Source organism: Ceratotherium simum, chromosome 37 (assembly GCF_057802395.1).
Source record: "Ceratotherium simum simum isolate JZ-2026a chromosome 37, ASM5780239v1, whole genome shotgun sequence".
NCBI lineage: Eukaryota > Metazoa > Chordata > Mammalia > Perissodactyla > Rhinocerotidae > Ceratotherium > Ceratotherium simum.
The window spans coordinates 29335088-29407176 of record NC_141936.1 but is presented as its reverse complement, the minus strand read 5'-3'; the positions used below and the strand labels follow the sequence as shown (position 1 = coordinate 29407176).

General features: G+C 36.9%; 2 protein-coding genes and 2 pseudogenes across 2 annotated transcripts; 1 reads left to right on the top strand and 3 right to left on the bottom strand.

Moving 5' to 3' along the window:
- Positions 1-12137: 12137 nt before the first annotated feature.
- LOC101393711 (centrin-1-like) lies at positions 12138-15735 on the top strand (annotated as a pseudogene).
- A 16942-nt stretch (positions 15736-32677) lies between these two features.
- LOC101394722 (olfactory receptor 2T11) lies at positions 32678-33637 on the bottom strand. Its single transcript, XM_004427494.3, has one exon. It carries the CDS (start codon positions 33635-33637, stop codon positions 32678-32680), a length of 960 nt encoding a protein of 319 aa, XP_004427551.2.
- A 9954-nt stretch (positions 33638-43591) lies between these two features.
- Positions 43592-45250, bottom strand: LOC101393970 (olfactory receptor 2T35-like; annotated as a pseudogene).
- A 9328-nt stretch (positions 45251-54578) lies between these two features.
- On the bottom strand, positions 54579-55532 carry LOC101394985 (olfactory receptor 2T27). The gene has a single exon (XM_004427495.2). It carries the CDS (start codon positions 55530-55532, stop codon positions 54579-54581), a length of 954 nt encoding a protein of 317 aa, XP_004427552.2.
- Positions 55533-72089: the final 16557 nt, after the last annotated feature.

Sequence of the window (72089 nt, the reverse complement as noted above, 5' to 3'; positions counted from 1 at the left end):
CTTGAAAGGCAAACCAATTACAGTGCAACTGATTTATTCCATTAGGCTTCTTTTACTTGATTTATTAGCAGATAATCGGAATTTGGAAAGCAGAACCCTAAGATAACTGGGCTTAGAGAACAAAAGGAAAAAAGAAACATTAAAAAAAACTAGAGGAGAGTTTGAATATAGTTTGAAGCAAGAATTTGCATAGGAGTGTTGAAAATCTAATTGTAGTATAGTCAAAGAGGATATGGGTGAGCAATTAGACAATTATATGAAGAACATTTGAAGTGGCACGGGGATGGGGTTTTGAGAAAGACAATAAGTTACCTAGCATTATGAAGAAATATAAGGATTTTGATGTTTAATCTTGGTGATTTAGTATAATAATGAATGAACAAAAGAAGGACACAATCGGTTTACATTTGTTTGAAAAGATTCACTGTGGAAAATGTGTTGACATTACGCTGTAGGATAGTGAAAGAGAAATTAAGAAGACAGTGTTGAAGATACTGTAATAATCAAGGTAAAAATAGGTGTATCTTTACTAAGGAGAAATGCACTGAAGATAATGAGAATGGATCAAATTTCAGTACAATTTGAGCTGGCAAGAGTTGCTAATGAGTGGGATTTATACAAAGAAAGGAGTCAAATTTAACTTCAACTTTTGTTCCTTTGAAATTTCTGAGGTAAGAAGCAGAAAGCAATCTGTTTGGAGCGATGAAAAGGTCAGAATATTGTTTTGCACTATTTAGCTTTAGAAACTATTCAAACATCCAAATGTCAATATCAAGTAGGCAGTTGTATGTGTGAGTCAAATTTAGGGATGGTAGCTGAACTAGAGATATTTATAACTGAGAACTACCAGACTAGAGATGCTAGGTAAAGCAATGTGAGTGGATGAAAGAGAAGAGAAGAAAACAGAATGTTTCTATTCTGGAAAGGATTTTTCATTAAAGGGAGAAAACATGATAGTACAAAGAGAGAAAGGAATATTGCTGAAGTGAGATCCTTGTTGTTAAGACGAAACTGGATCTAGTGCACAAGAGTAGAGTTGTGGCTCTGACAAAAGCATGGGCAGCTCTTCTATAGTAAGAAGAGAATAGATAGAATACAGAGGCACAGATGCAAATGGTGGGAAAGGGGAAATCTGTTTGAAGTTCTCTTCTTAGAGAACTTCATACATTTCCAGAGAATTAGGATTTAAGTACAATAGCTCAGAATGAAGATGGAGAAGATTGTTTTGGATGTCTAAGAAGAGAAAATTCAGTATGAACTATTCATTTAAAAGACTGGAACAGGGGCCGGCCCCATGGCTTGGCGGTTGAGTGTGCGCGCTCTGCTGCTGGCGGCCCGTGTTCGGATCCCGGGCGCGCACCAACGCACCGCTTCTCCGGCCATGCTGGGGCCGCGTCCCACATACAGCAACTAGAAGGATGTGCAACTATGACATACAACTATCTACTGGGGCTTTGGGGGAAAAAATAAATAAAAATTATAAAAAAAAAAAAAAAACCTCTAAAAAAAAAAAAAAAAGACTGGAACAGGGCATGGCCCTGAGAATGTAGCATGTTTCCTAGGCAGTGTGGAAGGCACTCCTGATGTTAGCAAGCATGATTATACACTGACACAATCACCATCGTTGTATTTTTCCTCTAACATTAAGATGTACACATGCTGGTATGGAGTATGTGAAGAGTTGTGTTTAAACAGTCTGTGGTTCAGAGAAGCAATTATGATGAAGTAATAAGAGGAAAGGGAGTTAAGGGCTTATAAAAAGTAATGAGGGACAATGGAATTCAAGCTGGATCAGGGGAGAAGTGAGAATATGTTTGAAAGGCAGGGAATGAGTGTTAAGACTAATGAAATTGAATATATTAGTGAGAGTAAACATAGTTTGGACTTGGAGTGTGAAGTCGCATGCATGGCATTGACATTTAACTTTCCCATGGCCACCACTGGCTTCTTTCAGCAACCATCACGACTCTCTCCTATGGGGTTGCTCTGGCTGCAGAAGCGTGCTCCTTGCAAGTGTAGGGGGAAAGTCCAAGGGCTTTTCTCTTCCTTTTCACACTTGGGATCATCCGTCCACACACGATGGACAGGAGTTGGTGGATAAAGACTTCAGCTTCTTCTTTTAATACAATTCTGGGATATTCGACACAACCTCTAGAGGTCCCCACTGGGACTGAGCTGACACTTATATCAGTGAAACTGAGTACTTCATGGTCCCCTATTAAGGAGGCATACAGAGGCCAGGTGATTATAAGAATCCAGCTCCCCATTGTCTCACTGTGTTTTCAAGCCCACAGATTTACTTGTGGTAATTTCTATAGTCCCTGGGTGCATGATGTAATGAATACACTTGGCAAGTGGCAGAACAGCCACATGCATTTCCTAACTTGTGGACCAAGACTAATTTAATAGAAAAGTCCAAGTGAAATCCTGTGAAATTGTCCTCTTATAAAAAGTAATAACTCAGAAGCCATCCTATACTCTGAGTGGAATGGTAGAGGTTAGTGGCATGATCAAAAACTTAAAAATGGAGTATGTTACCCCCAAACATATTCATATGTCAAACACTGAAATCCAAATAGATCAGGTGTCCACTGAATTAAGCAAACTCAACCACAGTTGCTATGCCAGATGTGGTATTTTATGAGAATATATCCCAAGCCTCTGGCCCTTGGTATGTCATTATTAATCTAGAGGATGTATTATTTCAATATCTATAAGGAAAGATGATTGAAGGCAGCTCCTATTGTCCTGGGGTTGACAACAGTACACATCTATACTTGCCCCAGAGCTGTGTTAAATCCCCTGCTCTCTCACAATATAGCCCCCAAAGACCTTAATATTCTAGATATTTCAGAGAACAACATATTTATTCTCTATATAGCTGGTATTATATTAATGAAATATGGATAGCAAGAAATGGGGAATAATCCTGATACCGTTTGAAGATTTAATGCCACAGGTATGTCAGATATGGTATCATTCCCAGAGCAGACTAACATAATCTGAGCTTCTGTTAATCTGGAAAATGCACTCTTTTTCATCTCCATCTGAATGAAGGACTAGAAACTCTTCTCATTCCCTCGGATGGGTATGGTATACATCTATAGTCCTTTCCCAGGGAAACAGTATTTCTCTAATCTTTCATAATAATCTGTTCCTAAAGCTGGACAATATGGACAATCTGTAGAACATTGTTATGCCCTACTAAATCAATGACATTATGCTAATCACAATGGATGAGAAAAAAACTTTGTAAGTGTAATGGAGGCTCTAGATATGCTCAGAGGGTGTGAGATTAACAGTGAAGATTCAGTGGCTGACCACATCAGTAAAATTTTTAAGAGACCAGTATCCTGGGATATTCTAATATATCCCCTCAAGCACAGGGGAAAATTATTGTTATCCTGAACTTCTCATTATGAATGTAGGACAGCATCTGACAGGCCACTTTGGTTTTGGAACCAGCATTTCCCACATCTGGAATGACTTCTCCAGTCAATCATTTGAGTGATAGAGAAAGTGGTAGGTATGTGTGGAGCCAGAGCAGGAAATAGCTCTGCAACAGATCTTGGCTGAAATGCTAGTGACCTTGATGTTTGTTCCTGTGTCCAACATACCTTATGTTGTTTTTAGTTTCAGTAGTGGGAAGAAATACTAAATACATTTTGTGGCAAGCTCTAATAGAATTAGAATGTAGACTTCTAGAGTTATGGACAAAATCTATATTAATGGAAACATATATTTTAATAAAGCTCCTGGAATGCCACTGTATCCTGGTAGAGATAGAGTATCTGACCATGTCATCAAGTGACCATGGGGACAGAACTGCCCATCATAAGCTGAGTTCTCTCAGACCCATCCAATAACAAGATTGAGTGTGCGCAAAAGCAATTCATTATAAGATGAAAGTGGTGTATCCAAGATTGGGCATGAGAAGCACCCGAAGATCTGTAAGCTACACAAGCAGATTCCCTCCATGTCACTAATGCTGTTTCCATTCCTCTTCATCAGCTGATAAGCATGGCAAAATAAAGGGTTCGCTATAATTAGCTGATAGAGAAGAAAAGCAATTCAAACTTGGATGATAGATGGTGTAGTTTTGTATGTGATGGCTTTGAAACACAACAATGATGGAGAAATATGTCTAGTAGTTAGAGTTTTGGGTGATGCACCTGGTCATTCACATTGTATGGAAAGAGAAATGCTTCCAGGTTAGAATGTGTGTAATACCCATGTGAGTGGCAAACGGTTTGGCAAGTCACCCAGGGATATGGATGGAGAATAATTGAAAGATTGGAGACAAAGAGGACTTGGGGGATGTGAGTGGACACATGGAAGTGTCCATGAAATGAGAATATATTCCATGAAAACACCCACCAGAGAATATCCACTATAGGTAAAGCTCTAAACAAACTAATAGAAAAAAGATTCTGCTAGTTGATGTACCTTAACTTTTGGCATTGGCTGGTAATGGACATCATAGTGTAGTAGTCATGTTTTCAGGGTTGGAGTTTATGTATGGTTCCCATATCACAGGATTTTGCTCACCAGTGTTAATCTAGATACAGTCACTGCCCAATTCCAACCTGTCAGTGACAGGACCAATGCTGAGCCACATAAGGCATCATCCCCGGAAGACACCATTGGTCAATTGATGCCAGGATGACTATATTGGACCACTTACTCCAAGTATGGATTCATTTTTATTGAAGTAGACAAGTGTTCCAGAAACGGAGTTTTTTTTTTTCCTGCCCGCAGGGCATTAACTAACACAATGGAGAGCTTGCAGCATGTTTAATGCATCAACATTGGATCCCATGTAACATTTCATCAGACCAAACAAATCAAATTACACCTGAGGAGGTGTGGCAGTGGACACATGACCATGGGAGTCAATGTTGTGTCACACATTGCACTACCCAAATCCTGCCAGTCCGAATGTCCATTGGAGGAGCTGATTGAAGGCACCATTGAGGTGACACATTAGATGACTGGATGACACCTTGGGTGTGAAGGGGGTCTTTTCCAGGATGTATTATTCTAAATTAATAAACGTTATAGTATTATATGTCTCTATTTCATATAATACATGGGTCTAGTTATTAAGATGTGGAGGTACATTTACCATTGTAACTAGTGACCCACTTGGAGAATTTGTGCTTATACCTCTCTCAAAACATCATCTCAGCTGGATGAGAGGTCCTATTTCCCAAATGATGAAGAATTCCACCAGAGTAACTACAAAAATTTCATTAAATTTTAAGATATGACTGCCCCCTGGGAACTTGGAGCTTCTCATGCAAAGTAACAAGTAGTCAAAGAGAGAAGTCACCATCCTTGGAGTAACTGACCTTGTCATTGGGAGATGTTAGAGATACTGTTAAACAGAGAGGACAGGGAAGAATACACTTTGTTACCTGGGTGATCCATTTAGGTATCTATCAGTACATTATGACAATATGTGGACAAGTGTCACAGACAGAGGAATAAGATTCTAAGCCACACTACCAGGTAAACTATCTACCCATTCGTTGTGGAATCAACATCATGTTGTTCAACTAACCTCCCTTTTAAAGTTTTTTCTAAAGAAATAAGCCCAGTTTAATCCTGGAACTTGTCTCAGAAGAACTATTATTGTATTTTGTTAATTAGTATTACACTATATATTACTCTATAATTTCTCTTCTGTTAGTAAAAGAGAGCTTCTCTCAGTAATTATACAAATAATGGATCCAAGTGGCACAACCCAAATGATGTGACATGAATATGAATATATACTTGGAGAACTGATGGATGGATCATTTCCCCCAGTTCTTGGGAATGCTGCCAGCACATAGCCTTCAGCTGTCAGCCCAATCTAGGGAATTAACCTCTGAGGGGGAGAGCTACTTCATTCAAGATCGCTCTCCCTTCCTGGGTTCAGCATGTATTGCATGGTCAATGTAGGAGTATAAAATCTGAGCCAATTGTACCCACATTGGACAACTCTGAATGACCCTGTGTGTCCAAGGGGTCTCTTAAGAGCTTGCATTGCAGTCCAATGTCTTCTACCCAATTTCTCTTCTTTCCCCCACGCATGTTAATCTTAGATCAATTTCCAGTAAATTTCATAGATTCTAATCTCTGAATCTGCACGATGGAGAACTAATCTGCACTATGAAGATTCAACTCACAGCCAGCCCTTTTTCATTATTGTTAATGTTGTTTGAATCCTGAGGAATAAAAGTGATTATATATATACATGATATACTAACATTTTTATCTAAATATGTCCTAGCTAATATTTGTAGGGACACAGTACATATATTTTTATGATGCATTAAGATGAGAGAAAAAATTAATATCTTTAAGCAGTAAAAAACCTGATGGAGCATCTTTTATAATAATCAACATTTTACATAGATTACAGAGCATATCTACAATTCCAAATAAATACTTTAATTAAAAATTTTCATCATTCTTTTTATTTCCTTGTTGTGTAATAAACAAAATATTCATCACCATAAAAATTCCAAAGAGTATAAGATGGTCAAATCTCATTTATTTTCATATTCTCCTCATGTGATGGCAAGTTTATCAATATTTTCTACCCTCTATGGTCTAAGGATGATTCTTACATTTTTAAGAATTATGAGAATCAGAGAAATTCTGTACTCAAAATTTTTTCTCAATTTTGGAAGTCAATAGGATTGGGCATCCATGAATGGATCTTGACCTTAACTTTTGAAGAGGAATCCATGGGTGCAAAATGGTGACATAAATATAATAGCAATATTTCTCTGAATGGCAGTTGTAGAATTATTTTATATCCACTGTTCCAGTGAGCTTGGATTAAGTTATGTTTCAGTAACAAAATACTTCAGTATCGGAATAGCTTAGAAAAAAGAATTCACATTATATTATGGCTCAGTGATGCTTCTTCTCTGTATCCTTTTCATTCCAGAATCCAGGCTTAAACAGGCAGCCATTCTTTGGATCTTTGCTAAGCTCGCGGTAAAGACAAAACCCACCTGGCTGTGAGCCACATAACGACTCAATATTTCTACCTGGAAATGCATGTTACTTCTGTTCACATAAACTGACCAAAATGTCAAGGCCAAGCCTGACAAGAATTGAAGTGTGTTGGAGAACTCTCCCATAGCTTTGGGCTCTGCAGCGATGAGTAGGAACATAGTGAAAGTTAATGCGATGTATTACATCACTTTGTCAAATATTACAAAATCTTTTCAATCCACAATAGGTTTCTCTATTGGAATGCAAGAAATATTAGCAATAAAATTATCAGCACCACAGTGTAAAGATGGATCTTACTACTTGTGTAGTTGTGTGTGTGTGTGTGTGTGCACATGTCTGTGTGTGTGAGAGAGAAAGAGACTGAGAGAGAGAGAGAGATTATTTGGTTTCTTTGAGACAAAACTTTCTATGGTATTGATGTCATATATTTAAATAATCAAACACCAATATATTTAATTATTAATATAAACATTACCAGATGTATGTTAATTTAAATTTATTTACAACTTTTTAATGGTAATGTGTTACTTTTTCCATGTATTAAATTAGAGAAAGCTGTTACTGTGTCTCTAACTGTCTCTCTGCCTGGCATCTTTTGGGAACTTTCTCCCAGTTAGCTTCTCTTTATGCCTTTGTACTTCGGGGCATAAAAGAAAAGAATAATTGTTGGATTGAGAATTCCACAAAGAGAGAGCTATTTCCCACAGTGTTGGGTATAAATCTCTGGTGACTGTAGGTATGTGAAGGTCTCTTGTCCTAAAGAGATACCAGAAGAGATACAACTATCAGGTGGGAAAATTAGGTCACAAAGGTCCTAGGATAATGACATAGGACAAAATCAATCTTTGCTACAACATAAACAATGACATCACAAAATACTGTTCCATGTTAGAGATGCAGTAGAGTAGATACTGCCATGATTGCCATGATAGTTTTGTGGACAATTGTGTCATTATAGCAGGAATGAATAAAGGCAGGCCCTAAACAAAGAAGCCAAATGAGTCCTGTTTAGAAGAATGACACCTGGATGAAACAGATTTTACCAAGGAATAAATTAAGCTTCTGAACCTATCCACAGTCTCCAATCACGTAAAATATCTCAGCTCAAGAACACAGTACAGTGTATTGTCAAAATCAGGCTCACTACCAGCAACAAATCAATTTAGTACCACAAAAGAAAGAAACATATCTTCATTGGTTTCTAACAAATCAATGACATACTTCAAGCATTGCCACAGAGAAGGTTTAAGCAGATTACTCAACTGTGCTCACTTATGAAAAGTAATTGAGCTGTTCATGATTTATGCACTTTTGTAAATGTTTATGATTGGTGCACTTTACCACAAATAGTTTTATAATTATCTATCCACACTATTATTTTTTAAATTTAAATACAAATGTCTACACATCATAATTATTCTTTTCTTTTAAACTGCATACAGCCATTGTAAGATATGTAATAGTATTTTACCTGTCCTCTTTGATTAGTATTCGGTCTCCTTACCAATAAATAACATGATATGTGTTTCAGGCTACATATATGTGAGTTTTTCTTTAGGATAAATTTATTGAAGGGCTAAGTGAAAAATGCAAACATTTGTTATTGAACTGATTTATATTCTCCTCAACAGTGTATGAGAGTGCTAGATTTTGTTCAAAATAGCTAATGCAGAGCTCCAACAACTGAACTGTAAAATACTACTACTTTATATCATTTTTATTTGAATGTTAGAAGTTTTATCTGGTTGGAAAAACTTTTTTCTGCCCTTTAATAAAATGTCAAACCTCTGACCACACGAATAATTACTATTTTCCTTCCTGTTTTTTTTTTTTTTTTTTCATCTCTTACCCTATTTAGATCTAAGATTTAAGGAGACTGTCTCTCCTTATCCAGCTAAAATCCCATGATCCATATTTATGATGATGGCTTACAGTCTCATCTACATACCCCTCCCTAAACTCAGTGTAATCTCCTTGCAGCCCCATACTATTTAAATCCAACCTCCTTAGTTCTGACAACACCCTGCTGAATGTGACTGAAAAAAAAAAAAAAAAAGGAACTGGGCTGAATGACACTGCTTTAAATTTGTAACCTCTAGTGGACTTTTAAACATCCAAAAATAGTAGTACACATCTATAGTCCATTCATTATCTCTCTTCGTAAATCACTATTTCATATCATTTTAGTTCTTATGAATCCTTGACTGCCTCGTATTTCCACGTTACTCTCATCTGATGACACATCTTATTTCAATAAAGATATTAAGGTATTCAGAATAAATCTTCTACGTCTGCATTATTGTCACCCACTCATCTGCAAATGTCCATATATCCTCTGTATTGTCCCCTGTTAATGTGGAGACATTGCACATGCTGCAAGGTAAGGTCAACTTTTCCCCATATAAAACAGATTCCCACCCACCTCATCTATGCAGAGATATGCTTAAAGCTACCCTCACCTCTTACCTGTATCACAACTTTTCTTTCTTTTCATTGGACTATTTCCTTCAGAATACAAAGCACGTACTTTTTCTCTCAACCTAAAGAAATTGTTCTTTGATCCCATTTTATCCTACCCCTGTCTTCCAATTTACCAGGTACATATTATAGGAAAAATACTTTAAAATATTGTGGTAATCACTACCCCCAATTCTTTTTCTTCCATTCTCTATTAAGTCCAATTTTTTTAGTCATTTACCCACCACAATCTCAAAAATCACTCTTGATAAGGCAACCACGGGCATGTATCTTGTTATAATCAAATATCAACTTTTCATATTACCACCACCATTTGGCAAATCCATAACTCCCCACTCTTTGTTGTGGTTTATGGCTTGCCTTAAAGAATATTTTTGTTTGTTTGTTTGTTTTTTCTTTATCGTTACGTGTAGCTCCATTTTCTATTGCAAATTTATCTTCTACTCACCAATTTTTAACATTGAAGCTTCACAGATTTGAATGTTTTCTCTCTTTTATTTGGAGATTAAGTTTCAGTATCTCATATACTTTCTTCGGTTTCTCTATGTCTTTGGTCTCTATATGTCATCAACTCTCAAATTTAATTCTCTTAAGTATTTCTTATAAATACGGCTGGGTATATCCAACCACCAAGTTCATTTCTGCATTTGGGTGACAAATAAAATCTCAACAAGATTAGGATCCTTATTGTGCCCACCTACCAAACTTTCCCCATCCAGTTTATATGATGGGAACTCCATTTTTTCAGAGTCTACATGGCTACTTCCTTACCTCTATTGCCAACAATAAAGCTAGTATAATTTACTCAAACTTAGACAAGAAATTGGTCCTCTGCTCACAGCTCTCCACAGACTCCACTTTTCACTCATAGTCCTTAGAATGGTCTACAAAGTCATGATAAATTGAGTCTAATCTGCTTATTTCTTCATATATATATATATATATATTTTTTTTTCTTCTTCTTCTATTTTGTATGCCGGATGCTGCCACAGCATGGCTTGATGAGTGGTGTGTAGGTTCGTGCCTGGGATCTGAACCCACAATCCCTGGGCCACCGAAGCGGAGTGCATGAACTGAACCATTAAGCCACCAGGCCAGCCCTTGCTTATTTCTTCTTGGACCTGAACTCCTGTTGCTCTCACTTTATCAGTCCATAACTTTTATACAAGCTGCCTTGCTGTCCTCAAACAGACCAAGAATGTCACTCCTTAAAGCCTTTGTCTGACTGATCTCTTTGCCCCAAGTGCCTTCTCCACAGATGTCTGTACAGCCAGCTACTTCCCTCCCTTCAACTCTCTGCTCAAATATCACCTGATTTTGAAACCTCACTCTTTTTTAAAAGTGCAATCTCGTAAGAATTCACAAACCACTTTCTCTTGCAGATTTTATATTTTGGGTTCTCCCATAGTACTTATTATTTTAACATAATATTTAAATCAGTTTCTGTCTGTCTCACATTGATAGAATGTCAGCTCACCATAGTCAGGGGTCTTGTATGTTTTGTTCACTGGTATAGCTAAAGCACTTTGAATAATCCCTTGTAGTTAGTCAATACATATTTGATGAATAAACAAATGAAGATGGTGATCTAGGTCAATGAACTGTCTGATTTCTAATATTGAAAATTTTGCTTATACTTTTTTATTTGATGTTATGTGAGAGGAACTGCAGATAACAAAGGATTAGAGCAACTGAATTGGAGGAAATGTGAATTACAGGTAAATTAGAGAGAAAATTGAGTTTGGGGATAGTTGGAAGACAAGCAGGGAGAATTGTGGAACAAACACTAGTGTTAAGAAAATGACAAAAAAGATTTGTAGAATAAGATATTTTTGCATAGAAGTTAAAGATGTATTATGCCTAGAATTCCATTTGGCTTCTCTTAGCAGGTGACAGAGTCAAAATGTATGATCTTTAAATCATTGTACAGGGCAGCCTTCATGATTTTGCCATTAGGTTGTAGACAATAGGATTCAGAGTTGGGGGAACTACTGTATAGAGTGTGAACATTAGCAGGTGGAGAGGAGAGGAAACTGCTGGCTTCATTAGGCCACCACAGCAGCAACAAGAAAAAAGAGTCATGATGTCCACGTGAAAAACACAGGTGGAGAATGCTTTGGACTGACCATTGGTAGATGAGATCTTCAGAACTGTAGAAACTATGTGAAAATATGAGAGAACATGGAGATAAAACAGACGAAGCTCAATGAAGAGGTAACGGCAACTGCTCAGACCTCATCTGAGCAAGAAAGGCGGAGTAACTAGGGGATCTTGTAGAAGAATTGATGCACCAGACTGGGTACATTGAGGGGCAAGGAAATTGTTGAGGCTGTTTGCATGATTCCAGACACTCCACCCCTGAAGCAAGAGTAAGTGGTCATCTTGATGCAGTCACCCCTCTGAATGATGACTTCATAGTGCAGAGAGTGGAAGATACTCACATAGAAAGCACAGACCATCACCGTAAGCAAGTCTGTCTATAAGAAGCCACTAAGCAGTAATGAAGTATGAGAATAATGTCAAGAAGATGGCAGAATAGAGTTTTCAGCCCTCATCTCTCTACAGAAACACTGATTTTGACAACTTACCGTGGGTGAGAATACCACTGTGAGAGGCCAGGAGCCCAGAGGAGAGATACCAGCACCATGTCGGAGCACATAAATGTGAAAATAGGTGCACAAAGAGAGTCAAAGGAACATTTTTACTACCTGTGTCACCCCTTTCCTAAGGTAACACAGCTCAGTGCCAGGAGAGATCCCCTCACTCTGTGATTTCTCCCATGGGGAAAAGTGAGATGCTAATTATTGCCCATTTTCCCCAGCCATACAGGACACTGCCCAAAAGGCCCATTTTTTTCTCAGTCACACAAAACACTGAGAGGATCTGCATGGTTGATTAGTGTGGGGCAGGGAGGAGCAGAAAAAGGAGCAAAAGCTCACAGCAACTAGGTGCTGAACTTACCAAATGGCAGTGATTTCTACTAAACACTCTGTGCACTCCACCAATAGGCCCACCCATGAACTTCATGGGATGTATCACCTGTGGATCCCCTCAACCAGCACTTGAGTGCCCCCAACAATCCATGTGTCCAGCAGACTCTGTATCCAATGTCCCACATGCCCATGCAGACAGCAGGCTAAAACCTCTGCAGATTATGCACTAGTACATTTCAACAGCTGGCTGGACTCAGCCATGTTGACAGAAGGCACAAATCTTGACTATTTCAGACCAATGACTTAAGGAAAACAAATAGAAATCTCTCAACACTTATCCTAGTCTGCAGGTTTAGAAGAAGACATACAATCTTATAACTTTCCTCCAAGAGGGAACAAGGAGAGTGGAGCTGGAGCAAAAATGGTTCTAAGAGGAAAGTTCAAAGCAATATAGTCTTACCTCAGGAAACAAGAGAAATATTAAACAAACAATTTAACTTTACACATAAAGAAGGTCAAATACCGTATGATCTCCCTCATTAAGTAGTAGATAATAGCAACAAAAAACAAGCACATAGAGACAGAGATTGGATTGGTGGTTACTAGAGGGGAAGGCGGGAGGGAGGAGGGCGAAAGGGATAATTTGGCACATGTGTGTGGTTATGGGTTGTAATTAGTATTTGGGTGGTGAACATGATGTAATCTATGCAGAAATAGAAGTATAATGATATACACCTGAAATTTATACAATGTTATAAACCAATGTTACTGCAATAAACAACAACAACAAAAGAAACTAGAAAAAGAAGAACGAATGAAGCCCAAAGTTAGTAGAAAAAGGAAACAATAAAGATCAGAGCAGAAATAAACAAAATAAAGACCAAAAATACAACAAAAAGATCAATGAAACTAAACGATGGTTCTTTGAAAAAGATAAAATTGACAAACCTTTCGCCAGACTCACCAAGAGAAACAGAGAGACGGATTAAAAAAATAAAATCAGAAATAAAAGAGAAATGGGCCGGCCCTGTGGCTTGGTGGTTAAGTGCGCGCGCTGCGATGCTGGTGGCCCGGGTTCGGATCCCGGGTGCGCATCGAGGCACCACTTCTCCGTTCATCCTGGGGCCGAGTCCCGCATGCAGCAACTAGAAGGATGTGCAGCTACGACATACAACTATCCACTGGGGCTTTGGGGGGAAAAAATAAAATAAATAAAATCTTAAAAAAAAAAAAAAAAAAAAAGAAATAAAAGAGAAATTACAATTCATATCACAAAAGATCATAAGAAAATGATATGAACAATTGTATGCCAACGATATGAATAACCTAGAAGAAATAGATATATTCCTAGAAATTAGCAATTTTCTAAGAGTGAATCATGAAGAAATAGAAAATCTGAACAGACCACCTACTAGTATGGAGACTGAACCAGTAATCAAGCCCTCATCCCCCAAAAACAAACTCCAGGACCAGATAGCTTCACTGGTGAATTTTATCAAGTATTCAAAGACTTACTACATATCCTTCTCCAATACTTCCAAAAACTTAAATAGGAGAGAAAGCTCCAAACTCATCTTAAAAGCTAGCATTACCCTGACAAGTATACCACAAAAAAAGAAAATTATAGGCAAATATCCCAGATGCACATACACACAAAAATCCTGAACAAAATATTAGCAAATAAAATTTAACAATACATTTAAAGGATCATACACCATGATAAATCGATATTTATTTCAGAGATGCAAGGATGGTCCAATATCCACAAATTAAAAAATGGAATACAACACATTAACAAAATGAAGAATAAAAATCATATGATCATCTCAATAGATGATATGAGTGAAATTATATGATATTTTTCTTTCTCTGTCTGACTTATTTTACCTAGTATAATACCCTCAAGGTTCAGCCATGTTGTCACAAATGGCAACCATTTTATGGTTGAGTAGTATTCCATTGTATATATATACCACATCTTCTTTATCATTCATTCATCTATGACACTTGGGTTTTTTCTATATCTTGGTTATTGTAAATAACGCTGCAATGAACATAGGGGTGTGTATATATTTTGAGTTAGTGTTTCATATTCTTTGGATAAATATACAGAAGTGGAATAGACAGATCATATGGTAGATCTATTCTTAATTTTTTGAGAAGTCTCTATAGTGTTTTCCATAGTTGCTATACCAGTTTACATTCCTACCAATAGTGCACAAGGGTTCCCGTTTCTCCACATCCTCTCCAACACTTGCTATTTCTTGTAATTTTGATAATAGCCATTCTAACAGCTGTGAGGTGATATCTCACTGTGGTTTTGATTTGCATTCCCCTAATAGTGATGTTGAACATCTTTTCATATGTACCTTGGCCATTTGTATGTCTTCTTTGAAAAAATGTCTATTTATTTTCTCTGCCCACTTTTAACTGAGTTGTTTTTTTGTTGTTATTGAGTTGTATGAGTTGTTTATATAATTTGGAGACAAATTTTGGAGAAAGACAAATATCATATAATTTCACTCATATGAAGAATTCAAAAAAACCAAACCAAACCCATAGTTACACAGAATAGATTGGTGTTTTCAGAGGGAAATGAGGTTGGGAGATGGGTGAAATGGGTAAAGGGTGTTAATTGTATTGTGATGGATGGTAACTTGAATTTTGGTGGAGATTGCTTTGTGGAGTATACAGATGTTGAATGTCGTCCACCAGAAGCTTATATAATATCATATACCAAAATTTGCCCAAATTAAAAATAAATAAATAAATCACATAGGCAATAAAACCTGGAGTTACAGAAAAAAAGAAGAAGCCAAACACGGCTTCTACCATCCAGGAAACAATGGCAGGTCCTAAGCCTGAACTCATTGAAGAGCAGAAGAAAGAAGTTCAGGAAACATTTGATCTCTTCCCTGCTGATGGAAGTGTGACCGTCATCATGAAGGAGCTGAAGGTGGTCATGAAAGTACTGGTGTTTTTACCAAGGAAGGAGGAGATGGGGAATATAGATGTCTGATGTGGACAAGGAAGGCACAGGGAAAATCAACTTCAATGACTTCCTGGCCATGATGACTCAAAATATGGCTGAGAAAGACACCAAAGAAGATATCCTGGTAGCTTTCAGGTTCTTTGATGATGATGAAATCTGGAAGATCTTTTTCAAAAACCTAAATCGTGTGGCCAACTACTTAGGGGAAACCTCACTGATGAGAAGCTGCAGGAAATGATAGATGAAGCCCATCATGATGGAGACAGTGAAGTGAATGAGAAGTTTCTTTGGATCATGAAAAAGACCAACCTATGTTAAATGTGGTTTCTCAGGCAAGCCTGTGTAGAGAAGGTGAGGGATCTGCTGGGTTCCCTGCTCTGTTTTATGAAACCTTATGTTAGAGGACAGTGCTATCCATCCTCTTACACCCTGATTTGTCTATCTACTTCCATTTCCAAATCTCTGGCTCAATTATAAATTTTAAAGATGCCTTTAATGTTAGTTTTGGTTTTTAATTCTCAAGAGAAGACCTGGAGAAGTACTTTAGGTTGAACAAAGGGCCCTGAAGCCTCAAAAAATATAAACATTAATTCATAATTGAGTGTAAAAATTGGCATCTTGGAACACAGCAAAAGGCTCAGTGGGAGACAGTGTTGATTATCCTCAGTCGATCACTGAAGGAGAAGACGCGTATTTTCACATTCAGCAGAACTTTGATTAATCTTGGCTTTGGTGACCGTAGCTAGAAGCCTGGAAGTATTTTTCCTCCTGGTCCCTCAGGAACCCAAGTTTGTCAGTTTCAGACAGGACTCTTTCCATTTGCCAGCATAAGAACCTTCAAACTGTCAGAAGGTTAACTTGTTAGTCTTAGTGGTTACTGTAACTAACTTCATCACATTGCTCTCATTTTGGTAAAGATGATCACAGAAGAAAAATATACAGGGCATATAATACGAGAAAAGAAGCATGGAAAATAGAAAAAAATAGAGAATATCCTAAAATACTGTGAAAATTAGCAACATATATATTATATCAATAGTAACTAATGTGATTCATTTATCCATAAAAATAATTTGGTGAGAGCTTCAGTTTCTTGTCCAACATGTGAATAGCTTGGAGGTCATCACTCTTTCCTAACATTAAGGAAAAAAGTAAACAAACTGAAAATCAAATACTCTTAGATTCATCAGAGAATTGAGATCCCAGGAAAAAGTGCTGCCTTGAAAATTGGAGAGACGGAGGATACAGACTCCCAACTTTTTGGAAGCAGAAGCCCAGGATCAGCTGTTAGAAGCTAGAGCCAATACCAGTAGAAAAACTTAAATTAGAATTGATGAATTGCTGGAAACTCTCATGAACTAACTTAAGAAATAAAAGCTCTGCTGGCGCCCATCCTTAGGAAAATCTCCACGCAGTTGTGAGTTTTAATTCCAGAAGCCCCGCCATGTAATCATTGTGAAGACCAAAGACAAATTCCCATGTGTTTCTGGAAGGGGAGGAGAAACATAACCATTTGAAATATTCCCAGAGCTCACTGGTTTCTTTAGCTTTTTAACAAAAGCCTGTCTGCAGTGGAAACTACTTACCAGAGCCTAACCTACTTGGGTTTTACCACAACCTTCCAATCTGGGATAATGGAAATACTCAACATTAATCCCCCCTAGCCTCCTTGTTTCATCTAAAGGGTGGAGAAAGGTGAGAACCACTTGTGAATGGGAACAGTCCAGGGAAACAGGCTGGCTAAAAGATTAAGCTATAATCATAGAACCGTAGAAGACATTCCTTCCCCCAACAGAGCACAGCCTCATAAATAGGTCTTTAGAATGCTAACAGCAGATTATAGCAGAAAGAAGTGTATGCCACAGACCCTATTTAAGGAGAAAATTTTAGGGAACCCAAGGACAATAGAGGACAAAAAAACAAGGGTGTTAGAAGAAAGTATAGCCTCTGAAACCACAGGTATAGCAAACAATAAACATAGCCTAATTCACACCCAGATGAACATAAGCCTCATACCAAAGTCCTGTTTATCTCAATTCATTTTACCTGATACAACATGTCCATATGTTATGGGTTGAGTTGTGTCCCGTAGAAAGTCATATGTGGAAAGCCTAACCCCACACTGTCTCAAAATGTGACCTTATTTGAAAATAGGGTTGTTGCTTATGTCATTATTTAAATTGTGATGACCTCATGCTGAAGTTGTATGGGGCATTAATCCAGTATTAATGGCATCATTATAAAAAGAAGAAATTTGGATACAGACAAAAACAGACAAAATGTCATGTGAAGATGAAGACAGACATCTAGGTTGTGCTTCTACAAGCCAACTACTGTCAAAAGCTTCTAGTAAACCAACAGAAGCTAGCAGAGATACATAGAATGTATTTCTCCCTCACAGCCATCAGAAGGAACCAGCCCTATCCACACCTTGATCTCAGGCTTCTAGCTCCAGAACTCTGAGATAAGTAATTTTTGTTGTTTAAGCCACTCATTTTGTGGTACTTTGTTACAGCAGCCCTAGTAAACTAATAAACCAACTTTCAACAAAAATTGCAAGGCATGCTAAAAGTCTCAAAACACAGTCTGAAGAGAAAAAGCAGGTATCAGAACCAGACATAGATACACCAAAATTCTGGAAATATCAGACTAGGAACTTAAAATAACTATAAAATTATGCTAAGGGCTCTAATGGAAAAAGACCCGGCAGTGTTCAAGAAGCGATGAGTAATGTAAGACAAGATATGTAATCTCTAGTGAAGAATAAAAAGAAAAAGCTAAAAATCATAACACTGTAACAGAAATAAAGAATGCTTATGATGTTCTTATTAGTAGACTGGACACAGCTGAGGAAAGAATCTCTGAGTTTGAGGTTATGTCAATAGAAACTTCCAAAACAAATGCAAAAAGAAAAAAGAAAGAACAAGACAGAAGGGAATACCCAAGTGCTGTGGGACAATTACAAAAATCCTAAGATAGATATGATGAGAATACCAGAAGGATAAAAGTGAGAGAAAGAAATGGAAGAAATATTTGAAGTAATAATGTCTGAGAATTTTCCAGCATTTGTGACTGACAGCAAACTACGTATATAAGAATCTCAGAGAACATCAAGCATTATAAATGCAAAAAAAAATTGCACATTAAGTATATTACCCTCAAACCTCTGAAAAATCAAAGATAAAGAGAAGATCTGGAAAAAATCTTAAAAACAGAGGAGCAAAGAAAATAATTATGTTGGATTTCCCTTTAGAAAATATGTAAATAAGAATAGAGTTAAATATTCAGTGTTAAAAAGAAAACAACTTAAAATTCTGTATTCAGAAAAATTACTTTTAAAAGTTAAGGTGAAATAAAGATTTTCTCAAACAAAAAAAAATTGAAGGGAACTTCTTGACGGTAGACTTGCCTTGTGAGAAATATTACAAAAATCTTATTTAGAGAGAGGGCCAATGTCATAGGTCAGAGACATAGATTTACATAAAGAAAGGAAGAACATTAGAGAAAGAATAAAGATAAAAATTGTTTTATTTTTTTTATTCTTATCTAACAAGTACCAGTTTGTTCAAAATAATAATAGCAAAACTGTATTGAGTGGTTATAGCTTGTGGATAAGTGAAACAGCTGACAGTGACATGATAAGAGACGGGAGGGAGGAGTTGGGACCATTGTGTCATGTAGCACCTGCACCCTTGTGAAGTAGGGAACTGCCTTTTGAATGTTGACAGATTAAATGTGAATATATATTTCAAATTTCGGAACAATCAGTAATAAAAAGGAAAAAAGTTTTAAAAAATATATTTGATACTAACAGAAGAAAGAAAATGAAGTAACATAAAAAGGTCAATTAAAACCAGTAAAGGCATAAAAAGAGTGGAACATGAAAAAAGAGTCAAAGAACAATGTCAAACAATAGAAAAATATGGTAAATATTAATCCAACTATAGAAATAGTCACTTTAAATGTCAATGGTCTAAATAAACCAATTAAAAGACTGATGAGATCAGAGTAGATAAAACACATACACACACACACAAATACATTTTTAAAATAAGCTCACTTTAAATATAAATACAAAGAGCTTAAAGCAAATTAGATATTACAAGATGTATTCTGCTAACACCCCAGAATTGGCAGGGGGAACCTGTGAGCAGAAGCTTCAGGAACTACAGCAGAACTAGTGACCCAGTTCTCAGTGGTGACACCCCAGACACAGCTATACCTGCAGTAGGGGCTGCATATAAGTCCCCAGGTCCTGGGCCCCTGGCTGCAACAGTGACACCCTTGAACCCAGACTCCCTGGCAGTGGTGCAGCCAGCATTCTCAGACAAGCCGGGAGCAGCAGTGCAGGTGGTGCATGGGGCAGCAGCATCCTAGTCAAAAGAAAGCTGGGCAGCTATGTTAATTTTCTACAGAGCTGACTTTAGAGGAAGGAAAACTATCAAGGATAAATGGGGGCATCACATAAAGATAAATGGGGTAAATTTTTCAAGAAGAAATACAATTTTAATGTGTGTATGTCTAATAATAAATTAAAATATGTGAGACAAAAACTGATAGAACTGCAAGGATAAATAGATGAATCCACTATTATATTTGGAGTTTTCAACATAACTATGTCAAATTATTGATGGATTAAACAAGCACAAAATCAGTAAGGACATAGTTGAACTGAATAGTACCATCAATCAACTGGATCTAATTGACCTTTATAGAACACTTCATCCAACAACAATAGATACACATTAATCTGAAGTCAACTTGGAGCACTTACCAAGATAGTGTATATTCTATTACATAAATTAAATCCTTAAGAAATTTAAAATAATAGAAATCATACAAAATATGATCTCTGACAATGAAATTAACTAGAAATCAACCAAAAAAAAAAAAAAGCTGGAAAATCCCCAATATTTTGATGATTAAACAACACATTCTTAAATAACACATGGATCAAAAAATTATCAAGAGAAATTTAAAAAATAGCATTTGGATCTAAAGAAATAAAATTATAATTTATCAATAGTCTATGTGATTCTGCAAAAGCAGTATTTAGAAAGAAATGTATAGAATTAAAAGCATATAGTAGAAAAGGAGAAATATCTAAAATTAATAGTCTAAGTTTCAAACTTAGGAAACTAGAGAAATAAAAGTAAATTAAATCACAAGTAAGCAGAAAAACACCTGCAACTAATATCACACTTAATGTTGAGAAACTAGATTTTTTTCCCCCAAAGATAATGAAAATGGTAGGGAAATTCCCTTTACCATTCTTATTCAACATCATATTAGAGGTCCTAGGTAATGCAATAAGACAAGACAAGAAAATACAAATATCCAAATTGGGAAGGAAGAAAGAAAACTGTCTTTACAGTTGACATTTTTATTTATGTAGAAAAATTTTTTAAATGACCAAAAATAAACTTGGAAGCAAATGTAGCAAGGTTGCAGGATACAAGTTTAATATGAAAAATTCAATATCTTTTGACATATCAGCAATGAACATTTTCTATTTTAAATTGAAAATACAACACCATTTGTATTAGTATCAAAAAGTTAAATGCTTCTCTATAAATCTAACTATATATATAAACTACAAAACTATAAAAGTCTGAAGAAATAAATCAAAGATGATCTAAACAGAGAGATATTGTACATTCATGAATAGAAAGACTCAATATTGTTAAGATCTTCCCATCTTATTCTTCAGATTCAATGCAATATAAATCAATATCCAACTGAGTTACTTCTTGAAAATTGACAAATTGATTCTAAAGTTTATATGGAAAGACAAAAGACCTAGAATATCTAACACAATATTGAAGGAAAAGTCAGTATAATGAAACTATTTTTAAGATTTACTATAAGGTTATGTAAACAAAACAGTGTGGGATTTTTGAAAAAATGGACAAATATATGAAACAGAATGGAGACCACAGAAATGGATCAACTCAAATATAGTCAAGTAATTTTTGACAAAGGAGCAAAGACAATTTAATGAATAATGAATAGTCCTTTCAAGAAGTGGTGCTGGAATAACTGGACATCCACAGGGGGGAAAAGAATCTAGATTCTGACACTTTTTACAAAAAATTAACTCAAATTGATTCATTGATATAAACATAAAACAGAAACTATAATACTTCTATAAGAAATGTAATAGAAATCATAAGAAAATTTGGGTGGCATTGGGTTTGACAATGAGTTTTTTAAATATAACACCAAAAGTACAATCCATGAAAGAAAAAAAATAAGTAGAATTTCATTAAAATTAAGAAAATGTCTACTCTGTAGAAAGCACTGTTAAAAGAGTGAGAAGACAAGCTACAGATTGGCAGAACATACTTGCAAACACATATCTGATAAAGGACTTGTACTCAACGTATACAAAGAATTCTTAAAACTCAACAAAAATAAAACAAACAACTTAAAAAGTGGGCAAAAGATCTGACAAGAAGTCTCACCAAAGAACATTTACAGATGTCAGATATGCAATGAAAAGATGCTCATGATCATTTATCATTAAAGGAATTGCTAATTTAAATAATAATGAGATAATAATATAAACCTATTGTAATACTAAGATCCAAAACCCTGACAACATCAAATGCTGGTGAGGATGTGGAGGAACAGGAACATTCATTCATTGCTGGTGGGAATGCAATACTATACATCTACTTTAGAAGACAATTTGACAATTTCTACAAGTCTACACATAATCATCCCATACAATTCAGCAATTGTGCTCCTTGGTAATTATCCACATGAGTTGAAACTTACATCTACACAAAAACTTCCACAGAAATGTTTATAGCAGCTTATTCACAATTGGCAAATCTAGAAGCAACTGAGATATACTTCAATAAGTGAATAGGTAAGTAATTGGTAGTACATTCTTACAATGGAATATTATTCAGTGATTAAAAAAAGAGAGAGAGATCAAACCATGAATATACATGGAGAGAACCTAAATGTATACTGCTAGATTAAAGAAGCCAATCTAAAAAGGCTATACAGTGTGTGATTCCTATGGTGGAATACAATGACATAAAAAAGACCCTGAGAACAAGATGGACTCTGTGTGGCTAACCCGGACCTAAAAACAAAATGTAGTCAAGTGGCCATAATGGGACTGGATGCAGTCACATGCACTGTTCCTGGAAAGACCACAGAATGCACTATTAAGCTTTCAACTCTGCCAAAGTCCCTGATTTTACAAAAGTCCTGAACAGCCACCTAGACCTAGCCAACAAAAATGTGACCTGAACCAACCAACCAGAACTAAGCTGGCTTGTATTCCTCATTTGCATAAGCGGACCTGAGTGGGAACCTGGGGAGGGACTGGGAACCTGGGCAGGAACTTTTTCTATAAAGGCAGCCCCCTTTTTTTGTTCTCTTAGAGCATACTTTCAGTTTGCTGCTGAAGATTACAGTGTCCCAAGTTTGCAAACTGTATGGGCAATAAACCTTTCCTAACTAAATCCTTGTACTCTAGAGATTTTTGTTGACACTACCATATGATATTTTGTAAAAGGAAAAAGTATTTTAACAGTAAAATAATCAGTGATTACCAAGGGTTCATGGTGGAATGGGAAGGGATGCATAGGTGGAAGATAAGGGAATTTTACGACATTGAAATGATTTTGTATAATACCATAAGGTGGATACACAACATTATGCATTTCTCAAATTCAGGGAACTGTACAACACAAATGTAAACCCTAATGTAAACTATGGTCTTAGTTAAATTTACCATACACACTCGAGATGTTAATATTAGGAGAAACAGTTGGTGAGGGAGAAGGGGTATGTGAGAATTCTGCGCTTTCTGCTCAATTACTTTGTAAATCTAAAAATACTATAAACAGGAGACTATTATTTCTTTTAAATTAGATGATAAATGAAAACTCACTTGTCATCTGTATAGAAGAGATCTACCTAAATTGGAAAGATTCAGAAAGTTGAAAATAAAAAGATGGGAGAAGAACATCATCAGAGTGTGATATATAGTAGCTTGATGTTGAAGAGCGTACTCCCTATGGTTTCTTCTAGAAGTTTCATAGTTTCAGGTTTTACATTCAAGTCTTTAATCTATTTTGAGTTGAGTTTTGTGTATGATGTAAGATAATGGTCTACTTTCATTTTTTTGCATGTGGCTGTCCAGTTTTCCCAACACCATTTGTTGAAGAGACTGTCCTTTCTCCATCGTATGTTCTTGACTCCTTTGTCAAAGATTAGCTGTCCATAGATGTGTGGGTTTATTTTTGGGCTTTCAATTCTATTCCATTGATCTGTGCATCTGTTTTTATGCCAGTACCATGCTGTTTCGGGAAACGCAAATCAAAACTACAATGAGATATCACCTCACGCCCGTCAGAATGGTTATAATTAACAAGACAGGAAACAACATGTGTTGGAGAGGATGTGGAGAGAAGGGAACTCTCATACACTGCTGGTGGGAGTGCAAACTGGTGCAGCCACTATGGAAAACAGTATGGAGGTTCCTCAAAAAATTAATGATATAACTAACATACAATCCAGCTATTCCACTGCTGGTTATTTATCCAAAGAATATGAAAATACCAATGTGTAAAGATACATGCACCCCCGTGTTCATTGAAGCCTTATTCACAATAGCCAAGACTTGGAAGCAACCTAAGTGCCCATCAAGGGACGAATGGATAAAGAAGATGTGGTATATATACACAATGGAATACTACTCAGCCATAAGAAATGACGAAATCCAGCCATTTGTGACAACATGGATGGACATTGAGGGTATTACACAAAGTGACTTAAGTCAGATGGAGAAGGTCAGTTACCCTATGATCTCACTCATTAAGTTGTAGATACTAACAACAAAAAACAAACACATAAAGACAGAGATTGGATTGGCGGTTACCAGAGGGGAAGGGGCGAGGGAGGAGGGTGAAAGGGATAATTAGGCACATGTGTGTCGTGAGGGATTGTAATTAATATTTGGATGGTGAACATGACATCATGATGTAATCCATGTAGAAATAGAAGTATAATGATGTACACCTGAAATTTATACAATGTTATAAACCAGTGTTACCGCAATAAACAAAAAATAAAAAAATAAACATTTCTCTTTAAAATCAAAACAGAAAAAAAAGAAAAAACACAAAATATCAATAAGAACATACCTATCAATAATTACTTTAAATGTAAATGGACTAAATGCTCTAATCAAAAGACATAAGGTGGATGAATGGATAAAAACCAAGATCCATATATCTGCTGCCTACAAGAGACTCAATTCAGATCTATAGATATATATCGACTGAAGGTGAAGGGATGGAAAAAGATATTCCAAGAGAATGAAAACAAAAAGAAACCTGGGGTAGAAATACTTGTATCAGACAAAATAGATTTTAAAACAAAGACTGTAACAAGAGACAAAGAAAGACATTACATAATGATAAAAGGATCGACCTTACAAGAGGATATAAAACTTGTAAATATCTATGCATCCAACATAGGAGCACCTAAATATATAAAGCAAATATTAACAGACGTAAAAAGAGAAATTGAGAGTAATACAATAATAGTAGATAACTTTAACATTCCACTTACATTAATGGAGAGATCATCTAGATAGAAAATCAATGTGGAAATATTGGCTTTAAATACCACATTAAACCAAATGGACTTAATAGGTATAAACAGAACATTCCATCCAAAACCAGCAAAATGCACATTCTTTTCGAGTGCATATGAAACATTCTATACAATAAATCACATTTGAGGCCTCAAAACAAGTCTCTTTAAGAAGATTTAAATCACATCAAGTATCTTTTCTGACCACAAAGGTATGAAATGAGAAATCAATTACAAGACAAAAACTGGAAAAAACACAAACACCTGGAGGCTAAACATCATGATTGGAAACAATCAATGGGTCAAAAAAAAAGTAAAGAGAAAAATCAAAAAATACTTTGAGACAAATGAAAATAGAAATACAATGTTCCAAAATCTAGAGGACACAGCAAAAGCAGTTCTAATAGAGAAGTTGATAGTGATTCAGGCCTATCTCAGGAAACAAAATGTCTCAAATAAGCAATCTAACCTTATACCTAAAATAACTAGAAAAAGAAGAACAAAGAAAGCCCAAAGTTAGTAGGAGGAAGGAAATAATAAATATCAGAATGGAAATAAATAAAATAGAATCTAAAAAACAATAGAAAAGATCAGTGAAACTAAGAGCTAGTTGATAGACCTTTAGCCAGACTCACCAAGAAAAAAAATAGGGTTCAAATAAATAAAATCAGAAATGAACGAGGAGAAGCTACAACTGACAGCACAGAAATGCAAAGGATAATAAGAAACTACTATGAACAGTTATATGCCAATGAATTGGGCAACCTAGAAGAAATGGATAAATTCTTAGAAACATACAATCTTCTAAGATTAAATCAGGAAGAAATAGAAAATCTGAACAGACCAATTACTAGTAATGAAATTGAATCAGTAATTAAAAAAACAAAAAAAACCCTCCCAACAAACATAAGTCCAGGATCAGACAATTTTACAGGTGAATTCTACCTAACATTTAAAGAATAGTTAATACATATCCTTCTTAAAATATTCCAAAAAATTGAAGAGGAAGGACCCATTCCAAACTCATTCTGTAAAGAATTACCTTGTAGAATTACCCTGATACCAAAACCAGACAAAGATACTATAAAAAAATTATAGGCTAACATCCCTGATAAACACAGATACAAAAATCATAAACAAAATATTAGCACACTGAATTCAACAGCACATTAAAAGGACCATAACCATGGGGACCAGCCTGGTGGCGCAGCAGTTAAGTGCACGCGCTCCGCTGCAGTGGCCCGGCCTTCAGATCCCGGGTGTGCACCGACACACCACTTGTCAAGCCATGCTGTGACAGCCTCCCATATAAAGTAGAGGAAGATGGGCACGGATGTCAGCCCAGGGCCGATCTTCCTCAGCAAAAAGAAGAGGATTGGCATCGGATGTTAGCTCAGGGATTATCTTCCTCACACACACACAAAAAAGGCCCATAACCACGAAAAAATGATATTTATCACAGGGATATAAGGATGGTTCAAATAGCCACAAATCAATCAATGTGCTACACCACATTAACAAAATGAAGGTAAAAAAATCATATGATTGTATCAATAGATTCAGAAAAATCATTTGACAAAATTCAACATCCATTTATGACAAAAACTCGCAACAAAGTAGGTACAGAGGGAACATACTTCAACATAATGAAGGCCATATATGACAAACTCACAGCTAACACCACATTCGACAGTGAAAAGCTGAAAGCGTTTCCTCCAACATCAGGAACAACACAAGGATGTTCACTCTCACTGTTTTTATTCAAATTGGTATTGGAAGTCCCAGCAACAGCAATCAAAGAAGTAAAAGAAATAAAAGACATCCAAATTAGAAAAGAACTAAAACCGTCACTATTTGTAGATCACATGATACTATATATAAAAAACCCTACAGACTCCACCAAAAAAAAATTAGAACTAATAAATGAATTCAGTAAAGTTGCAGGATACAAAATCAATATAGAGAAATCTGTTGTGTTTTTATATACTAATAATAAATAATCAGAAACAGAAATTAAGAAAGCAATCCCATTTATAATTGCCATCGAAAAGAATAAAATACCTAGGAATAAATTTAATCAAGGAGATGAAATACCTGTACTCTGAAAACTATAAGACATTGATTAAAAAAATTGAAGCTAACACAAGTAAAAGGAAAGATATTCCACGCTCATGGATAGGAAGAATTAGTATTTGTTAAAATGTTCATACTACCCAAGGCAATCTACAGTTTTAATGCAATCCCTATCAAAATACCAAAGACATTTTTCCCACAACTAGAAGAAATAATCCTAAAATTTGTATGGATTCACAAAAGACCCCAAATCGCCAAAACAATCTTGAGAGAGAAGAACAAAGCTGAAGGTATTCTCCCTGATTTCAAAGTATATTACAAAATATGGTAATCTAAAACAGACACACAGATCAATGGAACGGAGTAGAGATCCCAGAAATAAACCCATGTTTATACAGTCAGTTAATCTATGACAAAGGAGGCAAGAATATACAGTGAGGAAAAGACAGTCTCTTTAAAAAACAGTTTTGGGAAAACTAAACAACTAAATGCAAAAGAATGAAACTGGACTACTTTCTTACACCATATGCAAAAATAAATTCAAAATAAATTAAAGACTTGCATGTAAGGTCTGAAACCATGAAACTCCTAGAAGAAAACATAGGCAGTAAGTACTTTGACATTGGCCTTAGCGATATTTTTTTTGATCTGACTCCAAAAGCAAGGGAAACAAAAGCAAAAATAAACAAATTGGACTACATCAAACTAAAAGCTTTTACACAGTGAAGGAAACCATCAGCAAAATGAAAAGGCAACCTACTAAATGAGAGAGGATATTTGCAAAGGATTTAAAAAATGGGCAGTGGTCTTGAATAGCCTTTTTTCCAGAGAAAATATACGGATTACCAACAGACACATGAAAAGATGCAAACATCACTAATCATCAGGGAAATGAAAATAAAAAACCACAGTCAGCTAACACCTCACACCTGCCAGAATGGCTAGTATCAAAAAGACAACAAGTGAGTGAGTGGCAAGGATGTGGAGAAAAAGGAACCTTCGTATGCTATTAGTGGGAAAGTAAATTGGTGCAGCCACTATGGAAAACATTACAGAAGTTCCTCAAAAGATTATAAATAAGACTACCATGTGATTCAGCAATTCCACTTCTGAGTATTTAGCTGAAGAAAACAAAAATACTGTTCAAAAACATATATGTACCCCTATGTTCATTGCAATGTTATTTCCAGTAGCTAGGATATGGAAGCAACCTAAGTGTCCATTGATGGATGAATGGATAAAGAAGATGGGAGATATATGTATATTACTCAGCCATAAAAATAGAATGAGATCTTGCCATTTGTGACAATATGAATGGACCTAAAGGATATTATGCTAAGTGAAATAAGTCAGAGAAAGATAAATGCTGCATGATTTCACTTATATGTAGAACCTAAAAAACAAAACAAATGAACAAACATAACAAAATAGAAAAACTCAGAGATGCAAAGAACAAACTAGGGTTGCCGGGGAGGGGGGGTGTTGGTCAAATAAGTAAATGGGGATTAAGAGATACAAGCTTTCAGTTATAAAATAAATAAGTCATAGGGATGTAATGTACAGCATAGAGAATTTATTTTAAAATATTGCATTAACTTTGTATGGTGACAGATTGTTCCTAGATTTGTTGTGGTGATCATTTTGTAATGTATATAAATGTTAAATCACTATGTTGTACGCCTGAAACTAAATAATATCATATGTCAACTATACTTCAATAAAAAAGAACATCAATAACACTTCTCCAGGAAGTCCTTGGTTGCATAATCTGAAAACTTTCCAAAAAATTGTTGAGTGTATTAAGAGAAAAACTAAATATTTTATTGTATCTTCATAATTGCTTCTAGAGTGATATGGAGTAAAAATAAGACAGAATATATAAAGAGTAGGGCCTGATAGAGAGGGTAGCTGCACACATAAGCATAATGGATTAATGTCAGTTCACACCTCGGGACTCTTATAGAGAACCACTAAGAATATCAATGTTCCAACTAATCCTTCCCCTGTCCAGTGTGGCGGATGCCATGATGAGCCAATTTTTTCTATGAGGAGTCCAGGCACTTGAGGATAGTAAACTGTCCATATCCCATAGGACTCACACTCTAGAGCTTGAGCCCTTGATCCAGAATGTGCTCTGGGTGCTGGGGACAATAATAATGACTATGGTGCTGATGATAATAGCTAAAACAAGAGCTATGAGCCAAGAAAAAGTTCCATTTATATGACACATTTAACGCTCATGCAAATAAAGAAACTGAGTCACAAAGAGGTTAAGTGACTTTCCCAAAGCCATTAATCGTGGAACTGGGGTTGAGACTCAGCTCATTTGGGCTCTTAAACTCAGAATACTGCCTCTGATAATGATGATGATGTCAACCAAAAATCTGCTTTCTGCAGAAAATATTTAATGACAAAAAGGAAAACAAAATCAACATCAGTCCTTAAAAAGTCTCTTTAATATCCTTTTGTTGTAGTTCCTTTTGTTTGTTTATTTTATTCCCCTAATCATACAGGCTTTTTTTTTTTTTTTTTTTTTAAAGATTTTATTTATTTATTTTTCCCCCCAAAGCCCCAGTAGATAGCTGTGTGTCGTAGCTGCACATCCTTCTAGTTGCTGTATGTGGGACGCGGCCTCAGCATGGCCGGAGAAGCAGCGCGTCGGTGCGAGCCCGGGATCCGAACCAGGGTCGCCAGCAGTGGAGCGCGCTCACTTAACCACCAAGCCACGGGGCCGGCCCATACAGGCTTTTTAAAGAAATATACCAAGAACATACTGTGTAGTTTTAGAATAACGTCATGTTAATTATCTACAAGGTGGCAGATGGGTGATGCCAAACTGGTCCCATAGTAACAGCTATCAGAGGTCTACACAGAATCAGAAAATGACCCTTTAGGGACTTTTTTATTAACATATAGATTTCTCATCCCTGTGGAAACAGATCCTCAATGTAAGGGATAAAGGGGAGAAATATAAATCTCAGAATCAATCACAAATGAGTTCAGTACCTGAGGTATAAGCTACTTGACGAGTCAAGAAATGCTCCTGGTGAAAGCTGTACTTTGAGAACACACAGAAGGATGCTAAGAGACCAGATGACAAAGGCAGAACGCCTTTACCTCAGGAAGCAACAGTCACAGACTCATAAAATCTCTGTTGTAAGAAGCCTCTCCCCTTTCTTTATTTTCAAAACAGAAAGCTGTGGTACAGAGAGGTTAGGTAACATGTCTAAGGATACACAGCTCAGAAGTAAGAAAAGCCAAGATTCAAACACCAATGAGTGTAACTGCAAACCTATGATCTTAAGGCCTCTTTAATTTGCTTCTGAAATTGGTTTTATGGCATAGAGGTGATTTAAAAATATTTAAACATGAATAGGAAAAAAACTAAAACATAAGAGTAAATGCTGAACGATCACCTATTGGACATCCACAAAGATAGAAGTCAGAAAATTTTAATAAAATCTATTGAAACACAAAGATGTTCACCGAGTGCAATTTAAAGCTTACAGTAAGGACATTGTTTGATACTAAGTGGGAATCCAATTTGTCACCAGAGAAGCCCTCACAGAGACCAGATTAAAGACTGGATGTATTGTTGGGGGTGCCTTTAACTCCTAAATTTAAATAATTAATATGTTGAAGGTACAGGTTGTTATCTTATGATTCCAAATCACACTGTGTTATACAGTAAGCTCCACATCAGCAAGAATGTTGGTTATACAGCCTTTAATTTCACAGAGATAAATTCATTGAAACAAACAGTGGTGAGCACCTATTATATGCCGGAAATTTTAGGCACTGGAAAATCATAAATGAATACAACATCTTTTTACACACATAAGGAATGCTAAGTCTGTAGAAGCAGTGGAAGCAAATCTTGCTCACTTTCTCTTTCTCTATTTTACCATGAATCTTCTATGAGCACAACCCCATCCAAATACAATGGTCAGCTCTCAGTTCTCATTGTAATTCAACAAAAAACTGCACCTGTTGCAGTTGATTGTGCTCTCCATCTTTGAATGTTTCTTCACTTGTATCTGAGATATTGCTTCTTACCTGTTAATCTGTACCTCATGTCTCACTTGCTTCCCAACTGACCACAGTTGCCTCAGGTCTCAGTCTCAAAATTTTACTCTTACCTAAGTGATCTCAAATAATCCTATGGCTTTAAATATTCTTTCTATTCTAGATGACTATATTTAAATCTTCAGTCCAGAACTCTAAACAGAACCCCAATTGGCTTCACATATCAAATAGGCATTTCAAATGTATCTCAAGAATTGAATTCTTGATTTCTCTATGTAATCCTGCCACTCTGGAAGTTTTCAAAATCTCAATAAATAGAAATTTCATTTTGCTTTTTCTTGAGCCCAAAACATTGAATTATCTCTCATTCTATATTCTTTCTTATGAGCTAAATGTGGTTGTCTCACTACCCCAATCAATCCGTCTTTGTCTCTCATTTGAAATTTTCTAAGTTGTCTTCCTACATTCCACCTAGCTCCCTGCTCTATTTTCCGCAATATGGATGTACTGATCCTTCTAAAAATGTACATCTTATCAAGTTACATGTCTACAGAAAATTCTTCAAGTGCTTCCCATCTCACTCTGAACAAAACTAAAAATGTTTCCAGGTCCTGCTGTGGACTCACACAGAGTTGAACAAGGTAAATTTTCTTCCCATAGACTTGACCCTTCTTAGAACTCTGCTGTTAAAACAACACAGAAGAAGGCACAGTATTGCTCTTTGATGTTAAATAGTAGAGTCTATTCTCTTTTTTTTAATTTTTTGTTTATTGAAGTAACATTGGTTTATAACATTGTATAAATTTCAGGTGTACATCATTATACGTCTATTTATGCATAGATTACATCATGTAATCTAATTACAACACAGCACCACACACATGTGCCGAATTATCCCTTTCGCCCCCTCCCTCCCCCCTTCCCCTCTGGTAACCACCAATCCAATCTCTGTCCCTATGTGTTTGTTTATTGTTGTTATTATCTACTACTTAATGAAGGAAAGCATACGGTATTTGACCTTCTGCCTCTGACTTATTTCACTTTGCATAATACCCTCAATGTCCAACCATGTTGTCACAAATGACTGGATTTCATCGTTTCCTATGGCTGAGTAGTATTCCATTGTGTAGAGTCTATTCTCTTTGAGGAAATGTGCAATGCTTGGATATTCAATATTCACAGTCAGTTTAGTTAAGCTCAACTACTATTTAGTGGCCTAGTATTTGACAGTCACTATTTTCAGCAGGATTTTTGACAACAAAATTTTGTAGCTTTCTTTAACCATCAGTTAAGTGTGAAGGGGACTTGGAAAGAGTTGCTGTGAACTCTAATATCTGCTCTTCCTTTTTTTGCAAAAATGTCTCTGTATAACTAATGAAACATCTTTGGTTTCCTCTCCCTGAGAGCAAGAAACAAGACAAGGTAAATCTTCTTAACTGCCAATTGTAAGTAATCTTCGATAGCTGACTAAATAGTCTCTTGTGAAACAGGACACATAGAGAATGTTCTGAGGAAGACTTATTTTCACATTATTGAATCTCTAAGCATCACTTGTGGATACTTTCTGAGCAGATGAGCATTGTGCAAATAATTTTTTAAATGCCCCCATGACATCCTTGTTTCTGAGGCTGTAAATGAGAGGATTGAGCATGGGTGTGATGATAGTATAGAAAGCTGAGACAACCTTGTCCTGCTCAGGGGTGTGGAATGACTGGGGCAGCACATGAGTATAGAAGGCAGCCCCGTAGAAAATGCTGACTACAATCAAGTGGGAGGAACAAGTGGTAAAGGCCTTTTTTCGGCCTTCAGCAGAGCGCATGCGGTGGACAGTTAACAAGATGAGAGAGTAAGAAGTTGAGATAATAGAGATGGGGATGAGCAACATGAGTACACAGCAGATGTACATCAGGGTTTCATACAGGGATGTGTCAGCACAGGCCAGTCTGAGAACTGCAGGGATCTCACAGAAGAAGTGGTTGACACTGTGGGAGCCACAGTAGGGAAAACTCATGGTGATGGGGGTGAGCAGAAAGCCATCCAGGGACCCACCAAACCAGGCACCAGCAGCCAGCAGAAGACATACCCTGCGGTTCATCAGGACTGGGTACCTAAGAGGGTTACAAACAGCCACGTAGCGGTCATAGGCCATGAGGCCCAAGAGGAAGAACTCTGAGCCAATCATGGTCAAGTAGAGGAAGATCTGTATCCCACAGGCCACAAAGGAAATGGTCTTCTCTATAGAAAACATGTCAATCAGGAGTTTTGGGACAGTGGTACAAATGAAAAGAGTGTCCATGATGGACAGCTGGCTGAGCAGAAAATACATGGGGGTGTGGAGGCGGGAGTCCACCCAAATCAAGACTATCATGACCAAATTTGCAATTACAGCTACCACGAAAACAGCAAAAATAACAGCAAAGACAATCACTGTAGCTTTACTGTTCACCAGAAGCCCTAGGAGGATAAAGTCAGAGGATGAAGTTCCGTTCTTCATTGACATTGACTACGACAGCTCCACGGGAGCAGGAAACCACAAAGACCAAGAAGGAAAGGGAGAATAAACACTTTCAATATGGGAGAAGCTCACAAAGGAGATGACACATCAGAGGGTACTAGCCAGGATGAAATTTTCCAAGGCAGAATGCTAGAGAAAGACAAACAGACCAAGAGACACATCATAAATCAGTAACTGTAGATCTGTTTCTCTTTGTTGGAGAACAATGCTTTTTATATTGTGTTCATGTTCAGGCTGCAACATATAGGTTATACTAGATGCGTAATACAGTTAATTTTGCTATCCCTGGAGTAAAGTTTTAACTATATCTGTCCTATTCATTCTGCATTTCTTGCATCCAGAATGTTGTCCAATCCATAGTTGGGCTAAGTAAACACTGGTTGGAGAACAGGATGACTGATGCATTGATTATCTGAATGGCTAAAAGTGAGCAAAATGAATACTTAAGAAGTGAAGGTTATAAAGAAAACAACACCTTAAGTGTGTCTTCTAGTCTCAGTACTTAACTTCTGACACTCTGGTCACCAAGTGTGTGGGGGTTTCTTCCCTGTACCAAGCAATCTCTAGCTCTTCAGACATCGGCTGGGTGTCTTACAATTTAATTCAATTCTCACACTATCCACCTGGATATAGCCTGATATCCCACAGGTTAAGGGCTCAGTCCCACAACACTGGCATTCACTTCAGAGGACACTTACAAGTATAGGTTGTCACCTATGCTTCTGAACCACCGGATATAAGTCAGATGTTCCCCTGACCCCTTTCCTGGGTTCAATTAATATTTTAGAGTGTTTCATAGAACTCAAGAAAAGATTTTACTTACTAGATTGACTAGTATGTAACTCAGGAACAACCAGGTGGAAGAGATGCATAGGGTAAGGCATGTGGGAAGGGGTGTGGAAATTTTTTTCCCTCTCAGGGTATGCTACCCTCCTAGCACCTCTACCTGTTCACTAAGCTAGCTCTCTGAATGCTCTTCTTTTGGACTTTTGTGGGGATTCATTCTTTAGGCATGACTGATTAAATCCTTGGCCATTGGTGATTAATTAAACCTGTAACCCCTCCCCTCTCCTTGGAGATCTGGGAGGTGGAGTGTAAAAGTTCTAAACCTCTAATCATATGGTTAATTCCCTGGCAAACAGTTCCCATCCTTTCCATAAGTCATCTCATAACATAAATTCAGGTGTGGTTGGAAGGAGCTTATTATGAATAATGAAAGACACCTGCATAGCTCTTTTTACTCATGAAGTTTTGATGGTTTTAGGAGCTCTGTGCCAGGAATGGGAACAAAGACCAAATATATATTTCTTATCATAAATGACAATGTAAAAAATGGCTAAGATATTTGTTGGGGCTTCATGAATGAAATGTTCTGGTCATCATGTTTCACCTAGGTTATTCCAGTAGCTTCTGCACTGTCTCCTGATTCTCTCTCTTGTACGCTTTTAGTCTTATCTCAGCAGATCAAAGTTATCTTGAGAAACCTACATCAGACCAGATCTCTCTGTGCTCAAAACTCTGCTCTGGCACTTCATATCCCACTTCAGGGCCCATCATGTTGTGACCCTTCATCCTCTGAAATCATCTCCTGCCCCCTCCGGTGTGTTGGCCCTGGTGCTGCAGCCCCCTGGCCTCCTTGCTGACCCTTGGCCCCACTCTGGGGGAGTCCTCCGCCCATGGTCTTTGCCTCTGCTGTAACCCAGGCCAGGGTCCTCCCCACGTCTGTGTGTGGTCACCCCCTCATGTCTTTCAGGGCTTTGTTCAAAACCCACCTTTCAGAGAGGCCTATTCTGGTAAGAGTTGATGACTTTATCTTTTTTTTCACATTTCTTAACACCATCTGACATAGGATGTGTTCACTTTATTTTATCTTGTCTCCTGAAGCTAGAAAGAAAGCTCTATATGAGCAAGGATGTTCACATATGTTGATACTGTCTCCTTCCAGAATATAAAACAATGCCTGGTACATGGCAAATATTGTCAAATATTTAAATGAATGATTATTAAATATATGCAGTTAAAGAAATGTAAACTGTTTATTTTTTATGCTTTTAAAGATAGTATACTGCTAGAAGAATTCCTTTAAAATACTTCTGGATGTGTTCTGTAAATGTGCTAAAGGGAAATAATTTTTTTAAAGCCAGGTCCTTGTGTTATTCTTCAATCCAAAGTAAAGTTGTCATAAAATAGGATCTATTCATATTTTCTAATAAGGAACTTAGTTCTAGGAAACAGAAATACATCACAAGTCTCTAAGATCAAGCAGTAATACAAATTTCACATTAAATCATTGAGGTTTTACATATACACATTTGAGATAAGCGCTCTGTGACTTAAAATCAATGTACTATTTTAGACAGAGTCAGATGTTACCAAAATTTACAGTAAACAAGGACTCACCACTTTTTCTCTCTTCTGAATCTACCCTTGCTGTGACAGCTGTTAATTCAGTTAGTCCCAGTTGTTGTGTAAAAGATGACTGCAGCTTCAGATATTATTGTCTCTCTAAAGGTTGTATGGTGGATGTTAATAATATAGTTTGAACTTACCCTATGTTAAACAGATGAAATGACAAGAATCATTATGCATGATTTTTCTTAGCAGCAAGTTTCCATTTATTTTCCATTATCAGGAAAATTACATCTTAAAACATGCTACTATTAATTTTATATTTCATTAAATTTAGTAAAATGATGATAGATTTACCTTAGTGTTAATTAAACCAATTGTGGTAGGCAAAAGAATGCACCTCTACCACCTGCAAAGATCCCCATATCCTAATCCTCAGAACCTGTAAATATGCTCCCTTATTTGACAAAAAGGACTTTGTAGATATGATTAAGTTAGGGATGGTGAGACAAGGAGAGAATCCTAAAATGTTCTGTTAAGCCCAATGTAATCACAAGGACCCTTATAAGAGGCAGGCGAGAAAGAGGGAGGCAGGAGTCAGAGGAAGAGATGTGACATTGGAAGCAAAGGTCAGAGTGATTCAGATGCTGGCTTTGAAGATGAAGGGGATCATGAAGCAAGGACTGTGTGTGGTCTCTAGAAACTGAAAAAGGCTAGGAAACAGATTTTCCCCTAAAGTCTTCAGAACTGAGTGTAGCCCTCCTGATACTTTGATTTTAGCCCAGCATGACTAATCTGGATTTGTGACCTCCAAAACTGTAAGATAATAAATCTGTGTCATTTTAAACCACTGAGTTTGTGGTAATTTGATACAGTAGTCACAGGAAACTATTGTACAAGTAAATAATTTTATCAGCTTTTAAACATAAGCATAATTGAGGAAAGTTGCTAATAATAAATTAGTCTGCACCCCTGCAGTGCTCACTGTGTGCCAGGCTTCGTTCCACATGCTCCAGTGTTTTGATGTAGGCTCTTTCCACTGCACTTCTTATGCAGTCAATTATTGCAATTATCACTCTCTCAAGTTTGGAGGAACTGAGGAACAGACAGGGCAAGAGGCTCGACTTTGCTCTCCACAGTTTCTACCACTACACTCAACTGACCCCTACATGCGCATTATCTTTTTAAGCATCAGATAAGTTTGCAACCAGCTAAGATGAGTCAAATGAATACAGGCTGTGAGGTCAAATTACATTCAAGGAAAATTTGAATCAAAACGTGTCAACAAATTTACAAAGGAACAAAATAAAGTTAATTATTTCCAGAAATCCAAAATGCTCTCTAACTCCTCGGCAATGTCTCGTCAACATGTGTTGGCTGCAGATGCTTGGTTTTGTATTGAGAGCCACAAAAAATAAAAAATCCGCACCAAATGTACTCCAAGAAGGATCCCCCAAACACTGACTTGCAAATCTGACTGCTGATCATCAACTGCGAAGAGCAACTTCTTATGTCCAAGCAGACATAATAATAACTCATCTAATAGGCCTATGCCCACTCCTTCACCAGCCTTACCACCAGTACATAGGCAGACTAGTGGAGATAATGCCCATTCCCTTGTGGGGATCCTAATTTAAAGGATGTCAGGGGAAGTGTCAGAGTTCACTCAAGAATAAATGACAGAAAATATGAATTTTTAAAACTAATAAAGCAGAAAAGTAATAATTTTTTATCTCTAGAGGAGGAATATATGCAAAAAAATGCCCAGAAATGGTCAAGACTCACCCGTCGGTGTAAACAACTCCAATTTGCTAGTGTAAAGTCCCCAGTCCTCCAAAATCACTCCACACTCCGTGGTGCCACTTTACCCTTGCTCCTCTGGCAGTTTAATCCCATCTTCGCATAGAATCTGGACCTCAATAGACTGGGTGAAATCCAGGGTCTGTCACTTACTGGCCATATGATGCTGGGCAAGTTGTTCATCAAGCTCCTTATTGAAAAAATGGGCATCAGAGCAGCCCCTGACTTCAGAGTGTTTACTGAGAATTCTATGTAAGGCCCTCATAATAATCTATGGCCCATAATAATGTTACTGAAATGTTGGCTACAATTTTTAGGATCTCCCTTCATTCACAATAAATATCTCTCTACTTTTAGTAATAGTGAAAAAAGAACAGGCTCTAGAATGTGAAAAAGTTATTAATTAATGAATTTGAAAATGGACAGTATATATCACTTGGTTTTAGTTACTTTAATTCTTTCAAGCCTAATTTTCCCAATACATAAAGAAGACATTATAGGAAAAAATATTATAATTTATAATTTTTTAGATTATAAATCTAAGATTATAAAGGCATTCATTATCATTTTAAAAACTAGCATTGGCTTAGTTCTCTTTCTTGAGACTGAAACTACTTAATACGTGCACAAAATATGTTGTAATCTTGCACATAAAAACACTCAAAGATACAGATTTTTACAATCTTTCAAATTAGAAAGGACTAGCATTTGCAGGCAGTCCAACTTGGGTCAACATTATATCACTCCTTCTCCCATAGAAGTTCCCCCAGGGAGGCAGGGAAGCAGCTATCTCTGTTGCACCTTCATCAGCTCTGCAGAAGCTGAGGTCCAGAAACATGGCTTTAACTATATTCAAACAATTTTTCCGATTTTATCTTCTTAGGTTTATTGGTATTCTTTAAAACAACTGCACATTGCAGTTAAACACTATGGAAAGTCAGGAAAAAACAATTTTGATAATGTTTTGATTAGATAAAGAATTATATACTGTTGTATATAATTCTAAAACTCATTCTAACACCTAAATTTTTAGTCAATAAAGAAGAAATCATCTTTTTGTCTTCATACTTGAGCAAATACCTACCTATGACACTTACCTCCCATTTGCTCTAAAAATGAACAGGTATCTATGATGAATCTAGCAAAAGCCAATGATATTTCTTTGAAGGAGCCAAGATTTTAAAATACTTGAATAGAAATGATATCAGAATCAGTGAAGTTGGAAAGAATTGAAGTATAGTTCTTCTGGTTCCAGCTTCACCCTTGACATGTAATTCTGTGTGAGCTCGTAAAAGTCATCTAATTTCTTTGACTTTCAGTTTCCACTGCAACTCTTCAAACCTGGATTTCTCAGAAAAAGGGAAAAAAAGAATTATATAGATATGTAAATTGTTATATCCGAATGCTAAGCCTTCTAAAATAACATGGCATTCATCCATTCATTCACTCAACTAATAATTTTTTAACACACTTTGTACATCAGGAAAATTTCTTGGTGCTTGGGATACATCAAGGAAAAAAATCAAGGTCCTGTCCTTGCTTATGTGATGAGTAGAATCTAAAATAATTGAGTAATCTTAAAAATCTAATGAAAGAAAATGAGGTAAAGCAATATGGGATAGTCTGAGCTGATGCTACAGGTATTTATCACCTTTACATGTGTAGTTAGTTGTGTAAACCAAAGCAATATAGCAGAAGCAGAAACCTTAAATACGTTCTTGAACTTTGAATCCCCAGGATTTTGAAGGGAGAACTCACTGAGCTGTTGGCAAATGTGTGACGAGACCATGGTAGACATTCGGGTTTGACAAGATCTATTCCCAACACAGTTCCATCTGAAAAAAAAATAAAAAATGCTCTGGCCTTAGCTAATTATATATTTGTGAGTAAGCATGTTGTTTTAGTCAAATAGCCTTTCAATGCCATGAAATTAACCATTAGTACAATTTTCCTGCCTCATGTAAATCACTTGTGTGTAGAGTCAGGATCTGATGTTTCAAACATTTTGTATTCACATTATTGTCAGACTTCATTACCAGAACTTCACTTAGTCTAACTGGGCAGGGACGTAATGTCGTGTTCTAGGTGACAGAGGTCTGCATTCCCTTCTCCATGCTAAATGATCATCCGAACACTTTCATTTTCTCCATCACTCCTTCATGTCTGAAACCTTCCTGGGTATTTAATAAAGCATTTAAGAAAGTATTTAATAAGTAGACTTTATACTATCAACTATTACAATTTTTACATTATATAAACATACTTTTAAAAATTTATTGTATAAATAAAATAAATGTGTGGAAGCAAGGGTTCAGTTAATTTTATATCCATATCTCTCACCTACAGGAAGACCCCACAAGGGTCTGCCTGTCCCTCACCAAGGATCATCAAGTTCTTGGTAGACCAGACCAGCTGGCATCCAACAGAAAATGAACATGGATTTATCAACATGTTACTCCCAGAGGGTTTTTCTTCCCCACGTCACTATGAGGATTAACAAGCTGCACATTGTGCCATGTGCTTCTCTCTTTTCAATCGATTAATAGCAAGGTTTGGCACAAAAATCCCACGCCAGAAGTCAGAAGACGTGGTTCTGAGGCTCCCGTCTGCCTCTTGCTTGGGAGAGTCTATAATTTGCTCTGGGCATCAGCTTCTCCATCCCCCGAGGCTAATTCCTTCTCCAGATACTTGCTAGGACTTTGTGATGATCAGAACCAAAATCACATAATGTAGTTGAATGTGCTTTGAAAAATGAGGACGGTTTTCCCTTCATCTTTTCTCCATAATCTAGAACAGTACCTGACATCTTGTGTCAACTGGCATTGTTTTGAAATACAACAGACATTGTTTGAAAATTTTTAAATTATTTTAATTTATAACCGTCTTTCTCAAGTTAATATATTTTTAATAAGGAGGGAAATCTGGTGACCATACATTATCTTATATAATAATTTGGCACAATGACTGGGGAAAAATCCTTGCTTATCCCTTGTGAGATAAGACCAGTCTTGCCAGTGAGGGGAGAGGACATCCACAATATATATGAAGTGGTAAAAAAAATTAAATTATATTGAAGTATAGCATACAACAGAAAAGTGCAAACATCAGAAGTGATGAGACTGATAAATTATCACAAAGTGAGCACATCCATGCGACCACCATTGAGGTGGGGAATAGACTGTTAACAACATCATGTCACAGAAGTTCCCTCTTCCCCTGCCCCAATCACTAACTCCTATGATATTTCTAGGAAGTCATCTAAATGTGCTCCCTTATCTTTTGTTTTTCAGATAATTTTGAAATATTTAGTAAGTTAAATGCCCTTGTTAAATGTGCAAAGGATTCATCTTGCAAATGTGAGAAAAAAAGCCCTATTAGACATTAATATATAGCAACCCAGGTCCAGGCTGGACTCTGAGGAAATGGGAAAGAAGACACAAATGCCAGGGTAGAGGGAAATAATGAGAAGTGCAAAGTGAAAGATTCTGTGGAGGAAAAGACCAGGTTCAGATCCCAGGTGCGCACCGATGCACCACTTGTCACGCCATGCTGTGGCGGTGTCCCATACAAAGTAGACGAAGATGGGTTGATCTTTCTCACAGAAAAAAAAAAAAACGTTGTGGGTATTTTATAAATAAATCCAGTTCCTCCACTTGAAGAGATTTATCCATCCAAGCCATTCTTCCACCTCTTTTCTATTTGTTTGTTTGATTTCAGGGTAAGATCAAGTTATTAGGAAACTTCCAAGGCAAAATTAACATTGTGAATGGCATATTGACGAGAATATGTTTTACTTACATCAACATCTATGGAGGAAATATTTTTCCTCTATGTTGACACTAGAATAGCATAGGGCTGAGTAACATTTTCTTAGTCTTTGTCAACTATGAAACCACTCAAAAATGTGTCCAACACTTTCTAAGCCTTCTATTGATAGAGAAAATAAACACCACGTGAATAAAAACTTTTATTTGTCATATTTTAGGATCTTACATGCAGTAGAAAGTTAAAATTAGGTAAGTAGATAGAATAGGGTCTGTGAGTGTAGTCTTCATTTAGTTAATATTTTATCAAAGCCCTGCATTTATCAAAACACCACAATTAACCAAAAGCTAATTAAAAGAAGAAATATTTGTCTGCCAGTATACCAGCAGGAGAGATTGAGAAAAGGAGCATTGACCAAGGGAGCTGAGTTAGCCAATGAAATGTCTTGATTTATTTATTTTATGGTTATCTATACCGTAATATTAAGGCATGCATGAAGTTTTTGAAGGATTGTAGCTCTGTTACTATCTTAATGACAGAAATCAAGTTTTAATCAATCAGTAAATGTTTATTGATTTCCAGGAACATATTAGACTCTATGTGAAAAAAGGCATGATAATCGCCCATAGTCTCAATTTTAGTGGTTAGAGAACACAGACATTCATAAAAAGTGACTAGGAATACAGAACCCAAGGGCCAGCCCTGTAACATAGTGGCTAAATTCAGCAAGATCTGCTTCAGCAGCCTGGGTTGCCGGGATCGGATCCCAGGTGCAGACCTATATCACTAGTCAGACATGCTGTGGCAGCTACCCACATGCAAAATAGAGGAAGACGGGCACAGATGTTAGCTCAGGAAGAATCTTCCTCAGGGCAAAAAAAAAAAAGTACAGAACTCCAGATATAATTGAATTGTCTTTATAAAAATTGTCTAAATAAAGCTGTTACACTGTTATCATTAGAAAATATTTAATTTGTACTGAATGTTTGACATTAAATCATGAAGGACATGGTGACTGCTCCTTGCAATTTCTGTTCAAAAGTTGGTCAGCAGTACAAACACAAAAGTCACATGAACACATGTAACATATTTACTTGGATCTCTTCAAAGAGATATTGGCCTGCCTCGTTTATAGTGCTACTTGAAGAGAATGCTCACTGGAAAATGTTTTTTGGTGAATCCAGATAAGCAAGTTGGCTAATGCTGAGGTGTTTGCCACCTCTGGCTGTAGTTCTTAAATGATGCCTGCACTGGGATGATTTTACCGTTGATAATTCAGGATTGTTAGAATGATGGTGAATTGACATGAATGAAGCCATGATGGCCACTCCATGACCCTCAGAAACCATCTGCACTGAAAAGATACAAAGCAGCAGCTTGTGATGGGAACTGGCTCTTCTCCCACAATACAAACTGCAATTGTTTATGTCTCAAGACTCTGCGAACACTAGGAGCAGGCACAGACTGGCCATTTGTGTCCTCCGGACAATTACCGGGAGTAACAGTGCACGGACACACTAGATAACACCTAACATCTAAGGAAAAGAAACACCAGATGTTCCAGTATGGGCCCTTGACAAAATCCTAAATAAAAATCCTTGCTTAGCATTGCCTGGGTGGGAGTCTCACCTGCATAGGGGACGCCTTGCCTGGGATCCTTTCTCTCAACCAGCACTCCCCGCCTGGCCATGCTGTTGGGTCCCCCAGCTAAAGACGTGGATGTTGTGAGTACCCGGTTTGATGTTACTTTCATTTTCCCATTCTTGTATTCTCATATTTTACTGATTTTCTTTCGCTGTAGCTATTTCAGCCTAATTTTGTATATCTCTACTAATAAACAATCATTGCTTACTTATTAGATATTTGGTCTGAGTGGTCCTTTGGGCAGGAAAGACGCTATTCTTTGACTGATCCAACCCCTTTTCCCTGGTTAAAACAGATGGTGAATAGTTTTCAGAACCAAGAACATATTTTCTAGAATAACTGTGTGGCCACTGTACCAGGGATGTTCATACCCTGCCTCTTCTAATATTCCCTGGACACATCTCCCACTCTGATTCTCCGGGAGGAGGTGCATCTCCCCAGCACTTTCCTTAGAGCTATGGCCACATCTTTATTCCTCAAGCTATAGATAAGTAAGTTGAGCATGGGGCTGAGGATGGTGTAGAAGGCGGACACAACCTTGTCTTTCTCTGATGTGTGGTAGGAATGGGGCAGCACATTGGTGTAGATGGCTGCCCCATAGAAAATGCTCACTACCATAATATGGGAGGAACAGGTGACAAGGGCTTTACGCCGGCACATGGTAGAGTTCATCTGATGGATGGTGAGCAGGATGCACATATAGGGGACAATGGTGATGGGTATACGTTTGAGCGGCATAAGACACAGCAGGCGTACATCAGGGTCTCATGGAGTGACATGTCAATACATGACAGTTTCAGCACCACTGGGATCTCACAGAAAAAATGATGATCTCTCAGGACCCGCAGTAGGGGAAACTCATGGTGAAGGGGGTCAGCATGAATCCATCCAAGGAGCCACCAACCCAGGACCTCACCACCATGAGAAAGTAAATTCTGTGGTTCATGAGGAGAGGGTACCTAAGGGAGTTACATACAGCCACATACCAGTCAGAGGCCATGAGGCCCAGTAGGAAAAATTCCCCTCCAATCAGAGGAATATCTGAAGAGCACAGCCCAGAAAGGAGATCTTCTTCTCCTTGGACAGAAGGTCCTGCAGCATCTCAGGGACAGTGATGCAGATGTAGACTGCGTCTATGATGGAGAGCTGGCAGAGCAAGAAGTACACAGGCCTGTGGAGGTGAGAGTCCACATGGATGAGCAGAATCATGACCACGTTGGCCATTACAGCCACCAAAAAGATGGAGAACACCACTGCAAAGATAAGCCCAGGGAACGTGGGATGGGTGATAAGGCCCAAGAGGATAAAGTCAGTGGAGTTCTGGAGAATGGCCTCCTTTCCTATGTCACATGGTTCCTCCTCGGACTCCACAGGCAAAATATGGGTGGATTAGTTAATAATCTGATCCTTAGTGAGAGGCCATCACGAATAGGATGTCAGAAGCAGTGTGGGATAAAGAAAAGAACATAGTCTTCAGAATCATATTGAATCCTGGTTTCAACATTAATGACCTGTGTGACATTGGACAGATTAATTTATAAACTAACTCAATTTCATCATCTGTGAAATGTTATAATAGGTTTATATCCCTCTAGGATGGATGTGAGATATAAATGTAATAGCTCATACATTATCACTTTTAGAGCTTGCTTTATTTTTATTTTGAACCATCTTCTATATATGATCTATAATCTTATCACTTTAGATCGGATAGTTCCTGAGGTTGCTAACTGTGCCTTCCTCTCCGTATTGCCTTGCAATCAATATTCATAGGTTGATTGAATTTAAATTGTTCTCAGCCATTAAGATAATTACATTGTTAAGATCATACATAGACATACATTCGTGATTTCATAAATTGATAGGAAATAAACATGAAGCAAATAAATCTCTATAAATTTAAACTTTTTGGCTGCTGTTATTACTAAACAGCTTTGTGAATGGTTGGAACATCAAGGATTAGCAAGGTGGTGCTACTAACCTAACTTGAGGGTCCGAGTCCACTGAGCTTTGGTCAGATGTGCTACCAAAGGAGTTCATGATTTAGGCTCAGGTCCCTTTAACCAGTTTGGTCTCTTTGTTCTCACAGGATAACTTAGGGTGATGAATCTCGAGTAAGGACCACCATAAACTTCATTCCACCAGCAGGAGTTTGGGTTTATCATCAGAGCAGTCTTTCTGGTTGGCATCATGGAGTGGGCTAAGATTTTATGACTTAATACTGGCTCACATCACTCCACAGTGGCCTAAACTTCTCTTAAATTGTTGTTCAGCCAGAGTTAACAGAGTTTCTCTGACAGGGCAGCATTCTGAACTTAACAAAATGTTATATTATCCTAGGAATTCACTGCTAAGTAGTTGTTTTTCTTTTCATTCCTTAGCAGTTATTTTTCTGCCATGGCACTTATTCCTCATATTCATAAGTAAAGACAACTCCAGATGAGGAAGAAACTCATGAATTTACAGAGAAAAAGATAGTATTAAAACTCCCTTGAACTAAATGGTAATAATTCTCATACTATAATAATCAGAGCAATAGAGAGACTTATTTTCTTCTGAGTGTTCATCAAAAATGGAGTTATAGGTAATATTCTAGATAAATAAGTAAAATTTCAGAGGAGGAAACTAAAAAGCAATTTTCATTTACCTTAAATTTATCACACTGTATCAGTTAAGGAGGAGAAATATAAAGACCTGGATACTGAATAAACCCTATCTGGGTATCAAATATTAATTATCAACAAACTTAATAAAAATTAGCTACTTCTGCCTACTTTAATATGTGAAAGATTTTCTAGTGACAACTAGCTCTGACTCATATAAAAAGAGACTGAATTTAAGACTTTACAAATAAAATTGTGTTTATAGGGCCCTGCAATAACTAGCTGGATATTAAAATATTCATGTGTGCAGGCAACAACTTTATCTTGGCCAACAATCTTTTTTTTTCCAATTAGACACACTGTAGCTTTTGTGTATCACTTACAGAAAGTATTAATTCAGCTACCAATCATCCCTTTAAAAATACAGTGAAGAACTGAAATAGCAAAGAACGTGATCAAACAATCTGAAAATTGCCTAGGAAATAACAAATTACTTTTGAATCAAAATATGAGCAAGAGAATTTTATTTTATATAAGCACTGAGATTAGACTCCACAGAGTATTCAAAAGAGTAAATCACCTTCATTGTCTCAAATCTCTTTGATTAAGGAATTAAAATTTTCTAACTCCCAGATCCTCTCTTAGAGTAGATCCTAGAATAATAGACTATAAAAGCTGAAGGAGAGGAAAGATATTATTTGAGCCAACTTCCTTATTTTTAAAATTATCAGAGACTTAGTGCATAAAAGAACCACAAATTGGATCCAGGTTGCTCGTGTGTGTGTGTGTGTGTGTGTGTGTGTGTGTGTGTGAGAGAGAGAGAGAGAGAGAGAGAGTGTGAGAGTAGGCAGCAGACCCTGCTTGAAGAGTATCATGCTAAGAAACAATACAAAGGAGCATATTTTACTTTTGTCAATGAATCAAGTATATAGAAACTAATGTGACACTCGGTCAAAATGCATAATTAATATTATACTAGGAGGTATTTGGCATGACAAGTAAACAGTGACAATGAATATCTACCTGATGAACACAATGATATTTTATGATCTATTTCTGTTTATATCAGTTCCCAGGATCTACTTTTAACATTAGTGTTGATGCTACTAAGTAATGTGTGATTTGGTTTATTCACACATACAAAATCCCAGATTCCATTCCCCATTAGGTAACCATTCCTCCACTATCATCATTCTCCACTGCTAAAGGCTCTCAGGTTTTCTTCCTTTTCGCTCCTCAAATGGAAATTTTTCTAAAAAAAAAAAAAAACTTTTATCTGCATGACATCTGATACGAACCTTTCTGATGTTCAAGGCAGAAAATACCCCGACTCCCAGACTGGTTATCACCTCACCCAGCCTTGTTAGGACATGGGAGTGGGGGAAGATCCAGCCAAGGTGTGGAAGGCACTGTGAAGGAAAGATTTGGATCTGTGTACTGGAAAGAGATGGTGAGTTTTATAAGAGGTGTTGATTCTGCCTGTGGTCTGCTATGTGGAGAGAAGTAATAAGACCTACGAGGGTCTCTCTGCAAGGTGCCAACTGGTAGAAGCTACATGTTTCAGAACAGGCCCAGATTTGTTCTGGGAGTAGCCACAGAAATCCAGCACAGTGTGTGACCCTCACAGCGTCTTGTAAGAAGAGAGCTCCAAGTGAGATTAGGCAATATTCTACCAGGGAGCATGGCTGTCCAAGACGGAGAGGTCTTGGACCAATCTTTTCTGATATGTTGTATGTAAACATTTTAAGTTTTCTGTTTATTATGATGTTTTGACATCTTAAAAAACCTTTCTAGCTATGGAGAGACTGCCCCTCCTTGGCTGCTCAATTCTCAGAGATAGCAAAGGGGCCAGCTGTAATCATGTCTTTGATATGCAAACTAACCAATTCTGAGCCAGATCTCCTCTGTTTGGAATGTGCCCCTCTGGAGACAATATTCTTCAGCCTTAATCATCCCAGAAATAAGTACCAGGCAACCACAGACTACACTAAAGCCTGATAAAATTATTCAAAGTAGCCAATTCTAAACTCTTCCCCTTGCCCTGTCTTATCTTTCCAGTGGAAACCTCAATGAAGGCTGTGGCCTAATGCTTTCCTTCTGCTCTTGTCTTCTGCCTTCTGACCACTCTGGTGACTCTCCCATTCAGCCCTGTGTGGTGTGCCATAGCTCCAGCCTCTAGGATTTGTAACTATAACAAACTGTATTTTCCTGAGCCTGCTCTCTGTCTCCTTTTGTGGCCATTCCTGACTGAGATTCAACATAACTTAATCTCCCAAGCATGTGAAAAACCTTCACCCACACTTAATTACATACAAATAGGGTAATGTTTGCCCTAAAAATATTCAGAGAGAAATCCACACTTCTCCTTTAGTAATAGATCCTTGCCACCTACCCATTAATATCTGAAAACTCTTCTTAATGAATACTAAGCTCTCTCTTCCAAACAATCAGGACTTACAAGCCCCTTTCCTCTTCAGTAAATTTGTTCATGCCTTTTTAAACTATGACCTGATTCTCCTTAGCTTCCCACATTTTAAGCTGAAGTATCCCTTTTTCAATAGTCTGGTGGCCAAAAAATAAATGCACAAATTCATCCTTCTTAATCTTGAAGAGATTTTCTAATAGTCACAGAGTGATACCTAAGGAAAACATCCTAGTATATGGAGAATGTTTTATCTGATTTCCATGAAAATGTGATTCTGGCTTAGAGCCGCTGAGTCCAAGCCTTACTAAGGCAACAGTGAAATGGTAGACTTCTTAAAAACTGGGATTTGGAGGTAAGACTAGGTCAAAATAAAGCTTTCCATTTATACTGGATTTCAGCATCCCAAAGGCGGAATCCTCAACTTAGTAATTAATCTAAATTTACTGGGTTTATGTTGTGCACTAGAGGAAGGTCAGCCAAAGCCCATCCCTCTTTCCAGAGGTTGTATTATTTTCCTGAGTGAAAGGTTGTAATTATTTCTTGATATTTCATCATAGAACTACTTATCTAATCCCGGCATCTCTCCAAAGTAATTTTTAAAAATGTGACCTAAGAGTGAGTGTAAGATTCACCCTAAATTTAAAATTGAAACTTAAAATTTTTAAAAGGAGCTCTGTCAAACTAAAATATCCCTCTCTTCCATGTCAGTGGCTTATTTTATTTGGGGAAAATCATATTAAAATTATGCATTTGACACAGAGGTTAACTTTTTTTCATAGTTATTCATCTAGTAAGTAGTGGAGAAGGAACTCAGATTCAGAATGAAATAAAAGAGACATGATAGAAAAGAGAAAACAGAAGAGGAGAGGAAAAGAATTAAGAAAGCAAGAATGGAGGGGAACGGGGGTAAAAGGAAGAAAGAAACAAGTGATGAAGTAAAACATAAGTCATATATTCTCTCATGTTATTTTGCATAAGTACAAGAGATTTAAACATGAGATAAATTGAACTTTCTAAAACTTGTTTTTTTTTATTTCTCTAGAGCAGTAAATGAAAAAGGAAGTGGTCTCATTTGGGGATGATAGTAGTAAATATCACAATAGAATCTTCTCTGTACTGGGCCTGGTGATGGGCACATTACTTATATGATTTCTAATCACCACAAATTCATTAGACATTGACTTTAGACTTCATACTCTCTATATCACAGATGAAAAAACACACACATTTCCAGCCATTTAGGATGCTATTCAATAACTAATTCTTCTTGAAGAATATTTTGTGTCTTCAATAAATGTAAGAGTTGTTCAATTGGATATCAAATTGATTTGAATAGAATTTTCCCTCCAGTGCGATGTCACTCACTACAGAGCCATGAATGGGTTACAACCAGATATTGACCCTCTCAGCCCTCGAGTGGTCTGCAGTGTCTGAGCTGACTACAGCTAGCAGGGAGTTGATTTGGCTGTCAACAGCCACCTCAGTTTACCTCAGCGTGCCATAAGACTATCATTTATTTTGGTATTTATTTCATTAAAATGGTTGACAAGTGCTGCTATAACAATTAAGTCGTTTCCATTGTTATTATCAAGTTTGCTAAGGCAAATGGCACAGCATGTGAGCATCATAATTTTTCATTTAATGTTGAACTTACCTCTAAAAGTACAAAAAGATCCAAATTATTTATATATAATAGATATTCTGTGACTTCTCAATCTTCCTTTTCATGTTTCTTGTTCACTTTTCTCTTTGAGCTCTCTCCCTCCTTCTACCTTGTAGCTCCTTCTGCCCTTTCCAGGATTATCCTTTGTATAAAGGAAGAGATAGACATGAACCCTACATTCCAAAACAGCAATTCCCCAAATCTGGATGTTTACATTCCCAGCGCTTGGTTTGATTTCCAATCTATCCACACTATGCCAAAATGCTAGCTGACATTTAGAGTGAATCCTCTTTGGATAATACCCTGCTATTTATCATGATAAGAGCTAAGTTAATATATTTTTAAAAATGTTCTTTCTAAATTTCTAAAGATTTTATTTCTCTGTTCATGTCCCTGAAAGACAGAGACACATAACAAATGTTTCCTAACTGGAGATTCAGACATGGACAAACAAAGCATGCAGACACTGAGAGACATGGGAGAGGACAATTTAAACACTGACAGAATATTGGATCTAAACAGTGACTCAGAAATCATGTAATTCTACCATATCCTTTGAGAAATGACTAAATTAAAAGGCTCAGAGGAAATGCTTATGATCCCTGAACTTGGGATAAGGATACCTGCGCTGTAGCTGACAGTTCTCCCATTTCCTGTGTGTTCTTGGCCCTGGAGTTCCCTTCTTAGAGGTTGTTTTTCCATCTGTTAAATAGGGTTTGACACAATCATCTCCGAGGTTTCTTCAAGCTCCAGTGTTCTATGATGCAGGATTTAAATGATGTTTCCTTATTTTTTGTTTTAATCCTTATTACTTCATTATATTTACTTCATCTGCAGGAATCCTATCACTGCTACCAAAGTGGACTTAATATATTTATTTGCTACAAATAACTGAGTGAAGAAAATTATATTTAGAGCATTTCTTTAGAGATTATTGAAGGTGCTCTGGGATATCTAGAAACAAAGACTGTGAATCACTAAAATTAAAGTCTACATTCTAAGGCAAACATTGTTGATCCAAGCAACAAAGGAGCAGACATAAGCAGATGACAGAACCTAACCAGAGCACGCTTGAATGATCAGGCGCTCAAGACAGAGAGAATGCACAGTCACAGGTTGAGAATCACGTGTCTGCCCAGAGTAGGAAACACACCTCTCTGTTCCTTATCCAGCTCACTATGAAACACTAGACTCCTAGTGGTAGGGGAATTCCAACCATTTTAGACTAAAAATTATTTATATTGATACATTAGAACCAAAGAGGCCTAATTTGTGCACCATAAAGGGAGCAGATATAAGTTTGCCTACGTTTTCCGTGGTGCAAAACCTTCTTGCTACAACTAATTGCATCTGACCAAGAGAAACACATCTGTGGTAAATGTTTCCATTACACATCTCTCCTTTCCCCCCTCATGTTATTACCAGTACACTTCAGAAACCCATTTATAAAGATTCTGAAATTCCCCTGTCCCTGGAGGTCCTGCTAATATAGGATAATTAAAACCCCAGGCAGCACTGGGGAAGAACAGCATCACTGTAGACAGCAGTGGATGCTGTAGCATAGTCAAAATAGCAGAAAATGTGGGAATGGACAAAGTGCAAGAGGAAGGGAGAGAAAAAGAAAAGAGAAAAGGGGTTGCAATGTAGGGGTTGTTAGGTATGGAAGAGGGGGGAATACAAATTAGGGAAGAGAAAAAAAAGGAGACAAATTAAGATGGAAGAAAGAGGGAGGAAAAAAGGGCTTAAACTGGGGAACGGCAGAGCCCACTAATGCAAATATGCCACAGATTTGATAACACTACTCTAGAGGGGAGAGAATGAGCTGATGTTGAAAAGAACTGTATTACAGAACACATGACATTTATTTTATTTATTCAATTTATATTATTTGAGTGTGAACTATATATCTAAAATTAAGCTAGGAAAAAAAGCAAACACACGTGAGAAATATGCCTGGGGGTTTTTGGCCCCTCTTGATTCCCTGGGTTAGGAAAGGAGGGGTCAGTCCTGCACAGGTGGCTGAGTAGTTCCCTTCCAAGACAAAGCTTTCTTTATGTTAAAATGTTTTTTGACTGTTTTCCTTAGTTCTGCAGTTAGGCAGAAACCAGTGTGAAATGACTGAATGATATCTAGCCCCTCATGATACACTAGAGGCAAGGGCTATGATTTTATCACAAGGATGTGTAATGGCCAGTCAACTAACATTAATCCTTGAACTATTTTCTGTATGTTTTATAAAATTTTTATGTTGAAGATAGAAGACATTCATCACCTCTGTAGCCTCATCTCTGCAACATATAATTCTGCTTTAAGTGCAATGTCAAGAGACAAGAGCACTTCTGGAATAGACGTGGGTTAGGGAAGCAGGTTTCACTGCCCCTTCTCCATAGCGATGAGTTAGCTATAATAATACCTCATGGTATATAGCATCTTCCAAACCTAAAGTTGCTTTGCACCAGTTATCATATCCTTGTAAAAAATATCCCTCTAAGATAAGGAGCAGGTTAGAATATCCTAATTTAATATATTGAGAAAGAGGAGTTTAAAAATTGAATTAATTTCTTCAACCTGATGTAGGAAACTTATCTATAATTAGAATTTAACAAGAGTTATCATAGCAAAGCTTCTCTATAATGAGAAACCAATTTTCCTAATCTCACTATTTCCTTCCTAAGCAGAATCCATTTATAAGGCATGGTCACTATTTCTAAATCGGAAAATGACCAAAACTTTTAATCCTGGTCTAAGTCGTTCTTTCCATGACACAGGTATTAGAAATCAAATTTCAAAGAGAGTAGAAGACTGAGTTGAGGAAGGAGATCAGGACACAATGGTAGAGTCTAAAAGTTGACTCCAACTTCTGCTTCCAATCTTGGTGTTATTGAGGGAAAATAAGACAGATGTCTACATTTAGGGATAAAAAATAATGTCATCTTTGACTCATCTATCCTCTTTGGAAATGCAAGATAGAAAATAGGGCGTCTTTGAAAGCTCTTTAATGAGATGTCTCTCCTTTTCTTTTCCAGAGTATGGAAACATTGGATTTTCTAAAACATATGTCAAATCCCAGCTGACTTGTCTATACACATTTAAACCACCCCGATACTTTATATTTTATTTATTTATTTATTTATTTGTGAGGAAGATCAGCCCTGAGATAACATCCATGCCAATCCTCCTCTTTTTAGCTGAGGAAGATCGGCTCTGAGCTAACATCTATTGCCAATCCTCCTCCTTTCTTTTCCCCAAAGCCCCAGTAGATAGTTGTATGTCATAGTTGCACATCCTGCTACTTGCTGTATGTGGGACGTGGCCTCAGCATGGCCAGACAAGTGGTGCATCGATGCGCGCCTGGGATCCAAATCCGGGCCGCCAGTGGCAGAGCACACACACTTAACCACTAAGCCACAGAGCCAGCCCCTACCCCAATACTTTATGTTTTAAAAATGAGTTTATATATAATTACATTTTTTCTTTGTAATGCAAAATATTTCCTTCTTGATAATGAAATACAAGATAAGTAAACTCCAAGATAAAAAAGTAGGAAGAAGGAAAGACTGAGGACTTAGAATGAGTTTAGTCAAGTAGGGAAAAGCATGGAAGAGAGGAGATAACAATAATTTTCTCTACTTCAGAAAAATACTAGTTAATATACGAGTATTCAAATGATTAAATAAATAAAGCTAAATTAAAATACTATTTAAAAGTAGAACTAAGTGAGTAGCTTATATTAAATTCCAAAAGAATAAATTAACCTTCAACTCTCAAAGAAGTTCCATTCTTCTGCATGAGAATCTTTGAAATGAAATATATTATGCCATCAGACAATTTAAATACAGGGAAAAAGATATGATTTAAAACTGCCCTGATTGCTTCTATTAAATTATGTCATTAGGATGTTGGAACAATGAGGGTTAGAAAACGTAGGAGCCATCCACGTTTACCAATGCCTCAAAACCACATTTTTTTGCACTGAATCCATCCTTCTGGAGTGATTTCAGCAAAATCTTATAGGGAAAAATGAATGTGCTGATCTCCACCAAAATTTGATGTACACTATTGTGTCTATAAGCCGTGCTGATGGAATTCAGTTGAGAAAATTAATCACATAGAGTCAAACCAATTTTTTTTTTCCAAATAATTGTTATGCCAATACTGGCTTGATTGAATTAAATGCTTTGGAAGACCAAAAACATCATTTGTAGAAAAAAATCAATTAGATATTGAAATAACATTTCACATACAAAGTAGTATTTGACAAGTTTATGTCTTTGAAGTGGTCAATTTGCAGAATATCTAAAGAGAGACAGTGGTAAAAAGCCAGAGAAGTAGCTGAAGATTAGCATTTCTTTTGCCATGACTGGCCATAGCAAGAAACAGGCAACTGCTTGGTCTCCAGGAATTCATGCTTTGTGGAAAGCAGAGAGGTGACTACTGAAACCCCAACTTTACTCTCATTCCATCTAAAATTGTCTATTGTTCAGAACCCTCATACCTTTCAAAAAATAACCATATCCTTCAAATCCCACAGTCAGCTTTCCAAATCCCAAGAATGCCTCACAGTTGCTGGCATATGGGTGACTCGCTAATTTTCCAGGTGGAGAATATTTAAATCCAAAAGTGATGACAAAGTTCTTTATCCTTTTCTTCAAACCTCTAGCAGCAAATGCATTTTCTTTAGAAGGTGATTACCCTTCCTGAGCAGAAGCATCTCCCCAGAGCCTTCTGTAGGGCCTCTGTGACATCTTTGTTCCTAAGGCTGTAAATGAGTGGGTTGAGCAAGGGAGTGAGGATAGTGTAAAATGCAGACACGGCCTTGTCCTGCTCAGGGGTATGGTAAGAGTGAGGCAGCACGTAGATGTACATGGCAGCCCCATAGAAGAGACTTAAAATCACCATGTGTGAGGAGCAAGTGGCCACTGCCTTTCGCCTTCCTTCTGCCTCACTCATTCTGTAAACAGTGATGAGAATCCTCATGTAAGAGGCTGAGATAACAGAGAAAGGGATGAGGAGCATCATGATGCAGCATACATACATGACTGTCTCATACACTGAAGTGTCTATACAGGAGAGCTTCAGAAGGGCAGGGACCTCGCAGAAGAAGTGGTTGATTTCCCGAGAGGCACAGAAAGGGAACTGCATGGTGACTGGGGTGAGCAGAAAGCCGTCTATGGACCCTCCTAGCCAAGCTGCCACCACAATCAACAAGCAGACTTTGCGGCTCATGAGATCAGGGTAGCGCAGGGGGTTGCAGATGGCAACATACCGGTCATAGGACATGAGTCCTAGGAGGAAGAACTCAGCTCCTGCTAAGGTCAAGTAGAGGAAGTGCTGGGCAGTGCATGCTGCAAAGGAAATGGCTCTCTGGCCCACCATCTGGTCAAGCAGCATCTTGGGCACAATGGTGGAAATGTACAGGATGTCCATGAGAGACAGCTGGCTGAGAAGGAAGTACATGGGGGTGTGGAGGCGGGAGTCCATGTGGATGAGAATGATCATGATGGTGTTGCTGCCTATGGAGATGACGAATACCAGGAGGATGAGGACAAAGAGAAGCCAGGGGAAACGGGTGTTGCTGAACAAGCCAAGGAGGACAAAGTCAGCATACATGGAATAATTGCCCCACTCCATAGCTCTGTAGGGTACACAAAAGAGAGGCAGACATGATGGGTAAAGTTGGACACGAAAGATAAATATTTGGTTTGATTAAAACCTTGTAATGTGGTCATGAACAAATCAAGACAAATTAATCATATGTCTTTGTGTTAATTTCCTCCTTTTTTAGTACTTCCTGGGGCTGATTCCAGCTAATGGGTTACTTTGAGAAATTAGCCTTTACCTTTAGGTTCTAAATATGATGCACATCCATTCATGAATCTCAGAACTTTTAATTTCCTGGACGAACAGCCTCAGTAGGATTATATTATGTCACACCATTCATTCAAGGATGATATGTTTGATTTGCTGTCTATTACTTCTTAACTTAGAGGTCATAATGAAACAATTTTATGTCCTCTGCTTCAAAAACATTAATTAATTATTTTATTTTTGCTCAAGCATAATCTTACATTATGGAGTATACACATAAAACAGATAAAAATGGAACCTGTCTGACTGAATAGGGATAGAGTGGTGGATAAGGAAAGGAGGGACTCTCCACCATACACTTCTCTCCGCACACTAGGCTCTAGTTCTCACAATTGAAATTCAGTTTGGAAACCACTGATCAAGAGTATACACTTTGCCTCTGAAAGGATAACCACCTTGACTGTTATCTAATTTACAGATTCATGACTCATTTGCACATTGTAAAATTTGAGTGCTTAGCTTATATTTATTAGGCGTTGGATACTTGAAAATAATGATTTCATGTTGAAGAATAAAACACAAGAGCTCTGAGCTCTGAGAAACAATCCAAGAATTAAGAGAAAGAACACAATCAAGGGAAACAATGTTTGGGTCAAGTGGTGTTTATTTTTCTTCTTTTAGCAGAAAACTACTGATTAATAATATATACCTTATTAATATGATTAGTGAGATGGGATGAATAACTTTTTAATAGAAAAAGGAATGAAAAAATCTGATTTAAATAATACTGGAGGGCGTTATCTTCCAAAAGAGGGACCTTTCTGCTTAAATATGAAGTTTAATTATGCGTATGCAGCTATTTAGTTAAATAAAATTTTACCACACTTATAAACTAGTAGGTTATTTGTACAGTTTATATTGGCATCATATAGATCTGCACTGTCCAGTACGGTAGCCACAAGCCACATGAGGTTGTTGAGGACCTGAGACATTGCTGTTCTGAATGGAGATGTGTTGTAAGTACAAACTGCATTGAGAATCAAAAACTGGGGCAAGGCTGGTGGCATAGCAGTTAGGTTCGCTGCTCCGCTTCAGCAGCCCAGTGTTGGCAGGTTTGATCCCTGGTGCGGACCGACGCACCACTTGTCAGGCCATGCTTTGACCATGTCCCATATAAAGTATAGAAAGATGGGCACAGGTGTTAACCCAGGACCAACCTTCCTCAGTAAAAAGAGGAAGATTGGCAATGGATGTTAGCTTAGGGCTAGTCTTCCTCGCAAAAAAAAAAAAAAAAAATCAAAAACAATGTAAAAAAGACATGCAACGTATCTCATTAAAATTTTTATATTGGCTGCATGCTAAAATGAAATTTTGGATATATTTGGTTAAATAACAAGGATTAAAATTATTTTTATCTGTTTCTTTTTACATTGTTTTTTATAATTTTATTTATTTTTTTCCCCCAAAGCCCCAGTAGATAGTTGTATGTCAAAGTTGCACATCCTTCTAGTTGCTGTATGTGGGATGCGGCCTCAGCATGGCCGGAGAAGTGGTGCATCGGTGCGCGCCCGGGGTTCCGAACGCGGGCCGCCAGCAGAGGAGCGCATGCACTTAACCGCTAAGCCTCGGGGCCGGCCCTCTTTTTACATTTTTAATGTGGTTACTAGGAAATTTAAAATTATCTCTGTGGCTTCCATGAAATTTCTACTGGAGATCACCAGTTTTGGAGCTTCCCTTTTCCAGAATATGATGGCTCCTAATAGCTCCATCTAACCAAATTTCCCAGAATTGAATATAACCCAAAATAGAAAGAATTGAGCAAGAAAAATCAGGTGTAATAGCAAATTAGAAAAAGTAAAGGTGTTTCATCTGTATGCATTCACCTGCAAATAGTAGCAAGAGCACGTTAATAACAGAGTGCTTAGTGATTCATAAATCTCATTTGATTTACTTTCCCCAACAGCCTTATGAAATACTATAGCACTACTTTACCCATTGAACAGTTAAAAAAATGATATTTGAAGAGATTAAGAGACTTTCTCAGAGGCACATGACTCTGGTTAACAAGTGGCAGTACAATCACTCTATACTGTTTTTCAATAGTCCTAAGTAGATATCAATTCATTCATTCCGCATATATTTTGTGGAGCACCCTACGTGAGTCAAAGTTTTAAGTTTTAAGTTCTGAAAGGACCTAAAAGAATGCACAAGATGTGGTCTCTGCTTTCAAAGAGCCTAGGATTGAGGCAAATAAGAACGCTTATAATACGTTTGGCCACAGGTGTACTTTACGGTTGGTTTTGATTAGAATCTCTGGGGTTTTGACCCAGCCAGTGTATAATGGAGAATATAAAAAGGGCAGAACATTGAGAGAAGAATTCAATGGAAGTGATGAGACCTGAAATCCAGTGGCTGGTTGATAAGCAATTCATCTCTAATTGTGAAAATACATTATCATTTAGGTTTTTATTGATGAGACCCACATAACATCCTTCTAAATTTTTCAGCTTTTTCATTCTTGAAATATTACTAGTTTTACATCAGGGCTTTCAAGAGCTGTTTTCCTGATGAGTATCTTTGTTCTGTTCCTCTCTTCTTGTCCCCTTACTGTGTTAAAGCACTGGGGAAATTAAAAGCAAGCATTCTGCAGCAATCCACGTAAGGGAGAGAGAGGGAATGCCCACTCGGCTCTACCCATAAGAAGTTTAATAAGAGCAAGCTCCTTGGAGGGCTCTGCTCATTACTTAACTATAAATTCAGAGGATAGTAGATGCTTAGTGGAGACCAAGCACAGCAATTGCTATTGGTCCATGGGTAATGTTAAAGCCCATGCAGGAAAAATGGGCCCAAAAATCTCCCTTTCAGGGCAGGAATGTCCTTAGCCTTGACCATGAATATTCCTGAGTTTCATTCCTGAAACTCACTAATGAGGCTTTAGAGATCTCTCCAGTATTTTCTACAAAAGGAAAGGGGTATTTCAGCGGTTCCATAATTCCTCAGATTTTAAAAGCATTTCCCTCCCGTTTTGTCAGTGTTGATTCATGCCTTGCATGTAAAAAATTACAAGCCAGTATAGCAACATTAAAGAATATTTGGAAAATAAGAAAATAGAAAGAAATCAACTGGAATACTTCATGGCCCCATGTAGCAACTATTTCTATGTCTATGTATAATTTTTTGTGTAAGTATACTTTCAATTTTTTAATATGTATAACAGTACGAAATACTATTAAGTATACCTTTTCCATGTAGATGTGCAATGTTTACAAAGAATATTGTTATGGTTAAATGATGTAATATGTACTTACTATTCTTCAATTGGTTGACATTCACGTTGCTTCTAAGTTTGCTTATAACGTAAAATGCTGTGGGGCTAATTTTATGGGATAGGTCATGGAAGATGTGTTATTAGGCTTTTGAAATCCATCACCAAATTTTTATACAAGATTTTTGGTGACCAGTGATGCTGAGGACAACAATGGTGCTCATGCCAGCATTTAGCAATAGTATCTAAAGTCACTTTAATATATGTTTCTTTGGTTATTGAGAAATTTAAACACATTATCATATGTATATTTTGTCTTTCTATTATTTGTTGTGGGATTTCATTGTTTATGACACTTGCCCTTTTCTATATTGGGGATTTCTCAAAAATTAGCATTTCTCTCTATAGGATAAGGACATTCTTTATGTATAATATTTATTGCAACAATTTTACCCAAACTATTACTTGCAATTGTAACTTTATTTGATTTTTAGGCCAAAAGTGTTTTAAATATTTACTTAATAAAGACATTTATTTTTCTCTTTGAACTCTGAGTGTGGTTTGGAAAGTTATGCCTCATACAGGTCAGTCACTAATATGTAATTCTGCTTTAATCCAGCTATCAAAAGTTTTTAAATGTGTAAAATTTTAATAAATATAGAATTATTTTGCTCTTTGTTGAACATTTTAGGACTACAGTTTTCTCTACAAGACCACATATGTAATAAATTTTTCCTTTCCAATGAGGACAAGGAGTCCTATTCCTACTCATTCGAATAAGCAGAAGAATTCAAATGAAAACAAAGAATAACCTCAGTGAGGTCCACTACCTCTCTCTGTTGATAAGGGGAACACAGTATCATAGATGAAGTCAATTTTCACCCATGTTGCATGTGTAAATTCTGGTTTAAAATATGGATACTAAAAATCAGATTGGTCTTAGGTTATTCTTAGTCAAAATTGTAAAAGCAGTGACAATTAAATTTTGGAATCTCACTGTGTGCTTTCCAAATCTTTTCTCTCCAATAATAGCAGATCCAATAGCAGATAGCTGGTTTTCTTTTTCTTTTTCCTTTTAAATGTTGTCACTTTCCTGTCAAACTCTACTGTATGTCAAAGATTGGCACAATTCTAAGTAACCATCTAATTCAAATGACATTTGAGAGTGCGAAAAGTCTCAACCAGACAAGCTGTTATGACAACTGGCACAAATGGAGGATGACCTGGGCAAACGGAGAAAATGTGACCTTCACAGTAGGCTCTTTAGTCCTATGTATAATCTAATCCATTTATTTCCTCCTCAGTAGTATTTTCATATGAAGCCTCACTTCTAATTGTGAAGTGAACAAAAAAAGCATAGAACTGTTTTTAAGATAAAGTAATTTGGGGAATCTTCAGAAGGGTAGAGAAACTTTGACAAAAACAAATGACCATCCTTCATTCTGAAAGCAGACTAATGGCCTAATCACATTCTCGGCTAAATCTCAAGAAAAATTGATCGTAGATCTTCCTCTGTGTATCTCCACCTTGGAAACTTATTTTCCTTGGCATTTGGTGTGTAATACTATAAACATTAAACACTATTTGGGATCAGAAACCTGTTTTCACAGGCTATCTTCATCATTTATGAGTTTCTTGATATCTGGCAAGCCACTCATATTTTTTATCCTATCTGCCTTCAGTAGTACCTAAGTATAAAATAAGAAACTGTGATGGGATAGTTTCTTAGAGTAGGATTTTAATATTTTTCTAACTAAGTTATCTTTCAAGAAATTAATGAATTACCTGAGGAGATGTGATAGTGCAAATAAATTAGATAAACTCCTGTCCCTATAAATACTTCAAAATTATGTGAGTGAATACACTTTTTCAACAATGAGAACTTTCTTGAATCTTGATGAATAAATGAAAAGCAATAAGAAAAGTTAATATATTTTGGTACATGAGGAAACCATTTGGTTTAAAACTAATTTGGCCTGAACTTGTTTTTCCAGAAAGGACTGACATGGCCTCAAGAGTGCATTATACATCTGCTCTAAACATTTACAATGTCCCAAAGCTAAGAATGAGGTTCTTAAAGGTAGGGATGTATGCTTCCTCCATATCAGCATTCCTTTAAAGATAAACATTTCTTCCCAGAAACTAAGGATTAATTACTGACCTACTGTGCTCATCTTGTGACCACTGACCTGCTGTGTTAGCAAAATATAGTGTGGCTGTAGTAAAACAGATATTCCTGTCACATTTACTGTATGCTCCTTGTTCCAAGACAAAATATAACCATGCTGTACCCCTGACGTCTTTGGAGTGCTTCCTTCCTCGGTGAAGGTTGTTCTCCTCAGCTATAGGCCTCAAAACTGACTCATATAATAAACTCAGCGCAATTTTGATTTATAGATTGATTATGGACTATTCGTGTTGACAAGCTAAACAACGAAACAAATCTGTATAGAATTTTCCTGAGAAGAAAAATCACCTATGTTCTGATCTACAAAACAGAGAATCATATCAGCTGAGAGAAGAAATGAGATCAAAATATATAAAATTTGCATGAGTAGCACTGATTCATGAATACCTATAGTAGAATACTGAGGCATATCAACCTCAAGATTTCCTATATGTCCCTAGTTTGAACCCGTTTCCCATTAAATAAGTCCAGAATTTGATATTTCAAACACCCCATGATTGACACAAAGTTCTCAGAATTACTTACCTCACATGATAGTCTCCCCTGGAGGGTCTGAAATCTGACAGTCTGAACTGAAGATCAAATACCTACTATCCAGAGAAAAATCTTACAGAACTAAAGTAGCAAATGGAATTGCTCAGCATTTTTAAACGGTGAGTAACTTAGAGTAAAAATCAGATCTTTTAAAGTGAGAGATGATATTCTGAAGAGAAGCAAAGCAAAGACAAGAAGAGATAAACAAAGAGAAGGGAGTGTATGAAGACAGGGAGTGTCCATGGATTGAAAAAAGAATGAAATGGTGCAGTGGCTTCAGCACAGAATTACATCTTGTTGGCATAATGTTAAGAGTCAGTCTCTAACCAGCGTGAGATGCTTTAACATAGGCAAGGATAGGCAAATAGATTGATAACCTAGAGATAGACAGGCCTGAGTCTTTAAATGCCTAGTAAAGATGGTGCAAAGAAAGTTGACAATGGCTACATTATGGAGGCTGCTAAAAACAAAGAGATCGAGTAACTTAAATAGGAGTGCTTGAATCATCATAGTAGATCAATACTCTCATTTGAAAGAACAACTGACATCAGAACATCAGTCCCTGGGGCACTTTGTCCCTAGCCTACCATTACACAGTTTATCCAAGTGTGATAAGACCTTTTACCTTCCTTTTTTTAATTCATAAAAATGTAACCTTTCAATTTGCAAAGAATTACAATAATTAAACTGACCTCAAATAAATCAGGCTGTGGGACTCTGCACTCACATTAAATTAATTAGTTTTTTTTTTTTTTTTTACTTTTTTCATGGTTTTATTTTGGAAAATTATCTTTTAACATTTCTAACCCTTATGCATTCCTCTCTTCAACGATTAAAGAAAAATCCAACCTTCTTAAGGAAGTAATATCTTGCTGAAAATACTACATTTTAGGCCCACTCTGTTACTAAAGTATTCACTTGGCATGTAACCATCTTGTCTTTTTTATAAGTTGTGTTACCAAACCAGGACCATTTTGTCCATCACACAATGTGCCAATCAAGTTTTAGATGACAAGTTTGGCAGCAGAGAAATGGTTTATTCACAAGGCAACCAAGTGAGGAGATGGGAGAACAAGTCTCAAATGCACCTCCCTGAAAATGGGAATTAGGGGTATTTATGGGATAGAGGGGCCAGTTGGTCTGAAGTGTGGGGATAGATGATTGGAGGTAAGGAAAATTGAGGTAATTGATCATCTTCATGGCTTTTCATAGGATGCATGTTCACAAAATGGTGGCATTAGCATGATCTGAGGGTGGAGTTTTTGTCCTCCTCCAGACATCAAAGGGTCACCTATTGAACATTCACTCAGGGCCAGTTGCTGAGTCAGTGGTCTCAACAGGCCTGAACTGGACAAGGAGTTGACTCTCAGTTCCTGAAAAACAACTTGAGCAACTGTAACCATGCTGACCCAAGGGTCAGAGCCATTATCTTTTAGGAGCATAGTGAGAGTCTGATAATACATTGCTTATCTACATGACTTTTAAGAATAATCATTAACAGCTATCTGGCAACCAATATCACTTGTGATAAGTTATAAGAAAACTTTCATCATTACAAAGCATTCAAAATATATAGTGAACAACTAAAAGCAATAAGAAAATGAAATCTTTGAGTTACTTAAAGCATAAGATCCCTTTTCCCCTCTTTTCCAATAATGTCGCAAGTGCCCACACTCTGGGAAAAAAATCCTAGGCCAAGGGTTATGGCTGCCCTACTATCTCCCTCTGCATCATCTCTTGGCCCTTTATAATACAATTCACATTTACCTCTCCCTGCTGTGTGCATAAATGAGGGTTGGATTTGAGGTTTCCTGAGCCTGAAGTTTATGTAATAAGGGGAGACTTCCTCAAGAAAAAGGCTGCAAAATCATGATTACGTGATTTTACATGATTAGATTCAAACATTCTCTTCCGATGAGAAAAGAAATCCCTTCAAATTACAAATTGAAAAAGCCAACACATACTGAAAAGAAATTCAGAGAAACACTAACATAATCTTGTTATCATTTAACTGCTTAATATAATACTTGAACAATTTTTTCCAACCATTTTGGGCTGCATATTCTGTGATTGCACTTTATAAGACAATGCCTTTTTCTATAGAAAAAAGAGAAGGATAACTCAATTATTCTAGTATGGTTGGCTGAGGATTTTGTTTTTTCAAATTTTGATACTTTAGAAAAGTTTCTTTCTGTGTCTTCTACTTCTTTAGCATTGGGGTCCAATTTGAGATGTGTTATTAAATTATTTTCGTATACGACTTTCCTTAGCTTGAGCTTACCAGAAAACTGATTTTAGAAAATAGATACTGAGTTGCAAGTATTTTCTTGAGGAATGTGATCCAGAGAGCAAACAGGAAGGACAGAAAGGAGTAGGGATTAAAGCTGGGGGAAAAAAGCCAGTGCCAAGGTGATCTGTTGTGGTGGCAGCCCTGACGGCTGTGTGGAAGCTGTCTCCAGGGACCCTGGAGAAGCCAGGTCAGATGCATCTCAGCCCTGTCTTTCATGAGGGAAAAAAAAGAGCAACATCCATCCACCAGCTACCAGGCCTTTTTCGACGTTCTCCTCCAGGCCGTGTCTGCAGACATTCAGAATATCTTTCTTGGTGGTCCCTTCATGGTAAAGAACAGAAAGAGAGGCATAGCGTGATGAGGCCCCATCTGGTTTACCAGTATGACACTGGTTGGCTCAGAACAAAGCTGGTGATGAGAGTTTTCAGTGGTACCCAAGACGTGTTCCGTGTGTGTATTTGTAGTGTAAGATTTTAGGGCATTTCAACTTCTCTTGTGCATTGACCTTTCTTACTTTTCATGCTGAGAACATAATGAATTTTATATTATCTATTTACACATCACAATGTCTGTCAAATCAGATATATATGAAATATATTTTTGAGAAAAAAGTATATATATACTGCTATATAAATTCATATCTGTATATGATATGAATCACTCAATGATATGACTCACTTCTTTAACTGGATTTTAAAAATTCTGAGAAAAAATAAGTTATTTTTTTTTACTAAAATATTTCTCTTCTCTTTATGATATGATGTAAATATATTTTGTTATTCTTTCCTCAATTGCAGAATACCTTTTATGTATATTTATTAGTTCACATTTATTACTTTTACTTAATAATACACTTGTTTGTATCTGAATTTTCCCTGTTTATAGAGAAATTGTATATTTATATAATTAAATTAATATATAAATATATACTGTTATAGAGAAATTAAATTATTAATAAATAATTTAAAACATTTTTGTTGTGATAAAATGTACAAAACATAAAATTTATCATTTCAACCATTTTTAAGTGTACACTTCAGAGGCATTAAGTACATTCACAATGTTGTGCAACCATCACCACTATCCATCTTCAGAACTTTTTCATTATCCCAAATAAAACTTCTGTGCCCACTAAACAATAACTCATCATACCTTGGCAGCCAGCCCCTGGTAACCTCTATTCTATTTTCTGTCTCTATGACTTTGCCTATTCTAGGTACGTTGCAGCAGTGGAATCATATATTATTTGTTCTTATGCTAATTGCACTTAGCATAATATTTTCAAGATTTATCCCTGTTGTGGTGTATATCAGAAATGCATTTCTTTTTAAGGCTGAATAATATCACTTTGCACCTACCACATTTTGTTTACCTATTCATACGTTGATGAGCAATTGGGGTGCTTCCACCTTTTGTCTGTTGTTAACAATGTTGCTGTGAACACTGTTGTGTAGGTATCTGCTTGAGTCCTTGCTTTCATTTTTTTAATATATATACCCAGAAATAGAATTACTGGATCATAGAGTAATTGTGTGTTCAACTTTTTGAGGAACAGCCAAACTGTTTTCACAGTGGCTGCACCATTTTACATTCCCACCAGCAATGTGCTGGGGTTCCAATTTCTCCACATTCTCACCAATATTTGTTATTTTCTGTTTTCGTCCTTTTTTTTTAATGTTAGCCATCCTAATGAGTACAAAGTGTTACCTCATTGTGGTTTGATTTGCATTTTTCTAATGGCTAATAATGTTGAACATCTTTTCATGTGCTTATTAGCCATTTGTATATATTCCTTGGAGAAATATCTATCCAAGTCTTCTTCTCACTTTTTATTTTGTGTGTGGGTGTGTGTGGGTGTGTGGTTGTTGTTATTGAGTGTAGAAGTTCTCTTAGTACTCTGATATTAATCTCTTATCAGATACATTATTTACGAATATTTTCTCATTCTGTGGGTTGGTGCTGCACTCTCTTGATAGTGTCCTTTGATAAGCAAATATTTTAAAATATTATTTGGTCCAACTTATCTATTTTTTCTTTTTTTACCTGTGGTTTTGGTTTTACATCCAAGAAATCATTGCCAAATCAAATCTCATAAAGATTTTCTCTGTTTTCTTGTAAGAGTTTATAATTTTAGCTCTTACATTCAGGGTTTTGATCCATTTTGAGTTAAATTGGAAAGTGTTCTTGAACTTTGCTCTCAATTTTCAAAATTGTTTTGGCTATTTAGTTTCCTTTGAGATTACCAGTGAATTTTAAAATGCTTGAAGCATCAGAGCCAGAAGCAAGTCTGTGGATTATTGTTCAAATTATAAGATATAAAAATGTAAATGGAGCTAATTATTAAAATATATTTATTTTACAAATTTTGAAAAGGAAGCATGGTTTATGTTACAAAAGTATATGTCACTTGAATAAATTATTGAACTTAATAAATACCCAGCATAATAAATAAAAATATACCCACAGCTAGACATCTTACAGTGAAATTGTATAAAGTCAAAGATAAAGAGAAAATTGCAAAATGAACTACAGAAAAAAGAGATTATTTAACATAGTGGCAGTTAAATTGAGAGCTGACTTCTCGACAGTAAAGGAAGAGGCATCAACCTCTTATCAATATGTCTCTATCTTCAATAAGCTGAGACGTACACACTTGCACTGTAAGCCACTGAGATTTTGGGGGTTCTACGTAACTCCTATGGCAGGGCTTAGTATAAGCAGACTGGTGTACTATTATTACTTTTTATGGATGCATAGTAATATTTTTAGGACTAGAATATCAACACATTGGTTATTTACCTTAAACGCTTCAACATAATAATGAAGTGTGTTAAAAATGAAATTGGTTGATTGAGATATTAGATAGATAGAGATAGACAGATATAGAGATTGATAGAGATAGATACATAGAGATAAAGATAGAAATAAAGATATGGATTCAAAGTCATGTTAATAAAAATAATATATATATATTTTAATTTGAAAAGCTGACTTCTTTAAAGAAGATCAAAGGGCCAACAATAGCAAGCAAGACCATGTTATATAAGAATAATGCAGGTAAAATAGTCATTCTAGAAATCAAGATTTATTTTAACACTATAATAATTAAAAGAGTATGAAATTGACACATCATAAGACAAATAAACCAAAGAAACAGAATAAAGAGTTCAGATACAGATGCATGAACATATGGGCATTTTATGAGACATTAATTCATCTGATAATTATTTACTGTTTCTACTGTGTGCAGCCATTTCTCAAGACCTTTGGAATACTAGCGTGCAAAATAGGCAAAGGCCTTTGTCTTCATGGAGCTCCCATTTTAGCAAGGAGACAAACATTAAAATTACATAGAATAAGTAAGTTAACTATATAATGTGACAAACAGTTTCAAATGTTATAGAAAAAGAGAAAAAGTAGAGTAGAATAAGGGAGGAAAGGAATTGCTGAGGATGAGATACTGTTTGTTGCTTTTCAAATATCATGGACACTATAGACGATTTTAGGAGAATAACATTTGAACAAAATCTTAAAGAGATAAGGAATTTAGCCATGAAGATAGCTGGGATAAGTGAATCCCAAACAGAGAAAAAATCCAGTGGAATAGTCCTGAGGTGGGAGTGCGCATGGTCTGTTCAAGGAAGGACAAGGCAAGCGGGGTAGCTAAAATACAGTGAGTGAGAGGGAGAGTAGCAGGAGCAGATGTCAAGAAGTTTTGGGGGGGCATATAGGAGGGGTCCTTGTAGTTTACCGTAAAGATTTTAGAATTCCTTCTCAGTGAAATAGCAAGCTATAACCACAGATGCGACATGCTCTGATGTGTGTTCACCTTAGCTGCTGCTTTGGAAATAGCCTTTAGAGAACTGAGATAAAGCTGCAGCCTACTTCAGAACGGCTGGAGATTAGATGCATTCTGAAGAAAGAGCCGACAAGATTAGCTCACTGACTGGATGTGGTATCAAGAGAAAGAAAAGTGTCGGGGACAACTCCAAGAGCTCACATAGAGCTACTGGAAGGGAGCAGCTGCCTTCAGTGGGCCCGGGGAAGTCTGCATCTGCTCACTGTGGTGAATGGCATATTAGGGAAAACAATTGGACATCCCAGTGGCCGTATGTGGGAAGCAGTTGGATGGCTGGATCTGGAGTACAGGAAGGAAGTCTGGACTGAAGTCATGACGACGTAGATATTATATGGATAAACCAAAAGCCGAAAGGAGCTCACCAGGGAAAAGGTATAGAAAAAATGAGAAGAGGGACAGTGACTGAGCGGGGTGCACTCCAATATTAAAAAGTGAACCTGGAGAAATTACATCAGAAAAAAAATTAGAAATTTAGGAAACAAATAAACGGTGAGGTGGGAATAAAACCATCACAGTATAGGGCACTGAAGCCAAATGAAAAGAAACAAATAGCAAAACACATACATTGTCAACTGATGGTCAAGTACTGCTGATGGATCGAATGCAATGAAACCTGAGAGTTAATTATAGAATTTACCCTCACAGAGGTCACTGAAGCAAAAGAAACAAATTTTCAATAGAGAGGGCATATGACAGAAGGGAAGGACAGGAATTGGGGACATCAAGAATAGAAAAAGCTTTTGAAGATTGTGATGGCAAAAGAGGCAGAGACATCACTGCAGATCAGAAAAAAAGGGAAAAAATTATCAATACATTTTGCTGGGAAAGTTGTTGGTTCATATGAAAAATGGAAAATTTTCCTCTTACACACCACAAATCTATTCTAGGTGGATAAAGATGAAAATGTGAAAAAAGAAAAATCTATGAAGCTTTTAGAAGATAAGAATATCTTCAATGACTTTAGGATATGGAAGAATTACTTAAGCAAGACACAAAAAGCACTAACATAAAGGAAAATATTGATAATTCCATTTATATACAAACATGGCTTAAATACAAGGATAAGTCACAAACTAGCACATCATATAACAAACTAAAAACAAAATATCCAGCATATTTATTAAAAAATTCTTATGTATCTATTAAAAAGGCAGAAATTTGATAACAAATGGGCAAAATATTTGAATAGGCACTTTACAAAAGAGGAACTCTAAATGACTGACAGACCAATAAAAAGTTACTCTACCATATTAAGAAATCAGATAAACAGATATTCAAACTGTATTGGATAGTGCAATATTGTGACTTATAAGAGATATATATTTGGTCATTCAGATAACAAAAATATATATTTCTCACATATATTTGATAGTTGTCCACAGTTCCTCACTCACAGATCTCAAATCCCTTGGAATTTCCTAAGTGTTTAGAGTGATAATGGTGTCTTTTGTTATGTAAATAAGGTGACTTTTGGAACAACCCAAGGGTGGGGGCTGGCTGTCAGGAGAACCCGTTACGTGATCAGAGAATTAGACTTTTCAGTATACCCCCGGATTTTTGGTGAGGAGAGGAGGGCTTGAGGTTGAATCAATTGCCAATGACCAATGACTTGGTCAATCATGACTATATAATGAAGCCTCCATAAAAACCCAAAATGACAGCCATTGGCCTCTTTTTTTCAGAGAGCTGCCACATTGGGGAACCAGAACACTTCCACTTGCCACTGTGCTGGACCCAAGCTCCATGAGGACAGAAGGTCTTTTGTTCAAGACCTGGCCCTATGTATCTCTTCGTCTGGCTGTTGATACACAGTGTTGCCATGCACCACAGTCCTCTGTAATGATGCTAATTTCAGGAAGTCAGAAATCTAGAAACTCTAAGCAAATAGCCCTGTAGTTGGACTGCAGACAATGTGAGCTTTGCTATGAGTTCTCAGTGAATGAGACAAGTCTAAACAGAAGGGAAAGGTGTCAAAACTTTATGAAATTTACAATTTATGGAATTTAAAATTTTTGACAGGCATCTACTTAAATCAATCTCATAGCCTAAACCAGTTTAAGCAGCTAAATGAAATGGTCAATTATTTCAAACAAAAGTTTGGCTCCAGCAGATATGGTCTGCATAACCACTTCAATCCATCTGTTAGGCATGTATTAAAAGAATCAAGAAATAAGCAGGTGGCTGCAAGACAGTGAGGGATTAGGTGGCAAAAATAATGAAAATGAGGTGAACTTTGAAGATATTCCAGTTTTTCCCCCAATTTATTGTATTTTTCAGGGAATAAGGAGAATACCCTCTGCCCTTTCCCTTAAGGTTTTTCTGGCTGGCCAAACAATTAAAAGACAGGTTAGCAGGAGAAAATAATACCAAGTTTAATAACATGTATACATGGGAGAAACCAGGGAAACTGAGTTTCTCAACACAATAGCAGAGATTCTCATCTTAAATACTATCTTCAGCTAAAGACAAAGGAGGATGTTGGGGGTGGGTGGTATTTTGGGGATTTCAGAGGGGAAGAAGACAATTTACATGAAGAGGGAAAGGTAAATGTTTGTCAGACAATGCTCTGCAGGGCCACCTATAGAGAATGTGGCTGGAGAGACAGGAATTATAGTAATCGAGAATATGTAGATTTAAGTCTTCTTCTTCTGTTCTGATAAGAGTTTTCACAGATAAGGTCATCCCTCCCTCTTCCCACTACACAGAGGGAGATACCTTTACAAATGTAAATATTTGGTAAACAGAACTTTGTTAAGAATGGGCTTAGCAAGGACCCTGTCAGTCTGTTTACACCCAGAGTTAAATTCCTTTAGGCAGTTTGGGGGAGGTCAAATGTCCATCAGAGAAAATAATCAAGGTAAAGAGATATATTTCAGGGTGGCCAATTTTGATCTCCCACACATTTATCCTTGTTTTTCATATGGAAGTGTTTCTGCTCCTGTCCAAAATTCAGCCTTCCAATCGGGCTCTGTATTGCAACCTCTTTCACCTAATTCACAGGTCTTCATTCTGAAATACTCTTCTCTTTGTCTCTTGAATCACTTGTTCCTCTTTCAACAACAGACTATTCTTGTCAAAATCCAAATAAACATTAATATTATCTACATTGAAAAAAGTATAGAAGAATATTCCTTTTGTTGCTGAAAAACCAGGACCTTGTCACCATACCTGAATAAATGAACACAATGAGAAGGGATTGAGGAAAAGAAAGAGTAGTTTTTAATTTTGCTAACAAAATGAGGGTGTGATAGGAAAAAACTGCCTCAAAACTCACTGTTCTCCCAAAGCATTAACCATCAGGGTTTTTAAGGGGAAATCTGTGGGAAAGAATGTGCTTTCTACATGACTACACCCATTTGGTGGGGCAATTGTGTGAGGGTCCCAGACATTCTGGCACCAGGCCAGCTGCTATCTCCATCTACAGCAGGAGGTTCAGTGCTCTGTGGATCAATCTTCCCACACCACCAGGAACTGGCCCCGGGAAGAGGAAGGAAACAGCTGCTAATTAACGATTACGAAGTTAACAGGTTTGGATAGGAGAGGGGGAGCTGTGGCTTTGCAGGTCCGAGCCCTCCCATCAGCCTGCATTTGGCTGAGATAAGGGAATCTGCAGATCTACAGGTGTCCTTAGTTGTCTATCTCCGTAATGAATGGTGGATTTCAGTGCCAGGAAGCCAAGGAGATGGGGTCTGGGAAGATTCATCTTCTTGATATTCTCTGGGTATCAGTTTCCCTGTAACAAAATTTCAAAGGACCTGTAACTAGCTAAACTTCAGTGTGAACCCGTGTGGGGCCACATGGGCTTTAAAAATTTGTAACTTCCATTTGCCTTGTGAAATTCAGAGATACAAATGTTAAAAAAAAAAAACAATTTTACATGTGAATGTAACTTAGAGAAGTGTCGGGGGAAGAGGGAGAATCCCCCTCTGCCCTTTCCCTTAAGGTTCTTCTGGCTGGCCAAATAATCAACAAGACAGGTTAGCAGGAGAAAATAATACCAAGTTTAATAACATGTATACATGGGAGAAACTCAGAAATGAGCAACTCGTCCCTCTGTCTAAGCTGCTTGCTTAAGTATTGCAGCTAAAGGCGAAGGAACGTGTTGGGGGTGGGTAGTGGCCTGGGACTTCAGAGGGCAGAAGGACAATTCTTTTCAGGGTCATCTATTGATAATTTGGTCAGGGAGAGATAGAGTTTTTTGATAAAAGGGGCTTGGTGCCCCTCCCATTGCAACATCTATTTTA

Bases quoted from the DNA above. Each gene is read 5' to 3' on its own strand.
- LOC101394722 (XM_004427494.3), bottom strand. From the start codon at position 33,637: ATGTCAATGAAGAACGGAACTTCATCCTCTGACTTTATCCTCCTAGGG.
- LOC101394985 (XM_004427495.2), bottom strand. From the start codon at position 55,532: ATGGAGTGGGGCAATTATTCCATGTATGCTGACTTTGTCCTCCTTGGC.